Source organism: Salvia splendens, chromosome 19 (assembly GCF_004379255.2).
Source record: "Salvia splendens isolate huo1 chromosome 19, SspV2, whole genome shotgun sequence".
NCBI lineage: Eukaryota > Viridiplantae > Streptophyta > Magnoliopsida > Lamiales > Lamiaceae > Salvia > Salvia splendens.
In genome coordinates, this window is record NC_056050.1 from 20,881,906 (window position 1) to 20,951,967 (window position 70,062).

Below are 70,062 nucleotides of genomic sequence, written 5' to 3' on the forward strand. Positions count from 1 at the left end.
AGTTGTAGTAAAAGAGTGTCGAACCACAGAGAGGCGTAGGTTATTTAATTTGAGATTGATAAAATAAACTTTGATAAAGAGAAGATAAAACACACAAAGATAAACAAAATACAAAATTTAGAAAATAGGATAAGAAGAAAGCATTGCTCCTATATGTCTCGGGTATATGAATTGGAATACTTCGATGGACTACTACGATCAAGACTATGCTTAAGAGGATTAAGTTTGTTTTACGCTCCTTATCCGTTGAATACTTCAAGGGAATTGAATACCTATGATAGGCTGAACACGTATCCCAAGTTCTACTCACTAACCTATCACCACTACTAGGTCGCGTAGCAAGCTTTAGATTAGTTTCTTCAATTGTCAAACACGATAATTAAATCATATTAACTTAATGCCCACACGGAAGCGCAGTATACACCAAACCAAATTTACAGATAAAAACAATCGATCCACTCGAGACTATCTCTCTAAACAAGTATCCAATCTCGAGTTCCTTGCATATGAGTAATGATCAAAATCTATGCTAAAGAGGCAATAGAATAATGACTACAAAATTCTACCTAACTAGACGTCTCAAGATTAGTAGAATAATTAAACAAATCATAAACAAGAATCACACATAAATTAAACCGTAAACATCATCAAAGTATCCACAATTCACCCTACAACATATTCGGAGCAACGAAGGAAATCTAGCCAAACATACTAAAATAAATTACACCAAAAAGAACCGTGAACTGTGAACTCCATGGTGTTCTCCAACTCTAGATGATGGATGATCTCCCCCGAGATGGCGTTTGGATCGTTCCTTCCTCTTCTCTCCTCTTGCTTCTTTTTCCCCCAAAACATCGCACCTATTCTCCTAAAAAACGTCCCTTTTTCTCCTCAGCAAAACCGCCCACGAAACTGCAAAATTGCAGTTAGAATTGAATCACCCGGCCGGGTGTTTTGTTGGTGTAAAATTCACCCGACCGGGTGATTTCCACTGGAGTCTCCACGCCTAAGAGAAGCTACCCGGGCGGGTGTTGGAATGTCTACCCGGCCGGGTGGGTAGTTTAATTGTTTCAAATTGCAGACGGTGGTCAGTCTGATCATGGGGCTCTGTCCGTTGCACTCTCCGGAGGTTATGAAGATGATGAAGATCACTGAGAATGGTTTCTCTACACATGGAGGTATTTGGAGGTTAATGAGTCATAACTTGAATAAAAATATGTAGAACGAAGGGGAACAAATATGGAAAAATACTTCGCATTAATAGGTAAATAAATTGAATCACTTTAAAATGAATCTAGCTCACAAACTTCAAAGTACATGTTGCATTAAAGGTGATTGTGTATACAATTGAATGCTCCTTGTGTCCGCCATAAGGAGGTCCATTTATTGGCGGCACGGATTTTAAGAAATGTTAAGAAAAGTAGATGGAAAAAGTTATGGGTCTCACTTATATGTATTAGTTTTAAATAAAACGTGAGTGATATGAGTTAGTGGAAGATGAGAACCTATTACCATTTATGGTAAAAGGGAACCGAGACTTCTATTTGCGGACGGACTAAAATGAAAAAACAAGACTCCTATTCGCGGACGGAGGGAGTATAACTCATAACCTATTATTTGGAAAATAATGTGTTAGAGCATCCACAACCGTGCTCTTGCCAGCGGCACGGTTGTGGGCCCGGGCGGTACTATTCATGACTGCTCTCTGGCAAGAGCACAACACCCACAACTGTGCTCTTCCGCAAGGACGAGCACAATTAATATAAAATTCAATTACACAAAAACATTTTCATAATACTAAAATTCATTAAAAAAACCACAATAAAAATAACAAATTACAAATAAAATAAAAAGACATAATTAAAATCCTAAAAATTAAAAATTACATAATTAAAATACTAAAAATTAAAAATTACATAATTAAACTCCTAAAAATTAAAAATTACATAATTATTGGCTAATATAACCCGAGGAAGACTACGCATCCGGCGGCACCAACCCCAATTGTTTTTGGAGACCCAATATCATGGACTCGTGCGTTTGAAGTTGCGTGGGGGTCATAGTTGACCTATCGGCCATATTGAGTTGGGCCAAAAGGGCCCACAACGAGTTGTTCGGGGGTGGAGGTGGAACATAGGGTGCGGGTTCGGGAGCAGGGGCAGATGGAGTCGCGGCGCGACGTCGTTCGGCCGCCGCCTTCTTCCTACCTTGCGGTCGGCGTCGGGAACCGCTTGGTTGGGCATCGGGGCTACCCAAGTTAGCTTCGGCGAGTTGGCTAGCCACTTCTTCGTCGGCGTCGGATAGGGATGCCGACCGTGAGCGTTTGGAGGAGCCGCTAGAGGAGGATGTTATGCCTCCCTTATACTTCGGGTGCGTCCGCGTCTCCTGCCAAACGTTAAGATATTTGAACGACTTACCGTTCATGGATTGGTAGGTGCTCAGCGAGGCGGTGATGATGTCGACCTCGCTTCGGCCGCTCCCGGCATTCCGGGACTCCTGGATGAAATAGCCGTTGAACTTGCCAATTTCTTCGTTGGCTCGGCCGATGCAGTTGCGCACCATACTCTCGTTGCGCTCGATCGTTCCCGGCGGCCGGTGTGCATTGTACCGGCTAGAGACGCGCCACCAAAAGTGATAGCCGGATTGGTTCGTTCCAACCACCGCATCTTCGGAGATTTCCAAGTACGCCTTGAACAATCTTTCCATCTCCGCCGGTGAGTACGGTGTGCGGACACCGGCGCGAGATGGAGGATTCGGCATTTGGGAAGGGGCGCGAGGCCTAGGCTCCGGTGTCCACCCGTAGCGCCCATCGGAGGCACCTTGATCGTCGATTGGGTATGGCCGGTAGCCACTCGGAAAGCCCGAATCTTGGGTGAGAGGAGGGGCCGAATATTCCGTTTCCGGACTATGAAACGGTTGCGAACCGAACCATTCGGGGTTCCAACCGTGAGAGCCGCTTGGGTTGTCGTCGTTACCGGACATAGTGGTGTTGTAGGGTGTGAGAGGAAGATGAAAATGGATATGAGAGATTGATGATGAGAATTGTGTAGTGAAAGTGTGAATTTTTTGGAGTGAAATTGGGGGTATTTATAGATGAAAGTGTGTATTTTTGGGGTAAAAAAAATTAAAAAAAAATTAAAAAGTGGGGAAAAACGGTTATAAACGGATATAATTTTTTGGGGAAGTGAAATTTTTTTTTTTATTTTTTATCGATTTTTTTAATAAAAATCCGATTTTTAAAAAAAATAAAATAAAAAAATGTTTGAAACCAACGGCTATGCCGTTGGCGAATGGGAGACCGCCACGTATGCGTCCGCTGGCACGGACGTGCTCGATACATCGAGCAGCGCCGTGCCAGCGGCGCGGTTGCAGCGGTGGCGGCCCTTCGCCTTGCCGCTGGCACGGACGGCGGTGGCGCCAACCGCCACCGCTGCGGATGCTCTTAATAAATAAGTTGCCCATTATTTAACTTTAATATAGCATTATTAGCATGTTCGGTACTACTATCGTTTTATTATCTAGGAGGCCTGGGTTAGGCACACTATCACTAGCTTGGGCCCACACCAATCATCTCCACACTGGTCCTATCTATCTTGGTTTTATCTTTTCTGACATTTTTTATTGCTTCAATAACGACAAGAAAATTGGTACACATAAACCTTCATACCAATAAGACGAATAAATTGTACAAATCGATATTTGGTTTGATGTTATCATGTTACGAATATTGTTGACTTAATAAAATGTGACTAATATACAATAGTATAATGCTAGTATGAAACATGATTATATGATAGTATCTACCTATCAAATTCGTTAGTTTCCGTACTATTTAAACATTTGCGTTAGTAGCATCATAATATCAACCAAAAGATATTAATCAATAAAGTAAATTAAATACTATTCCGTCCTACTAAAAATGACTCACTTTCATTTTTAGTTTGTCCCAATCAAGATGACATATTATTAAAAATGGAACTTGTATCTCTATGTTATTTCTTAACTCTTATTTTATTCTCACTATTTAACACACAAAATAAAGTTGTATAAAATCCAATACCTCCAAAGGAAGAGGTAATCTTCCTTGGGACCGAGGAGTAATAAATAAAAAGAAGAGATTAGCAGGAGTGTATAGGTTCAAATATGTAGACACGTAATAAACACATACATAAAGGAGAAAAAATCAGTGTAAATGACGGTGAGAAATAACCATCATCTTCTTACTGGATGAATGATGTTTGTATCTTCTTATCAAATGAATATAATGCTTGTATTCGAATAATCCCATTATAAAAAAATTATACTCATTCGTCCATTTCTTATTCCTGGATTTTATGTGCTTTTGTCAAATGTGTATACACGTGAAATCATAAGCAAAATTTGATTGATAATTGTGTTAAATTTTGTGCATACGTGAATTCATATAGTATTAGTTTTTTATTGAATATGAGAGTTTTGCTCACTTTTGATTAAATAAGGATGAAATATTCTCCTAAAAATTTGGATTTAATCCTGCATAATGTAACAAAATTTTCGTACGTGCCGATCTAGTAGAATTCTGACAACTAAACATGAACTATATTCTATATAGTTGTACTCGTATACTTTATATCATCGTGAAAATTATTCTATTCAATACACGCAACGCGTGTGAATTGTAAATCTAATGCAATATAAACAAGCTAAAGCATTTGTTTCTTTTCAATCAATGGTCTATTCAATGTGAATGCAAATGATCGAGAGATTAGGTAGAAAATAAAATAGCAGAAATTTAGCATAATGAAAGCTAGCAGCAGCACACTTCCTCCCTCCCAAATTGAAGAAGAATATTTTTTCTTGATATAATCTATACAGGTTTCTTTCCAAACAAAGAAACGCACATCGAAATTTGACCTGAAAATATGGACACAGCAGCTCAAGCTACGGCTCTCCATTATACGGAAAAGAATTTTACAGTTCCTCTGGACTTGTTTAAATCTGCAAACCACAGCCATTACAAAAAACAGTGGTCACAAAATGATATTTAGCAGAAATCGAGCAGAAAAATGAAATTTTACAATACGACATTGTTCATAAGGATCAACAGGCAGCAGCAATCGTGGAAGGAGCTTAGCAGATTGTTACTAACCTAGATGGCTAGAAAGTTGTCTACTAAGGTAGCATCTATATATATAGATTAAGATTGATTGATTACATTTATTCTGAGTTGATAGAATTGACCGTGTTAAGCATAGGTAAGAAAATGACCTCCTTAAAGGGCCATCTCTCTCTGCAATTCAGCCAACTCATCGTCATCGTCTTCAACCTTCTTCGCTGGTTGCCTTCCAGCAGGCACTCGAACAGGAGCAGCAGGAGCTGTTGTTGCAGGTTGCAAGAGCTGTTCCTCCAGCTCAGCTCCTTCGAGTTCTTCGAGCTCTGCCTCCAATTCATCCTAGTGGAAGGAAATGGTTAACTGTTAAGTAATGCTAACATGGAATGGGGAAACAACAAGACAAACAAGTGATCAGAAACTGTAGCATACTTCATCAAAATCAGCTGCTGCACCAATAGGCGTGGATAAAGCTTCTTGAATTTGTTTCATGTTTTCTGTCTGCTCGTTGATTTCATCCATTGTCTTGTCCACGTCATCGATATTGCTACACCAGCAAATTCAGTAGAAAATATGAGGAAACATAACACAGCTCTCACCAGATCGAGGGAGTTGTATTTTGATAGTATCAAGGTGAAATGATATACAGTAGAAATCTTTCCCCCCAGCATGCATGACAAACCACTTTTTCTCCTCATCCAAACATGAATGTACACGGAAATATAATGTGTTTCCATGATTATACAAACCCCACATCGATTCCACATGAAAGTAATGACATATGAGAGGAGTCAACCCCTTACCTGATTTCTGGTTAAGTTAGGGCTCCCAAACTTATATGGGATTTTTATCACATGTCAACTAAAAAGTTTAGTTCATCCTATAAAAGACGATTCTAAATCATTATTGAGAAGGATGATAAATATATATGATGTGAAGCTTTTACTCAGTACAAAGTCAATGTTTCATCTCCAGTCAAAAACTATTACTATATCTTTTCTTTTCTTCTTGGTGATTCTCTCTTATAATTCAATGTTTGTAAAGGCTTTAATTAGAGTTGAATGAGGTAATCGAATCTGTTAAGAGCTAAAAACTCTACAGTTTCCAGTTCATAACTAGTTAACTTATACTACTCCTTAGCAATCAAAATATGTGATATGCATCAACATAACTTACGTTGCCTTCTGCATAGCCTTCATTGCAGCTGCTCCTGTTCTCAAAGCATCTACAGTTTCTGTGGTAGCTTTTGCTCCTTCTAGCATTATCATCTGGAAATAAAAACAGGCACGATTTAAAATAGGCCGCATCAGATAGAATCATTGACAGGTGAGCAGCATATTTGAAACATAATGATCACCTGATCATGAATTCGCAACTGGAAATTTCCAAGCTGTTCAATTTGTTGTTCATAAAGCCGTTTTCTCTTCAAACATTGTATTGCAGCTATGAACATGTTTGAGGAACTTTATTAATAAGGTATCACTTCAGTTTGATGAATTTAGTTAACAAGGTTACCAGCACCGATCCCAACAAACCACACTATGTTGTTGGACAATAAATATCTGAACGGAACTTGCTTTTTTAAGGAAAAGAAAACAAATCACACGGAGTATCTCTCTATGAGACCATAACCTAAATATATGTTTCAACATTTTTGCTCAGAAATTTATGATGAGCAAGAAGATAAAATAAAAGGTACTCCAAATTTTCTACTGAAGCTCCAAGCTAAACTTAAGCTCAAAGAGTTGGGTCAAAAGATGCATTTTCTACGTTATGTTAGGATGCAATCATGCAAATTGAATCACATGCAGTTAAAATAAAAGGACATAATCTTAACTCCAACACGCTAAAGTATGAAAACGCAAATCCTTCCCATAAGTTACCATCACTAAACCCTACCCCTTTTATTTTTAGCTCGAGTGAACTCTTTGGCCCTTTCAACTTCAGTTGCAGCCTTCTTCAAGAGAACTTTCTCTTTTTTCTCGAGCATTTCAAGAGTCTGCACATAACATTCAACATAATATACAGAATTGAATGCACAAATATACTAGTCTAGGAAAAATACTTACTTGAGTATATACTGATAAATACACAACAGAATAATAAAAATACAAAATACGAAACATAAGCATTAGATAGGTTTCCTAATAAGTCAACACTTATCAACATCATCTAAACCACAAGTTGTGACTAAAAGACACAAAAAAGTAATAAGAATACGAAATAAGAAACATAAGCATTAGATGGGTCTCCTAATTAAGTATCACTTATCAACATCATCTAAACCACAGCGAATGAACCAGGAAATGAGTCGTGAACAGAAATACAGCTCCAAGAGCTTCATAATTAAGATTTGTGAAACACGCAATAATGCAGTCGTGATCACCAAAAGACACAACAAAATAATAAGGATACATACTAAGAAACATAAGCATTGGACATGCCTCCTAATTAGTCATCACTTATCAACATCATCTAAGCCAAAGCAAATGAACCAAGAAATGAGTTGAAACAAAAAACAGCTCCAAGAGCTTCATAATTAAGATTTTCAAAAATGCAATAATTCTTGATCACCAAAAGACACAACAAAACAATGAGAATACAAAATAAGAAACATTAACATTAGATATGTCTCCTAATTACTCATCACTTGTCAACATCAACTACACCACAGCAAAGGAACCAATAAATGAGTCGTAATCCAAAAAATAGCTCCAAGAGCTTCATGATTAAGATTTGCGAAACACGCAATAATGCAGTCTTGAACACCAAATGACACAACAAATGAAAATAGAATACAAAATAAGAAACATAAACATTAGACATGTCTCTTAATTAGTCATCACTTATCAACATCAACTAAACCACAGCAAAGGAACCAAGAAATGAGTCGTAAACCACAAAATAGCTCCAACAGCTTCATAATTAAGATTTGTCAAAACTCACAATAAATAATACAGTCTTGATCACCAGAAGATACATATACCGATGCATGAAATATTTTGTGATATTCTGTTTACATGTCAGTCTAAAATAAACCAGGCTACTACAAGAATCAATATTCTAATTCAGTTAACCGATCGCTAAATATCATCAAAACTGAAAATGAACGAAATAAGCACTTAATATTATCACACTCATACAAATGCCAAAGCAGTAATAATCTAATTTTTTGCTGACACCATAAAATTAGGGAGGAAAGGAAAGAAGAAACTCACATACAACCTATACATATCAGATCATAGTTTCTGCAATAACTTCAAATTGAGAAATAAATCAAATCGAGAACCGTACCTCATTTAACTTATCTAACGTTGCCAGAGCATTCGTCTCTTGCTTAGGCTTTCCAAAAATTCTTGTAAACATCGTGGATGATTTCTTACCAGCTGGAGAAATATGAATCAGGATTGAATCTTTATATCCTGCTACAAAATCAAATACTCCATCAATTTGATCAACGATTGGCAATCACCTGGATTGCTTTCAAAATACAACAAATTAACCTGTAAAATATCTTCAATTACAACATCACTGACCTGCAAATTCAGCCGATGGAGAAATCAACCAGGTTTGCTTATTGAATAATTAAAGGAAACTGTTATAAAAATTAAAATAAAATGGATGGCAATGGCATGGACCCTTTTCGTATTTTACAATTTGATAAGAGGCCGAGACTAATGTGAATGGCTGTGATTTAACGGTGTGACAAACCAATTGAATAGTCCTATGAAGCAAGGAAATTGTACCCCTTAGTCATATGTAAAATGAGGACATTTTTCCAGAGATATCACTTAAAAATATCTTTTTCTATTTTTTATAACTTCATTCTTGCTGATAAGGTGGATTTAATTCTCCACTAATAATACCATAATTACTTTTTATCTCTCTTATTTTTATCAATTTTATATTAATTCTCATGTTGTTCCAAATGTTCATATTTTGATGGGAAGAGAGTATTAGTAAATGTTATGCGATTTTTGTTTTATTTAAATTTCATCATTTTTGGATATTGGGAATTTTGAATATGCCTATTTTTCTATATATTTAAATGTAAATATAATTAATATATTATAATACTCCCTTTGTCCACAATCATTTCTTCTTTCACTAATTTTGCAAAAAATAATATTCCATTCGTTCCATACTAGTAAAAACATTTCCTTCCAGCACAGAGATTAAGAAAATTTATGTGTAATGGAGTACTATTAAATAAAAAGATAGTACTAATAAAGTAGAAGAAGAGAAAAGGTATCTATACATATATAAAGGGTGAGTTTTGGCCATATTTTGATATATTTAAAAGTTATGGGATAAATTTGAATATTTATAAAATACTTTGTAGAAATAGTTATAGTGTGGAATTTGTATGTGGCCGTTATAGTTATAATTTCGTCCCTTTATGTTTATGAAATTATATTAATGTGGCTGTTACAATTGTGGTTGACCCTCCTTATTAGTTTGACAACGTGTTATGCTGTTAGAATGTACTACATTAGATTACTCAATAGAATGTAACTCTCATCATCTCATGAATATTTATTTAAATATTTTAATTAGCACTTTGGGAGCATTCAACAAATTTGTAACGTCTATTCTATTAATTTTATAATTTAAGATATTATAATTCTATGATCTCTCATATCTTAATTTTGTGCCTATAAAAGGCATAGAGTGTAGATGAATTACTCATCAACAAAAACATTCTCATTCTCTCTCAAGCTCTCAACATTTTATTGTATATTTTAGGAACATTGTATTGCTCAATTTTTGGAACTCCATCATGTTCATCGGTCCCTAGCAGGTTTGAGATGTTATATATGTTAGGAGGAAGTCGTTTCATCTTTGAGGATAATACGTCAATTTGAGAGCACTAACCGTGATGTAATTTGTCTTGTGGAAAGAGGATTTTTTTTCGACCAGACTTATAGTTCGGCTTATTTTATAATTTTCATTGTAATTTCCATTTCATTCATTGTTGTCTTTTTCTTTATTACAATAGTTAGAGTACCGCGTGTATATAGTTCGAGAATTTTTATCCTAATATTTTTTACAATTCTTAGATATAAAAGAATTGTAACATCCTTAACTGAAACATGCATAATATTTATCTTCATCTTTACACAATTTATTATGAGCATATGTAAAAGTAATAAACATAAGAAATACGTAAATAACATTATTTATTTTCACTTTTTATGAAACGGCGATCACGTATGAAATCGTGACATTCAATTCAAGAAATACCTTTCAACAAATTTAATTTTAGTATTATCAATTCAAAAGCTCTATTGAGATTTGATAGAGGTGAAGATAGATTTATTTGTGTTTTCGTGATTCTTTGTATAAGGAGTAGTTTATGCAATTAGTTAGTTAATTAGTTACGTACGTATTTTAATTTGATTGATCTAATTAAATTATTAAAATAAAGGCTTCCAATAAAATTATGTTAGACTTTATCTCTAATATAAGGATAAGGCGTCTTAAACAAAAGGTTAGTATTATTCGTTTTCGTATTATAAGTTGTCTTTTCAATAGCAAATGGCTCTCCTATTAACTCACTTATGACATATTCAGAATTTGAGGTATAAGGTGTGACAAAAGTAAAATTGAACGGGGGCGGAGGGGGAATTTTATTGATATTTGGCTCATTTGTTGGTCATGATTAGTATATTTTAAAGTTAAGGGTTTAGGATTTAGGTTTTAAGGTTTGGGTTTTTAGTGTATAGGGTCACTATATTGCAATCAAATAAAGCTCGACTAGGAAGTGTCTCACCAATGCAATCTTAAATTATTGCAACGTAAACTTGCTCCTGCAGTTATAACTCAACGGTTAATTCATATTTTCACAGAATTAAAATGCTTTTTAATTTTAAGTCTGATATTTAAATGTCAAGACAATTTATTAAAATGTTAACACAAATATGTGTTGAAATTTTAATGTGGTCGTATTGACATTTTTAAGAAAAGTTAGCATTTAAACGCACTCTTGTGGCCATGTGGGGTTAATGTGATTGAAAAAATATAATACAAAGTTCATTTCACAAATTTTATTTCGCATAATGAAATAACCCCCAAAATAGAATAAGTGATCAACAAGGTAAAATTGAACTGGGCCGTAGGGAGATTTTTATTGATATTTGGTTCATTTGTTGGTCATGACGAGTATATATTAAAGTTTTTTTTTCTTTTTTTAATTTTAATTATTTGATAGTATTATATTTATTTATTTATTTTTATTTTTTAAAAAATAAACTCCTATACTATAGATATGAGAAAATTACAACTGATGTCAAGAGGGCTCGAACTCGGCACCTCATGCAATAATGCCTAAGCTCCTTTCCGCTAAGACAAAGGCTCTGGACTATATTAAAGTTAAGGGTTTAGAATTTAGGTTTCAGGGTTTAGGTTTTTATAGTATAGGGTCACTATATTGCAATGAAAAGAAGCTCGACTAGGAAGTGTCTCACCAGTGCAATCTTAAATTATAGTTTTGGTTAAGCAATATCTTAATTATTTTACATTTCATATGCTACAAAGTTGGGGATTTTAAACATTAAAATTGATGATGGTCAATTTATTTAAGACAATTCTTCAGTTACAATTTACAGCCAAGCTTCAAGTAAAAAAACCTCTACTACCAGTAAGGATTATCAATTAAGCCGGCTCAGTCTAATGTATTGAATACAGATCTAAAACCCTCAAAATAGAATAAGTGATCAACAAAGTAAAATTGAACTGGGACGGAGGGAGATTTTTATTGATATTTGGTTCATTTGTTGATCATGATGAGTATATTTTAAAGTTTTTTTTTTTTTTAAAAAAAAAATTAACTTCATATATTTATATCATATATATGAAGGAGGAAATTACAAATCAACTCCTATAACAAGGAGGAAAGACAAATATAGGGTCACTATATTGCAATGAAATGCAGCTCTACTAGGAAGTGTCTCACCAGTACAATCTTTAATAATTGTTTTAAACAAAATTGCATATATGCTTATGTAAAAAAAATTGCCTTGAGGAAGCTTCATAAAGTAATAATTCCATACATCAATAGGAATCCACAACCTCTTGGTTTGGAAAAGTAAACATTAATCATATGGTGAGAGTTTGGAGATCTGAGGCTATTAATCTGTATGGCTTAAGAAAAATTAGTTTTACTTTTACAGAAATTTCAGTAAATGCATAAATACGAAGAAATGAGGATAAGTCTTTATTTTCGATGTTAAGGGGAAGATCATTGTTATATTCCTAAACATTATTTGAATTCAAGAATTTATACAGACATGAGAAGTTTGGTATGTTTGATTATTAAAAATCGATAATGATTGCATAATATAAGCATCAGATATTTTTTCCAAGTTTGTATAGGGAACTAATTGTATGAGGTGAATATGTGAAGCAAGATAAGATAACTTACCTTGGAGATCATTATTTAGATGAGATTGGTCAACTAAAATGGTTTAATTTCTTGGTCATAATGTTTCTCAATAAATTGTTCATTTTACGATTTTGGTCCTAAACACTGTCTTTTGAATTTTCGCATCCCTAACATTTCAACTCGGATCACAATCTTTCCAAAACTATTTTTTTTGGCAAATTTTAACGATCAACGTTTTTAATCCTGATTTTGACCAAATTACACCGTTAAGTATGATTAATTAACTCCTTAATTCATCACCCCATTTGCATATGTTAGGAAATTTATCTTCGTCAAATTATGGAATCCAACCACCTCTTGATATAATTTACTCTTTTCTTAATTATACTGTTGTTTATGTATGTTTGCCGGTTTTGTCTTTATATTTAAAAGATTTAAATTAATATTTATAGATTATTAATAATATATGAATTTTCATTTCATATTTATGATGCATAATAATTTGATATTATATACGACAATTTGAAAGAAAATATATTGAGCCGTGCATCGCACGGGAGTGACACTAGTTGAGAATAAAGTAAGAGAAAATGAAAAGTAAGAGTGAGAAAATAACTCTACTAAGTACTATGGAACGGAGGTAGTAATAATAAATAGTTAAAGTGAGAGAGAATGTAAATAACAGAGAATATTGTAGAGAAAAATTCTTCTATGTATTATACACTCTCTTACTTTACTCACCACTTTAATTATTTATTATCATTTTTGCAAAACGGGTGTAAAAAAGAAACGACCCAACTACTTTAGGACGAAGGGAATATAATCATATTTAATGTATAAGAATTATTAATGTTCATAATATTTCAAAATGACCATGTGGTGGAGTGGTAGAGGTGTTGGTATTTAGAGATGAGGTCATATGTTCAAGCTATAACAACATCAAATTTTAAATAATGAAAAATCGGTTTTCAGTTCATAGTTGGACTGGTCCGATCGGCCGGTTCACGGCGGTAACTAACTCAATGTTTTGCAAAAAATGCAATAATCATTTTTATTTCTCATTCAAAACCGTGCATGAGACATTCATCTCATCTTAAATTGTTCCCGATCTTCCCAATGGACTTCAAATGAGTGTTTAAATTTTCAAGAAAATTTGTGTGATGTTTTTAATAAAATCCACGATATTGGGTTGAGTTGAAGAAATCAATTATTGGGGCTTAGCAATATACAATATTTTGCTAAAATCATATTAAAATTTAAACCAACAATTTTATAAATTGTCTGTATTTAATTATGTTATAATTCAATTTTGTTTTTCAAAACTAGAAGGAAACTTCTTTATTCATTCTAGCTCACCTTAATTGAAGTATTTTTCTAGCATGAATTTTAAAAAAAATATATTATGAGATATTGAAAATAAAGAAAAAATTATGAGAAAAAATGGAATGAAAGAAAAAATAAAGTACCATAGAAAATACAATAAAATAAGGGACACTAGAAGTTTTATACGATGGATATTTTCATTTATGAAAAGTTTCCACGACTCATTACACAAATACATTAATTTATATACTCTCATTCCTTCATAGTTGAGTCATTTTTCCATTTCAAAAGTTCCTCCATAGTTGAGTCATTTTCATATATGGTAGTAACTTTTTTCTTTTTCTTACTTTACTCTCTCTTACTTTATTCTCTCTACTTTATTCCCTTTATACTTTATTTTCTCTACATTTTCCTTTCTCTTACTTTTTATCTATTTATTTAACACACCCAGCATTCCTTTCTAAAACTCCATGCCGAAAGGTTTCACCTCAACTATGAAGAAACGGAGGGAGTACTTCATTACAACTCATTAAATAATAGTAATAATAATATGTGTCTCACTATCCACTAGCATTACCCTTCTAATTATCTCTCTTACGTTACCAATTAAACATTAATTTCTGTGGCATTTCAAATGCATATATTTCTATGAACGGAAGGAGTATTTGATACAGAGGAATAACTCAATTAACTAGGGATCATCGTACTATAAAAATAGGATTGGTTCGATCTATAGTCATTTGATTAGGGCATCCTAAAATGATCTACTAAATTCATCGAGTTGTTCTAAAGAATCAAAACAGCCAGTTATTAATGAAATTTTTTGAAATTACGACTCAATTACCTTGAGAAGAATGAGATATCTCTTTGTCAGCTTCAATATCACTACAAAAATGTAACCTTTTGCGTGAAAAATCAATATTTAACACCTTAGGCCATCCGCAATGGGCGGACGATGGCACGCCCGATGGCGCGCATCGTCCGCCCCCACTGTGGGTGTGTGGCATAGGCCGCGGATGATAGTCGCGGCCTATGCTTCGGGCGCGACTTAAACCGCGGACGATGGCCATCGTCCGCTCCATTGCGGACGTCGCGGACGATGGCCATCGTCCGCGACATCGTCCGCCCCATTGTGAAGGCCGCGGACGATGGCACGCGGTTTCATTTTTTTATAAATAGCTTTAATTTGTAACATTTCATTTCACACGATTTCATCTTCGGAACTTACATTTACATAATTACTACGAAATGGATTCAAGCCCCAATAGCCCTACGTTTAGCGGAGAGGCGCATTGGCCGGGTACAGAACCCGGCGATTATCGTTCGTTCGGCGACAACACCCATTACGATCCCGATTTCAGTACGGAATCGTATGGGTTGTCTGATATAGAGCCGTTGCCGCACCGCCCAACCGCATCGGCCGATCCCGCCCCCGCAGCGACCGGTGCCGCCAAGGGGAAGGCGAAGCGGAACCGGCAGCGGGCGCAGAAGTTGCCGCCTCCCGGTGACTGCGATGAGTACGCCCCCGGCCGTACGAACTACACCGACGACGAAACTCTCACTTTGGCCCCGGTGTTGGGTAGATATATCGGAAGATCCGATATTCGCCAACAACCAGAGACAGACCGCGTACTGGGAGCACATCGTGGACCTCTACAATTCGGTCAAGCCGCCGACCGCGTACAAGCGCAAGAGTGAGCAACTCCGCAAGCACTGGGATCAAATCAAGAAGCAAGTGAACTTGTACTCGGCGGAGTTCGAGAAGTGCGCGCGGTCACAGGGGAGCGGCGAGAGCGTGCACGACGTGCGCTCTAAGCGATGTTGTCGTACCGGTCGATGTTCGGCGAGTTCAAGCACGAGGCCATCTGGGCGCTCTTGAGGGAGAAACAGAAGTTCCAAGGTGGAATTCTGCACACTGGTGCGCCGAAGAGGACGAAGGTCACCGAAGCTGGTGACTACACGAGCAGCGGCAGCGGCACTAACCCGGTTGACCTCAACCGGACGTACGTGGATGAAGGGAGTTCCAGCACACCGGTGTCCTCCCGGCATCAAGGCTGCGAAGGCCAAGGGGAAGGCGACCGCGACGTCATCGTCAACCGCTGCCGCCCCTGTTCCGGACCCGGATGAGCTCCCGACGCAGAAGGCCACCGCGTTTGCGTCGTTAGCTACAGCGTCGATGGCAAGGACAATGTTGCAGACGCACAAGGCCCTCAAGAAGTGCACCGACCCCGAACAAGCCGAGTATCTCCGTGCATTACTCGATGAGTTGCGTAGGAAGTTGGGAATTGGCCCGACTTAGTTTTTTTTAGTTGAATGGTGTAATTTTTTTTTATTAAAACTTCGCCGCTTGTTATTGAGTCGTTTTTTTTACTCGTTACGTGTTATTTGAAAACAGTTAAATTAATTAAACAAAACAACAAAATGGTGATGTGGCGCGTCATAGGGCGCGCCTTAGGGCGCCCCACTGCAGGTGGAGAAGGATGGGGATAAAAATGCTGACGTGGCGCGCCATAGGGCGCCCCACTGCTGATGGTCTTATGAGTTCCTCTAGTTAATTCTTGGATTATCAAAAATATTTTAAGAGTACATCCCAAGACATAAAAACTTAATATGCAAATATTTGGGAAAATCGGGTTTATGGGGGAGTTTACACTAAATATTACGTAAATGTACCCATTTTGTTATCTATTCCACAAATGGGAAAAACGCCAACCACATTGGCGTTTTTATTAGTAAATACGCCAACGTCATTGGCGTGTTTTAAGGTAAATACGCCAACGATGATGGCGTTTTATACTTGTGCCGTATTTTGGGTGTATGCTCTCGGATTGTAATTACGATTAAACACGCCAACTTGGTTGGCGTGTATAAATAAAAAAACGCATTTGTAAATGGCGTGTTTTCTTTGTTGAAACGCCGAACATATTGACGTTTTGTAAAAGACGCCAACCGGAGTGGCGTATTTACTTAATCATGAAAAACGCCATTCTGAGTGGCGTGTTTAATCAGACTGATATACCAGGCGTTCCTCCCCCAAATCGCGAAAACCTCACAACACACAGCCTTCGCGATTTCTCCAGCTGCGCGCCTTCTCTCCGTGATTTCGGCCTACATTCATCAATCGGTGCTATTCTCCCCCAAATTCATCTATTTTATTCGGTTAGTATGCTTACCTTTTACATAATTATAGTAATTGGTGGATAGCTAGGGTTTGTAATGGGTTGTGAATTGAGTAGAAATATTATGCATTTTGGATTGGTTGAATGATATTATTGTTGATTATTATGTTGGATTGTGTTGGGTTTAAGTTAATTTGTGTATAAATTTGATTATAAGCCTAAACCCTAGGGTTTTTATAGCTAAAAAATTGGGCAAATTGTTTTGATTTATGTGGGTTTTGGTTGATTAGTTTAGATTGTTAAATTTGTTTAGGTTAGGCAAAATTAAAATTGGTAGGTTGGGCGAATTGTTAATTGAAATTGTTAATTTTGTGTAGGTGAATTGGTTTATGATTTTGAATGTGCAATGTTGTGTAACTTGCTTATTTGATGTTGGTGTTCAATTTTGTGATATTGGATTAAATTGTATCTAATTATTGAAATGGTTTATGGTTGGTTATTGTTGAATTTGGTTTATGAAATTGGATTAAATGTTATGGTTGGTTATTGTTGAATTTGAATTATGTAGGTAAATTATGGCATCATCTTCAACCTCTCGTCGTCGGCTTGCATGTGGTCCTGCGGATCCATCTGTATTATATTTTCAGAGACAACACGTCTCTAACAACATATGGGCAGGAGTTCCATCCGAAGATGTACGCTGCCGACGATTTGAAGGAATAATTTGGGATGTTCCCATCCATCAACATGTCTTGACAATAGTGGACCAGATGGGGTTTGGGGGTATGTTAAGGTGTGGTAAACCAAAAGAAATTGACCACCATCTTATCACAGCTCTGATTGAACGTTGGAGGCCAGAGACTCACACGTTTCACTTTCCAGTCGGTGAAGCGACTGTGACACTGGAAGACGTGGAGGTCTTATGGGGCCTGAAAGTTGATGGAGAGGCTCTGACAACTTACATCCCCCCGACGGACGCGGGATATTGGACGGACAGGTGTATGGATTTTCTAGGATTCATACCGGAAGCATCCGAGTTGAAGGAAATGGCTTTTAAGCAGACGAGCTTATCGCGCCAATTGAGGATTGAGCTGTCTAATGACCACGAACACTACATATATGCTCAGCGGGCTCGTATCTATTGTCTGCTATTACTTGGTGGTCTGATGATCCCCAACGCCACCGGAAATAAAATTCCGTTCTTCTACCTACCCTTTTTCATGGATACCTTGTTCCGGAAATAAAATTCCGTTCTTCTACCTACACTTTTTCACGTAGATGAGTTCCATCAACCGTTAAAACTGGTTTGCATAGTTGAAAAGCCTCCACAGCTGGTCCAAAAGCCCAGAATACGTACTTGAATACCTTGTTCATACCATTGCTTAATATGTCATCGTGCATCCATTCCACAATTGTGCCAGGATTTTGTCTTTGCACTTCATTCAAATAAGCTGGTAAAACTTTGAACGACCACTCCCATCCACCGTATACAAGCTCAATCGCTGTCCTCCGAGCATACCATGCTTTCTTGTAACTAACTTTGACATGAAATCTATTTTCAATATCCGCCACAATTGCTTTTACCTTGTAGCAAGGATCGTTTTCTATCTGATGGCGAACACTCAACGCTATCATACCCGACGAAAGATTAGCGTGGCCATTATAGTTACGATCCCCCATGCAAGTATGAGCAGTGCTGAACACTCTAATTTGCCAGTGTTCATCATGCTTCCTCAGTGTTGCTCGGCACTCCCACAAACATGGCGGTAAGGACTTATCTTTCGGATTTCCCTGTGGCCACTTACAAACTGCATGCCATCTCTTTCCTTTACTTTCAGCAACTGTATATTGTCGGATTTTTTCCAAATGCCAATGAGTCACAGCTGCCTTCAATTCCAACTTCGTTCTAAATTTAGTATGCAAACCGACATTGGTAGGATCCTTTTCACTCCAATAATGCACACTGGGATCATCACGCTCAAAGTTTTTGGGATCAAAACTATCATATGGACCTGGTAAGGTGCGAAAGTAGTTGATTCCAGGCTGTGGGAACTGTGGAACTACTCTTCCTCCAACTGCCCTTCCACCAACTGATGTTTCTCCAACTGCTGTTTCTCCAAGTGGAATGGATGGTCTTGAAGCAACAAATTGTTCATCATCCGACGGATCACCATCTGAGTCTGTACTAACCGTGTCGGAATCTTCAGAATTATAAGGTGATTGTGGATCAAGAAAGTCGGCTTTATCAGGACCTATTATGTCCTCCACCACATCACAATTGTCACGATCCCCTAAATGCACGCCTCCAGCTTCAAAATCTTGTGTTGCAGCTAAATATGGTTCTTCGGCTCTCGTAGACGTACCAACATCAAAATCTTGTGTTGCAGCAAAATATGGTTCTTGGGCTCTCGTTGACGTACCAGCATCATAACTTATGACATGATGACTATGATGTTGAGTAATTGCCGAATACTCAACATATAATTCAATTACACCTCCAATAACCATACTCTCACTAAACATTAGTTGCATGCATACTTCTTCTAGTTGAACACCTATAAACGTGACTCCGGATCCAAAGCATATAGTACGTTTCCATATTATTTGAATATTGTTTTCATATATGCTTATCCCCATCCTTTCACAAATTTTTTCCACAAGGTCATCGTACGAAATTGTTTCATCCAACATAATGAATCCTTTAGCAAAAGGAGGATCATACGAAATAACTGCTCCGGGAATTATCTTTCCACCCCAATATAAATTGACACACCACGTCATACTATCTGCAATAATGTAAAACACAAATAAATATGTATTATTTTTACATTCATCATTATGTAGAGTCAGCCAAAAAATTGACAAAATAATTCTATTAAATACACTACAATATGTATTATCATAACAATCCATAAAATATACTATAACATATAATAGCATAACAATTGGTCAAAATATTTCCATTAAAATATATACTATCATAATAATCCATCAAAATATTAGTGTACCCATAATAATTGGTCAAACTATTATATTAATTACACTACAATATATATTATCACAACAATCAATCAAATATTGGAAGACTAATGTTTAGAAGAATGAGTCTAAAATTTGATATACTAACCGATTAGAAGGACTAATGGTTGAAAGAATTAACCAAATTCAAAATATCCACGCTTAAATCCACCACCGGGTCGACCCGAGCGAAAGGTTTTTATGCGTTTGGGAAGGGTTTTCGCGTTTTGGGGAGGGAAAGTGTTTAGGGTCGCGATGTTGGGGGAGATCTGATAAGGATATGGTTCAACAGAAACACGCCGCTCAAATTGGCGTTTTTAAGCATAACACGCCAACCTCAGTGGCGTTTTTATTAATTAAACACGCCAACTACATTGGCGTTTTACCTTAAAACACGCCAACTTCATTGGCGTTTTTTCCCGCCACTGTATTTGGCGAAAATACACCTCCAATACGACGCGAAGATAAACGCCAATGAGGTTGGCGTTTTTACTAATAGAAACGCCAATGTGGTTGGCGTTTTTCCCATTTTTGGAATAGATAACAAAATGGGTACATTTACGTAATCTTTAGTGTAAAGTGCCCCATAAACCCGATTTTCCCCAAATATTTGTATTGACATTATATTGGCACTGTTCAACGTATTTAGGTTAGTCGGGTTCAGATATCCGCATCGAATTATAAATACCTGAAACAAGAAATGGGTCAGATATTAAATGAAGTGTAGAGACATTTTTCATGTGTGAATACCCATTTTTTTTAGTCAAGGTATCCATTTCGCTACCCGAACATTACTATTGCCATTTGCATTGGATTTTATAGTTTTAACAAAACTGGCATAATTTATAAAAAAATGCTAGCATATATTTTTATGCAAATGTTAAAATTGGTTTTTATAATAGTTGAAAATACAGAAATAACAAAAAGTAAATTGAAAACTATACTCGGAAAATATATAAATTCACACCTTCATCCTCCAAAAGCATATAAGCATGTGCTGTCGCTTCGTCGATTCGCATTAGTTCAATCGATCCGTTCAATCCGCAGATCTTATCCAATTGAATAATTCGATCAGTGTATCTCGTATTCCAGCAGATCCAGCCATGGATTTCATGAAGGTTTTTGATCAAACTGTCCGTGAAATGTATGTGGTTTTATTTATCGATTATAAGATTCAAGTATTTAGTAATCTCGCACCGTAAAAGGATGCCTCATTCGTTTTTTTTTTCGTTTAAATGCAGAAAGAGGGAGGTGAATCTGAAGGTGTTGAAAGTTCCAGAGATAGAACAAAAGGTAACACTAATTTGTTCAAGTGATTTCGCCGTTTCCTGAGCTCAATTTCGTTGGTTAATTGTGTTTTGGGATGTATCGGCATCGGATCAATTAATTAAATTGGAAAGCTTATTTAGTTGATTGTTACTGTTATCGTTATCGTGGGCCTTGAAACATATTGGATACTAGTAGTTAAACTACTTCAGATATATTGAGGTTCTTCTGATGATATTTCAAGCAGGACTTTGTTGGTGTTAACAGTTGACTTCCTTGAATTTATGTTGTTTGCTTGACGCTGTTGTTTTTTTATCAAATCAAAGCAGTGGAGTAGTTTTTATTGTTTGGTAAATGTGGCCAAAAGCTCATGGTGAGAAAGCAAGGAATCCTTGGTCATCTGGCACTAAATAATGAACTACTATAACCTAATGCTATTTTTTTGGACCACGTGTAATACTAAGGGGCCTCAATGTATTGAGTACTTAGTCTAGCTCATATGCTTAGATTTTATGAGTTTCTTCTGATGATATTCAGTTTCCAAACGTGCCTTTAGAATCTGTTTCTTACATACCCAGTTGCTCAATCAGTTAAGTAGTTTGAACTTTAGAAAAGTAGTTTAAACCTGTAGTGACGAGTTAATGCCATATTCTATTGGATTTCGATCAAATGTGCATCTTTTGTTGCCAATTATACTAGCGATTTCCAAAAATCAGCATCTATAAGATCGGTGTTTTACTTGTTCTTTTTATTTTAGGTTTTGGATGCTACAGATGATGAACCTTGGGGTCCTCATGGCACAGTGTTGGCAGAAATAGCACAAGCCACAAAGAATCTGTACTTCATATTCTTTTCACTTAGAAAATTATCAGAAGTTGACTATTTTCTCTTTTGATTTAGATTTCCTCATCCGTTTGCTTTCTTTTCTCTCATCTTTTGGCATATTGTGCAGCACTGAATGCCAGATGGTGATGAATGTCCTCTGGACTAGACTGACTGAGACTGGCAAGAATTGGCGTTTTGTCTACAAGGTACCAACATCAAATTTTGTTCAGGGCAAAATGAACAAACGTTTTATCATTGCTCTTTACTTTTAATTTCTTCTGTGAACTTTTTGTTTCCGAATTGTTGCCTTTGAGATCTATGAAGACTAACTTCGTAATTTTTCCTGTGCTAGTCATTGACCGTTATAGAGTATCTGGTGGGACATGGCTCAGAACGCGCAGTTGATGACATAATAGAACATACTTTTAAGATATCTGTAAGTGTCTTCAGTCCTGACCCACTATTACTAATGCACTTGCTAACATACAAAAACATCTAGAAGGCTATTGGCTGATAGAGGTTTTAAGTTTTATTACTATATGATTCCTTTCTTCCTCATTTCGTTTTATGTCCAGTCTCTGGCAAGTTTTGAGTATGTAGAACCAAGTGGAAAGGATGTTGGGATCAATGTGAGAAAAAAAGCAGAAACTATAGTGGCTCTTCTGAATAATAAAGAAAAAATGCAGGAAGTCAGGAATAAAGCTGCTGCAAATCGTGATAAGTAAGTTTATGCGTGAGGTCTAATTTCTCATTTATTGCTTATTTTTCTGTCTGTTTGTTTTGGTGGTGCATGAACTTTGTCATTGCTTGCTAGGTATGTTGGACTTTCTTCATCTGGAATAACGTTCAAATCTGGTACAGCATCGTTCAGCTCTAGCTCTGCTAATAGTGGGCGATATGGAGGTTTCGGTAACACAAACGACAAAGAATCATTTAATGTTGGTTATAAGGAGGATGGATTTGGTGAAGATAAATATGGAACGATCACTAATTCGAAAAAAAAGTCATCTCTTAATGGTAGCAGGTTTGTGTTGTTACATATATTGCTGTGCAATTTAGCATTTTAGCTCACACTTCTCCATCATTTTCTGTAAGAATTTTAACATCTATAAAATATCACAGCTTTTCTTGTTTTTTGAGTGACCTACAAATGATTAGGACATCATTTATCATCACTGGTGCTTGATTTGGAGGACACCAATTTTTTCATATATGTTTTTTTCTTCTTGACTTGATCCATGTGAAATGTTGCATTTGTCTTATTAAATGGATTTTAGATGATTGAAATGATGACGAAATTCCTACTTACAGAAACTTTCCCTGTCTATTTTGCCGATACGCCTTTTCCCCCATGTGCACATTTTAGCCAACTTACCACTGCCAAAATAGTTTTCATTATTCTTTTCCCAGGGAGTGCGGGGCTTTTCAGTAACTGTTTCCCTCTTGAATTAAAGGATCTTCATTTGATATACTACTATATAATGGGATTATATTTTGCACAAACTCCTTGGACATTCACTTCTGCACCCTGGGTTTCATTTAGTTTGGATTTAGTCATTGCTCATTTTGCTTGATAGGGCTCTTACTTTCTCTTCTCTGAATTCCATGATTATTGCAGCACAGCTGAAGACTCTCAGGCCTCTGGTGCATCAAAAACCAGCAAGCCAGATGAATATGTTTCAGTTTCTTCACAAAATACATCTTCAAACACATATGATGAAGATTTTGATGATTTTGATCCTCGAGGAACGTCAGGTGCCAGTAAGTATCAGTGCTTTAAGCTCATCTCTTCCTAGATGCATTGCCAAGACTTCTTTCTATTTTTGTGGGAATGATACTTCTCCATCACGTTCACAGTTTCACTTGAACATGGAACTAAAGAATGGACTTATATGTGTGCTCACTCGCTAACCTCCACACTTCTGATGTTGAACTTAAGTCACCTTGGATATTTTCACTGAATTATATCACTATATACTAAGCTAACTAGTCAGGCCGGTTCTTATCACTATTTTGGTGGGCTAATTAATCCCACATCTTAGGTCAGATGAAATAATTGAGTCGCTAACTATAAATATTTTATGAATTTTGGTCATTTGATTTAAATTTTTTTATCGAAATAATAAAACATATAATTTCAGAAGTTAACTCTAATTTTTAATTTAGTATATGAGGGACCGTTTGAAATTATTTGCATGGCATCAATTAAAGAAATAGCTCTTAATGTAATTTGTTAAGGTGCAGTGGCAGAATAAGCACATGAAAAGACTGGATATGTATTTCTATGATTCTATTGACACTGGCAGTCGTAACTTGTCAGTGCTACTGATGTATAAACCCCTGATGGCTTCCTCTCTCGCTGCTTAGTTTCTCTAATATATATTCTGAATGGTTATTTTGATTAGAATTTGTGCATGACTTTGTTCGCCTGCCTTGAGAAAGTTATGCTGTTTCTAGAATAGAAATAAGTGTATTATCTCTAAATGTATTTCCTGTTTAACAGAACAGTCTTCGGGAAGCCAACAAGTCGATCTTTTTGGACAAGATCTTTTGGGTGACTTCTTGGATGTCCCTGTATCTGTTCCAACAGACAAGTCTACTTCCTTGGATAATGATCCATTGGAGGTTGATTTATTTGCTGATGCTGCTTTTGTATCAGCCACTCCTCAACCAGCTGCAGAGAAAAATCCCGAGCCACAGGTAAAGCTATCATAGTATTTCAGCAAAGGGCAAGGCACCTAGTTTATCAGTTTCATCTCAATTTTACAGGATTAGACTATTTATTGCATTTTTTAGTCTTGAAAATGCATAGAACCCCCCCCCCCCAATACCCAGCTGATTAACCTTGCTCTGGGCCTTTATGCAGTTTGACGTCGACCTATTTGCCTCTCAGCCAGCCACTACTCCTGCTGTTTCTGCACCAACAGATTTTTTCGCTGCTCCTGATCCAGTTGGCAGCAGAGCTTCAAAATCTGATGGAACAAGCAGCATTTCCGATCCATTCGCTAATGTTCCAATGAACAATTTTGATGGCTCTGACCCATTCGGTGTCTTCACTTCTCATACAGATCCTTCATCAGTGGTATCTAACCAGAGTTCTTCTAATCAAGGAAGCAACGGAAACATGAAGGGATCTTCTCCTGAAACCTCTGTTCCCCCACCCAAGAAAGAATTTCAAGTCAAATCCGGAATATGGTCTGATTCTCTTAGCCGTGGATTGATTGACCTAAATATAACTGCACGTGAGTACATTGCATCAAACTCCCTGATAGTCCTTGAACTAACACTCTTGATCTTTGTTTATTACGATATATATCCAACATTTTATTGTTGTACTTGACCCATTGCTTAAAATTTTCAGAATGTTGAAATCCATGTGATTAGTTATTGATGGTGATGTTTGTATTGCAGCTAAAAAGGTTAACCCAGCAGGTGTGGGCGTCGTTGGTGGGTTAAGTGATCCATCGGAAGACAAGGGAGCTTTGCCTCCGTTTTACATGGGCGGACCTATGGGCAGCCGGCCTATGCTCGGTAAATCGGGGGTCACATTGACATTGACAAATGACAACTTCTTCTCAAGCCTACGCAGCAGCCAGCACAACCAATTTGGAAGTTTCCAGAAATGAGTTATTTTTCCTCAAAACTGCCTAATATTTGTTTGCTACATATTTCGCTGTCGGGGAATTTGATCAACGATTGGGCTTTTGGTGCACGTGAAGCTTGAAGGACGCAATGACACGATAATGCCCATGTAGTGCACTGATTGCCCATATTGTTATTGTGTGTTGCTATTACAGAAATTTGAAAAATACCCATGTTATATTTAGCAGATATTTCTACTGCGAAGACTATATGCCATTTAATTGGAGTTTGCTTGTTATACAAATCAGTGGCATTTTCTGAATTAGTCCAGGCATTTCACTATAAAGCATGCATATATTAATGAATATCTATATGACTTGAAGGATTAATGCAGAAGATTAATATGCAGATGAGTTTAAGAAGTTAAAACGGCAGGGAGGTCCCAGATTTCATGTTTGGTCTGGCATCAGTACAGCCGGACGGATACAAATCATAGTAGACCGCGACTAGATTTGCTTTCGCCCATATTTTCCACATGCACATGATCCTTACATTGTTTACATCCCAGCTCTAGTGATAGGAGACATGTAGCATTTTACCCCTTAGCATTGCTTCTGCCTTTTTCACCTGCTTAACCGGGCCAATTATGAAGGCCTGCACCAAAGCCACACAAATTAGCTAACATAAAAGGTTATGCAATTATAGAAAACGAGCACCGTGATACATCACAACGTAAAAGATCTCCTAGCCTAGGGAACTTTGATAAAGTTTCTTTTCACAGTTGATATAGTTCTAAAGAAAAAGAAGAATGCATGGTAACCGGGGGGGATTGTATTTTGTTTTCTCAAATGCAACTGGTGGGGCCTAACTGGTTAGCATCTGTGCCATCCATCACAAATTTTATTTCATTTAAATCGAGAATAAGTTTAGTACAACAGAATTTCCAAATGAACATGAAAAGATGTAAGAATTTGCAAGATAGCATTTACAGTCACAGTAAGTGAAATACCAACCTTGTCTGGAGGACCTTTATCGCCTCCGAAGAAGATTTCAGCGCTGCAAAGACATACATCATAAGAAAGATGAAATCGAACCCAAGTTTCACCTGAACAAGAGAGGTAAGACAAAAAGTGATTATAAATTGTTCAAAATTATATACCTGCAACATTCCTTTATTTCCAATATGTTAGCTCCTCGTTTGCCTATTATGCATCCCATCTTGCCTGGTGGAACATCAAGAACAGATAGGATTTCTTCTTCTGGAGCTTGTTTATCAGCAATCAGAGTTTCTGCAGTACAAGTGTCTCCCAAATTTACATTACATATATTAAAAATGCTGATAGCACGTACCAAAGATGAATTTTATAATTTTACCAGATCATCCATCAAAAACAAAAATTGCAATTCCCCAAAAAATAATCAATCATTTGAGCAATTTTGACCTAAAGTTACATGCCATGCAACTCTAACTTATGTCTCAACTTAGTATGACACTTCAAAACCTGACAGTATTAATTTGCTTTAAGACTGGTATATGACATTAGTAAGTTGGGTAAAGCAAAGCAGCAATCGCACTACAAAATTAAACATCCAACAAAGTATTGAGTCTGTGACACACTAGCTTTATGAAATACAACCATATCTACTTATAATCAACAAAATCACGTCGCACGATATGTATTCTGAATGAATACACGACCCAGTACTGAGCTCACCTAGCCTTATTCATATTGGACAATAGTAAATACTAGGATCTGTCATTTACTTTCTGGTATTATGAAGCTCAATCACCAGAGAAATTAAAACGTACATTTGAGGAACCTCAGCGAATTTTCAAATTTTTATATGCCGACTTTTCTACCTATTATTATTCCAAATTCATACATTTCATAACAATGAGCCTTAGTAAATCACAACAATGCTGATGAGTAACTATATATTCTGTGGCAATTCATGGTGAAATAGTTATAGTATACAGTTCATGTCTACATGCTTATCCACCCATCTATTAACTGCTTAAGAGATAAAGAAAACACGAAGCTTCCAAGATATCAGATGATAAAAACCTGGAACAGGAGGCAGTACTGGCCAATCTGCAAAATTATTATCATTAATGCAGAAACAGCGGCAGTAAAGTGCACCACGAACTGCAAGATACCACAAGGATCTCTCATTTAACCTCTCCACCATCTTATGGTAGATTAACAGAAGAAAGCGAACATCATCTGCAGCTGCTCGGACCATTAATTCAGACAATGGTCGATATGTCCAGAAGTTGGGATCCTGGGAACAAAACAACTTATCAAGACTCTGGCAAGCACAGCAAACAGTTTATCATTGAACTATTGCAGAGGGGGACTTTTTTTTTCCAAATATCAAAGTGTAAACCAGTGGAAATTGGTGAATTATTTCATATTTAGCTTGAATCTCATCCTGATATGCACATTTGGAAGGGGCTTAGCGTCTTGCAGAAAGACATGGCCAAAGCAAAGACTAGATGGAAGAAGTTATAAGTTATAGTTCTGAATATTTTAAAAGTTATGCAATGAAGTGCATAGTTCGGCAGTATGAAGAAAAATATTGTTGTCATTCTGCATGATTGCATCCAACCCAAAATTAAAAAAAAAACAGCATTTAAATGAGCTCAACATTTACTTCCAACAACTTAAGTGTGATGTCGGCAGAAGTGAAAATTCTGAAATTCTACTTGAAATGGCATCAATGTATCTAATAGAAGTAATTGCAAAGAGGTAAAGTAGCTTAATACTTTACTGCAAAGGATTCTGCGATACACATGATATGTAACAAATTTAGCCAATTAGTTATAATGCACACCCATCGATGATTGTGATACAGATCGTGTGTTACAAGTCTATAAACGGGGTCCAAGAAAGGTAGCAGCTTACATAATGTATGTGGCAGTTGAGGATACTGATGAGGTGGCAGCGAGGGAATGATCTAGAAGCAGTTTATTATTATGAAAGTAGTTTATTATAATAATGCAGTAGAGTAACTATTGCTATAGTAGTGGGATCTAGCAGTTATGGTAATTTGAATTAGTAGGTGTTAAGAATATTAGTATTCTGTCCCACATCGGTGATGTGACATAGCCTAGCTTAGTCTCTTGTACTATATATATGTGGCCTGTGTTGAGTAATAAAACACACCAAATACACTACTACTTTCTCCATTATCTCTCTATATTTTACTTTTCTACATGGTATCCGAGCGGATTCGAATCCGTCTCTAGAAAATTAGGGTTTCCAAAAAAAAAGAACTAAATTAGGGTTTCTGCCGCTGCCCGCTCTACTGTCCCCACTCTGCTCTTCCGTCGCTACTCTACTCTACCTGAAATTATGTTTTGTTCTGCTCTACTGCGCTATTATGCCCAATTTTGGGTTTCTACCACTACTATATTGCAACAACGGCCCTACAGCTTCTGCTACAGTTGTTGCAACTGCTACTCTGCTATAGCTGATACTACTACCCTGCATTTGCTACAGTTGCAACTACTGTGCAGCTGCTACTCTGCTACAGCTGACACTAACTACCATGCATCTGCTCCTCTGCTACAGTTGTTACTACTGCTCTGCATCTGCTACTTCTGCTGCTACAACTTATGCAACAGCTGCAACTACTACTGCCCTATAGTTTCGGCTACTACTATTGATGCCGATGTTTGAGGAAAAACATTTTTGAGAACTTTGTACCAAGCTAGACAATATAGATGTTCCCGTTTGAGGGGGAGTGTTAAGAATATTAGTATTCTGTCCCACATCGGTGATGTGACATAACCTAGCTTAGTCTCTTGTACTATATATATGTGGCCTGTGTTGAGTAATAAAATACACAAAATACACTACTACTTTCTCCATTATGTCTCTATATTTTACTGTTCTATAGTAGGTTTTAGTTTATCAATGCCCCGAGGTTAGGAGGGGAAAATCTTATCTTGCTGGAACGTAAGTTGTATTGGCATGTTGGCCAAGGCCTCAATAGAGGATTTATGTTCAGTTTGTCAATTCAGTCATTTCTTCACACTTTTGAGTTCAATTTCAGTCCACGCTCTTAACAGATTGATGAAGAGAAGAACATATGTTAGTTACATTTTAAGTTAATCAACTAGATCAAGAAAAAACGAACCTGCCTCAAGAGAATACGAACTTCTTCCTTCTCATCATATGATATGCCTGTGTCAAGTTCCTCCCAATTAACATACAAGGTATGGAAAAAGAAAACTATATGAGGTGACACTCAGTAAAAGGTCCAAAACCGTGAAAATAGCAAACTAAAAACAGCTCAAATGCAGCATAAAGAAATATATAAAGGCATGCAGGATGAGTTTTAAAAAACTAGATCAAGCTTATACAGTTATGCAACAGCCAGATCAGCTCTTTCACACTTTTTACTCAGTTTTGATACACTTGAATCAACAATTAGAGTAGTTCATAAAATAACATTTGCTATTAAATGGCTGCCATATTTAATTAATTGAATTGAAAGAAATTGGCCCAACTAATATGAACCAAAATTGGAAAGAGGGTAATCTAAATATCAATCAATCTAACCTTTTCTAATGTATTCATAGAAGCTATACACATAACTTATCCATTCACCTCATTTATAAATAGTGATTATGGAGTATAAAGTTTCATAAAAATGACTACATAACAGGATTAATCTACAGCTCGACTGCTAGAGGCATCAGACCCTCACTCTTATAGCGTTTCATCCACATCAACATATATTTACAGAACAAATAACGACTAAATTTTGCAACAAGTGATCCACGCTCACAATGTTCCAGTTCAGAGAGTGTAATAAGGTTAACAGTGCAGAACAAATCAATTACCCCCAAACTGTGGGTCCGCGAGCAGGCCAACAAATGATATGTAGTCATCTGGCACTTTTTTCTGCCCTTCTTGCTCCTTGATCAAAGAATATGCAATCTGTATGTGAAAAAAGGGATAAGAATCGGATTGTCATCAAAATCTAGCAATTGAAAGAGAGATTTCTTTCTGAACTCCATAAGTTATTGAAGGCAGCGAAGAAAGCACAATAGTTATGATAATGTGACACTGCTTTGCAACTCAATTCGGCTGCTAGAAGAAAGCTGCCCATGCAAGCATGCATACAAACACACATCAGCAAACTTTTAAGTAGATATTGACTCCAAGAAGCGCGGAAGTAATGAAGACAATGTATCGAATCAAGAACTAGACAGATGTTGATGGCACAAAAATGAGATCAAAACTCTTCAAATAAATGAATTAACAAGTCAAGTTAAGAGAATTATTTGTAGATAAAAATATAGTACTCCCTTTGTTTCCTAAAAATAGAAATTCTTTCCTTTTTAGTCCGTTTCCGATAAAATAGAAATCTCTATTTTAGGAAATATACTCCAATCCACTATCACTAATTCCACTACTTTTTCTCTTCCTCTCTTACTTTGCCCATTTTTTCTCTTCCTCCCTCCTACTTTACCAAATTTGCATGAAAACCCGTGCCATCTCCAAAGTTTCTATTTTTAGGGAACGGAGGGAGTAGTACATAACAATAAGTTTTCGCATTTGTTGACGATTGACAAGGTGAGTTAGTAGTAACTGTTTCCTTTTCCTGGCTGAGAGTTCATGTGCATTCCCTGCTAATACGATGTAACCATACAGAATATAGATTGAGGGTGATGATAGCCATTACTCACATTAGATCAATTAGTTTTTTGACATCAACAACAAAGGGAAGTACAAACCTGGGTGTCCACAACATTATGCAGCTTAATGCCAAACTGAAAGTATAATGCCTGCAACATACAAAAGGACGTATGTTGAACATTATAAAACATTTTGGGGTGGATGAACGTGGAAGGGAGGAGCAACAAATGCAATCACCAAGAGACCTCACTATCTCGTTTGCAGTCGTGGATTACTTTAGTGATGTAGCTAGCCTCAAGTGCAGGCTTACAGGCTTTCACAAGTGCCTCTCCACCCTCAATGGCATCAACTAGGTATATTGCATTTGGAAAAGCGAACTGCACAGTAAAATGCTATTAGTTGAGATAAGCCTCACTTGTGAGCTTCAGCAGCAAAAGAGCATAAAGAATAAAGTTTCTCTCTAACAACAGCATTTCTTTAGATGAACAACTGGTCGGCATTATTATTCATATAGGAAACTAGCTCAGAAAAATGAAGCCCTTTGTTTGGTTTAGAAGGCAGATCGAGGATCCAAACAGTCACACTGTAATAATCTAAATCTAGTGAGAAAATTTTAGTGCTTTCAGCTAGTATAACACTAAACTTTTCCAGGTAACCAGGAATACAAGCATGAAGCAACAACATGGTATGACCACTTAGTCAAAGGTCTTGTTTATCTTCTTTTTTTTAAATTTATTACAGCTAGTTAACATAAAAAATGAGAAGAAAATCAACATGTGTCATTAATGTAGTTCAATGACTAGACCATATGCATTAACTTGACAAAAGTCTGGATGAGGAAATTATGAAATGTCAATCACGCATATAAATTTAGCTCAGTTGACTTAGAGTCTTAGACTAAGGATCAAATTAATACTCCCTCTGTCCCTTCAAAATAGACCACATTTGCCATTTTAGGATGTCCTTTAAAAATAGACCCATTCTATTTAAAGAAACTTTTCTCTCTCTAATGAGGTAGGTCTCACTCTCCACTAAGAATACTCCAATCACTTTTTCTTTCTATCTCTCTCTTACTTTACCATTGTGCATTAAAACCCATGCCGTTTCAAATGTTGTCTATTTTTTAGGGACGGAGGGAGTATTATGGAAATATATAATAGAAATCTGTTCTTGTTTTCTTTTCAAATATAAACACATCATTTTAATTAGAACCAAAGCAAGAACCTGCATGATACAAAGCGTCCCCTGCCGGCAAAGATCAGCCCCCTCACAGTCGAAGCCTATGACCAAATGTTTCTCAGGTGAAGGGTGCAGGAATTCTTCCGGAAGTTGAGATGAATGGGTGACAACATGGATAGGAACTGAAGGAACACATGTTTCACTGTCTAAGGATTTGTCACCTACAAAAAATAATAGAAAAGTCACTTTTGAAAAGGATATCAGGTGCTTTAGGAAGTTTTTGCTGGAATGGGTTGCCCAATAGCAGCATGTCATGCATTTACATAAAACAAGGCACTATCTCATCAAACTTTAGCCTCCTACTATCTCAAACTCAAATATCACTTCCCTATACCGCTATTGTAATGCATTTGAAAAAAGATGCTATAGCAATTAACGGGATCGAACACAAATAGAAAGAACACACAAAATACAACTAAGCTTCTCCTCTTCCCCAATAACGTCATTATTTATCAGATCAAAGAACCAGCAACTTTCACTTTCAAAAAATGAGCAACCCGCTCTATATTAGTAGTACTAAACAATTTTTTTCAATAATTTCAACTCCTACTGACAGCCACGCAACAGTTATGCTTCTATTAACGTTTAGTTCAAATTCCACAAAATCATGCCCGCCAACAACAATCCATGGCGATTACAAGAAGCAAAATCTCAAATGATCCAAACGAATTGCAACCGCAAAATCAATCCGCCTAAAGCATCGCCTCTCCCGATCAAATAAAACGCCTAAATTTTGAAATGCACAAATCTAATAATAAAACGAGCAGCGCTTCGAGATTAGCTCCAGAATTCAGCTGATTAATCAGATTAGAGCACAGGTTCATACAATCGATAAACAACCGGTGAAATCAATGCAAATGCATATAAAAATTAGCTGCGAGCATCATATCAAATTACACACAAAATATTTCAAAATTTTGGAAAGGGAAATTTACCGGGATCCAGAGGCAGAGGAATGTGGGTCTTGGGAGGGGACGCCATGTCAGAATTTTGGAAATTCCATCTGGATTCAGTGTCAATTTTAACACACAAACTTCTTATCGCCTCCGGCTCATTTGCGTCCGGTTCTGTACAGTTCCATTATGAAATAACCAACTTCGAGCGATTTCGAGTTGATGTGTTTATTTCCCATTCTCTTGTATGCACACCTACATATGACCTTTAAAATGAAATTATAGCTACATGTGTTTTTTGAGATATTTTTTATTGTATGCCGTATTTAATGTTAAAAATCAATGGATATGAGTAGACCTGCTTATTCGGTTGGCTCGGTTTCTAATAAAACTGATGGACATATGAACCGAAATTGGAGTCATGCTGAGATCGGAATCAGAATCAGAATCGGAATGGAAATATTTTCGGTTAGTATAAACCAATCGATTCTGGTTCTACTTGGTTCACTTATTTATTTAGGGGGCTTAACATTTTGGAGAGTAAAACTTGAATTTAATATAGTTAATCAACTTGCTGAAAAACACAAACAATTACTAAAAAATACTAAGGGTCCATTCGGTACACAAGATTAGAATTAAATTGGAATTGGTATTCTACATAATTGAATTAGAAGGAATTGAATGACGTAATTGATATAAAATTGAATTTGAATTTGAAAAAATTATGCGCATGTATGTTAGTATGTGTGTTTCTATGTATAGTGTAGTGTGTGAAGATGTCCAATTTTATAACTAGTTGGAATTTCAATTATCTACTTTTGACATGGTATTCAAATTGTAGAATTGAGAGGAATTGTAATTGTAATTCAATTCCAACTCTAAATATTTTGTGGTACCAAACCCTAGAATTAGAATTGAAGGCTCCAATTCCAATTCCACAAGTCCAATTTCATGATACCGAACGAAGCCTAATAATTTTTAGATAATTTTATATCGATAACTTACTCTAGTAAGAACCTACTGATTTTATATTTTTGTATTCAGGGTTTGGTAGCCCCAACCGTAGAAATGATAATCAACATTATTTTCAACCCGCAATGGCAGCGTAGTTGATTCTGGAGGGGCAGAGTTGCAAAATAATCAACATTATTTCCTCTAGTAGGGGCATCATGATAAATTTCAGTGTATACTGATTTAAAGCTAAACGTTACTAGTAATGATACATCACCTCCACTTTTTTATTGACTTAATGGCTACAATATGAATATTTCACTAACTTTAGTTTTGTACTAATCCCCTTTTAATTGTATGCTAATCATAAATATTTCGTATAATTTTTGTTGTAGAATTGAATTCTCATTTATCTAATTGAGCCAAGTCTGTTAATTAGTTATTTGCTGCAACTGAGCTAACATCAGCTGGGGTAAAACCGTTTCTCTCTCCTCAAACCGCTGCCATTTTCTCTCTCTCTCTACGTGTATGGACAAACGCGCTTCTTCTCCCATCTTTCATGCATACACGAAACAGTCCTTTTTCTCTATACCTCGCTTCTGTCATGCAACTGCTATTCGATCCGATTTTTTTTCAAGGTATCACTTCACACTGTCTCACACTTTGCATTTCAGGATTCTCTCTCTTTGTTTATGAGAAGACGCTGAAGGAAAAATAAATGAAATTGATTTTTTAGAGTGTTGTTTTCGTCTACATTGAAAATATTTTGGTGCAGCTGTGTCCGATCGAGATTTGTGATGGAGAGCACGATGAAGGATCTGAGCGGCGAATCAGTTCTCGATTTAATCGATAAATGTGGAATTGGTGGTGGTGTTCGAGATGTCTATGGTGAAGACAGAGCCACCGAGGATCAGCCAATCACGCCATGGGCGATTTCTGTTGCTAGGTGATTCTAGAAACTTCTAAATCTAAGTAATTAGCGAGCATTTTATTTTATTTTATTTTGTTGGTCGTAGTTGAATGATGATGTTCTGAATGATGGATGAGTTTTAGGTCACTGCTGGATTTTAAGCAGGACTTTTGTGGAAATTGTGATTTTGATTGGGTTTAATATCTCCGATTTTTTGTGTCTAAAGTGTGTATAATTTGTTTCTGGCCTGCTGAGTGATCTAGAAACTTCTTCTAATTGAGATTTTGTTAAGCTAGGTGATGTAGATTGCAGCTTTTCTATCTTAAATATTTCAAACTCTTAATCTTGAATGTTTATTTACGATCATTTGTGCGTTTTCAGTGGTTATGGATAAAAAATTCGAATTTCGAGCTAGAATAAACTTTGTCATTTTTAGAAGATAGACGGATGACGCTTTTCTAAATGATGGATGAGTTTTCTGCCATTGGAGATTATGTGATCTCAAAATTTGTCAAACTCACTTTCTTGAACATGGATGTGTGATAAATTTTAGTGGGATTTTACAGTGGGTATAGTATGTTGCGTGATCCACGCCACAATAAAGGACTGGCATTTTCGGAGAAAGAGAGAGATGCACATTATTTGAAGGGCCTTCTACCTCCCGCTGTCATCTCTCAAGAACTGCAGGAGAAGAGATTGTTGCAAATTCTGCACCAGTATACTGTGCCGTTGCATAAGTACATGGCGATGATGGATCTCCAGGTGAAGTTGCTTAAAAATAGTATAAAATTCAAAATCCTCCATTCTTAAATCGACATCTTATATAGGAGATTCTGTTTCTTGAGTTTTTTTACTTTGGATGGTTGGAATTTGAATGGTAACCCCTCAGTAAAATTTTCTGCGTCCCCCACTCTGACATCCAATGATCATAACTTCACTCACCATCTCTCAAATTTGTACCAGGAGAGAAATGAAAGGCTCTTTTACAAGCTTCTGATAGACAATGTCGAGGAGTTGCTTCCCGTAGTCTACACACCCGTCGTAGGCGAGGCTTGCCAGAAGTACGGAAGCATTTTCAGGCGTCCTCAGGGACTCTATATCAGCTTGAAAGAGAAGTAAAGTAGTCCTCACATATGCCCTTAATTTCTAGTCTCATTCTTTCATCACTGAAGATTGTTTGATAACTTATCTGAGTCCCACATATCTTTTCCAGGGGAAGGATACTTGAAGTATTGAGAAACTGGCCTGAAAAGGCTATTCAAGTGATTGTGGTCACAGATGGTGAGCGCATATTAGGCCTTGGAGACCTTGGCTGTCAGGTTCATACAATAAATTCATTAAATTTGAAATGCCTATCTAATTTATCATGGATCACTAATTTCACACAAAATGTTGCAGGGCATGGGGATTCCTGTGGGGAAACTCTCTCTCTATACAGCTCTAGGAGGCGTTCGCCCTTCAGCTGTAAGTGTAGATACTACTTGGTTTTTGCCCTCTCCATACAAAGCTTGGTTAGTCTTTATTAAAACTGGTTGTACTGAGAACTGTGTTTTTAATTCTGCATTGACTACGTAGTGGCCCTTGATCGATTATGCTGTGTTACATTATTTCCTGCCATGGAAAAACTGGCTTCTTTTTATATATAGTTTGCTAGCACAGAAATTAAATAGCTTCCAATTTTAGAAACTTCACTTCTATCTGCACATTTTGAAATTGGGTGAATTGTTGAAAACAACAGAACACTTACCTGAATCTGCAATTTGCCAGTGCCTGCCTATTACGATCGACGTTGGGACGAATAATAAGAAGTTGTTGGACGACGAGTTCTACATTGGCCTTAAGCAGAACAGAGCTACCGGGCAGGTTTCACAATCTGTACATTTCTTAAAAGCCATATTTTCTCTACACGAGATGCAATCTTTCTTACATTCTGATCTACTTGTAGGAGTATGCTGAGCTTCTCGAAGAGTTCATGACGGCCGTCAAACAAAACTATGGTGAGAAGATCCTAATACAGGTTTGCGGCACCATGAATATTTCAACTATTCTTAAAGAAGGCCATCATTTCCTTGATTGAATTAACATTTTTATTCTTTTTCCAGTTTGAAGACTTTGCAAATCATAACGCATTCGATCTTCTTGCCAAGTACCGCACGACCCATCTCGTGTTTAATGATGATATCCAGGTGAACAAACAAGAGGGGTGTTTGCTTTGGGTGATAACCTAAATAGATAAGAAATAATATAGGTCAATAATCCATTGCATACTCTGATAGATTAAACAAATTTGAGGTTGCTTCTTGGTGTAATATTTCAAATACTCAAAACATAAATAGTGTAAATCTAATATATCATCCCAAGTAAGCTCACGTTATAGATCTGTTCCAATTTCACGAAGACCTAAAATTTTCTTCTCTCGTCATATTAGGGCACTGCTGCTGTGGTACTTGCTGGCGTAGTTTCAGCCTCAAAACTAATGGGAAGAGACCTAGCAGATCATACATTCTTATTCCTTGGGGCAGGAGAGGTCAGGCTCGATCTGCTTTTCATACCAGCTTCTTAAAGTAAAAGTTTCTTTTTAGGCAATTTGTCGCTAGATTTTGCAGCCAATGCTTGAATTCTCGTTCCTATACAAATTCTATTTAATGAAGATCAAGATATGGATGTCGAAAAACAGCACGTTACCTACAATTTTTTGGTTTCTAACTTTCTTGTCTTGTGGCTAATGGAAGGCTGGAACCGGTATAGCTGAACTTATCGCGCTTGAGATGTCCAAAAGGGTAACTATTCAGTCTCACCATCCTCTCTATAGCTTCTTTTGCTTGAGCTTTTAGTCATGCGATCGTCACTCCTGCCCTTGTAGGCGAAGACTCCAGTCGAGGAGGCAAGGAAGAAAATTTGGCTTGTGGACTCTAAGGTATGGGTTTTTTCATCTGTTTTAGGCAGATCATGTGTATATTTGTTCAAATTCTATCAAGATTGTGAATAGCTCTGTCATTATATGACAGGGGTTGATTGTTAGCTCTCGCAAAGAGTCTCTTCAGCATTTCAAACTGCCTTGGGCTCACGAGCATGAACCAGTTCGAGAATTGTTAGATGCAGTTAAGGTGAGAGCTTGTACTATAATATGCTTTTGAATTCGTAAAAGTGAAATAAGAGATGCAATAAAAAAAAGGTAACTTGAAAACTCTTGATCTTGTTTTTTTTATAAAATATGTTCTTCTAAGTGCAGGAGCTAAAGCCATCAGTACTAATCGGGACTTCTGGTGTTGGAAGGACCTTCACAAAAGAAGTCGTAGAGGCTATGGCAGCCAACAATGAGGTTCTCTCTCCCTCTTTCTCTCTCTCCACACACAAACTAATCTAATAACATCATTATGATGCTTTCAGAAACCTCTTATTCTTGCTTTGTCAAATCCAACCTCACAATCGGAATGTACTGCTGAAGAAGCCTACACATGGAGTGAGGTAAATTAATGTATTTATTCTGTCATAGTAAAGTTTTGTAGTTTCGTGTTCATGTTAATGTTGATGAAACTAGAGAACTGTCTTAGGGGCGAGCAATATTTGCTAGTGGAAGCCCGTTCCCACCGGTTGAGTACAATGGGAAAACATACGTTTCAGGCCAGGTTCAGCTCTATACATAAACCTAGCAACATTAATGAAATATTTAAGATCCATCACTTCAATTGTTGCATTATCTCAGTCAAACAATGCATACATATTCCCCGGATTCGGTTTAGGACTGATAATGTCTGGTACAATCCGTGTGCATGACGATCTGCTTTTGGCAGCATGTAAGTAAAATACATAAATCTTGTTTCATCTCCTATTCTTGTACGCCTCATTTGTTGATGTGTTATACTTAAAACACTTTTGCTCGCAGCGGAAGCATTGGCAGCTCAGGCAACGGAGGAGAACTACGCGAAAGGACTGATATATCCTCCATTTGCAGGCATTAGAAAAATCTCAGCTCAAATTGCAGCCACTGTGGCTGCCAAGGCGTATGAACTCGGTAAAACAAAAAAAACTGAAACTACTTTTTATAAACAAAAGGGAAGACATGTAGCATGAAATGACTATTTTGGCTTTCCCAGGCCTCGCAACTCGTCTCCCCAGACCCAAGGACCTCATGGAGTTTGCACAGAGCTGCATGTACACTCCAACATACCGCAACTACCGTTGAGTGTAATCGATGATGGTAGTAACAGAAGAACAAGGATAATACTTTGTGTAGAGAATTCTTGTTGAATAGTGAATAAAGAGAACCAATATCATACCTATTTGTACTAGTGTAGGAAAGAATTAATTGGATGAACCTATCAGAGACGGATCCAAAACTCAAAAATGGAGGAGGAATGTACGATAAAATTGAATCGTTCAATCAATCAACTCCAACCTATTTTCTTGGTTTGCCAGACAAATTTTATAGCAGAAAACATTCTTTTAATAGTTGTAGTTGCGACACGTAAGACCAATACCAATTAAATCAAACAATAAACCGAAGGAAAAATACTCTTTCGTAGTTTCGTGTTAGTATGCCTTGAATCTATATAGTTTGCCGTTAGCCGAACGGGGTCTAGAAAGAATGTCAATAGGTATTGACCGAAATATCTTCTATAATCACGAGTCTACTAACCAGTTAGTCTACAACGTAAAAGGATAACTATTCATTATCTATTATTTTCCATTAATTAAATTAATAAATAATGATAAATGATAGTAAACAATTTGATAAACAAATTTCTTTTTATAAATATAGGAAATTAGGTTTTATAATGATAAATTAACGTGAGAGAATGGCGGAAATCTCTATTGAGAGTCACTGAAGTAGTAGGGGATGTATATCTCTACGAAAAATGCGACATTTTGATTAAGGTTATTTTAGCTGAAAAGCTCATATTCCTTTTTTAAGAAGTCTAAACTTAAGAAAAGAGTTAAACCCCAAGACATGAACGGTTTGCTGAAGTGTCAAAAGCTTATCAGGTGGGCTTTATATCTAATACGCTACGTTCACTTTGTTTGAGATGGTTTTATTAGAAATGAAAGCTGCTTAGAATTGTGGTTTATGAGCTCACATAATTAAACCATTCCATAGGTATTCGATTCCATGAATTAGGCCAAGTTTTGATAAGTGGGAATTATTTTTTATTTTTCTTAATTTAGATTTTATTGTGGACAGATGAGCTTGTCTCTAGAGTTGGGGTATTCTATAAAGTAGGGATAGAAATGATATTTCATTCTCAATTCTTGACGCGAACCTCAATGTTGTTACAATTATCACCCTTTTCAAAAGAAATGAAAAGTGGAGATTTCTTAAGGCTACAGTGCGGGTCGTGGCTATCTATAGGGCCAACAAGATTTGTATCAAATGCACTGAACACTCATTAATGCTCATAAGAGTGTCCACAGTGGGAGAGCCGCGGCCCGTGGCTCGGGTGCGCGGCCCCCACTGCAGAGAGCCACGATCTGTAGCTGGGAGCCGAGAGCCGAGAGGGAGCCGCGGCAGCGGCCTTCACGTGGCTCAGTCGTGTGTTCCGCGGCCTCCCCACCGAAAAAAATTTTTTGCTTCTTTTTTTTATAAATACACACCATTTTTCCTTCATTTTTCTAACCCAATTCAAACACCACTCTTTCCAATCTTTCCAATCTATTTTAATTCAACTTCTGAAATATGGATTCCGACGATGAACGTGTTGGGGTTTTGGAGCCCCTTGCACAGCGGAAGACTTGTACAAACAAATAAATCAGACGTAGGATCTATTTGACCGATTATGGAATTAATCTATTCACATGTTAACACAGAATTGCATGCTAGAACGCAAATAATTCATGCTCATATAATATAAATCCTAAACATGAATTCTACGGAGTTAGCCAATTTACCTCGTTGATTCTCCAAAGAATCGTCGATTGCTTGCGCCTTCTCCACGATGATCTTCAATACTAGACCACAGATCTTCTGACTGGTGTCCCGAACTGTATTCCGACATCAGGGTGGGCTGATCTTATCGTAACACTAGGACTCGAATAAAGAAGACAGAACTTTCTCACGGAGGAGGAGCTGAAGATCTCATGGAGGAGAAATTCTTAAAAAAATCGTCCCTCTCTCATAATTTAGAGTGGGTGAAATTTTCATCCATATTTTTGAATTATGATTCTGTCTCTTTTATTCTCCTATTTATATTAAGTTCATATTTGGCCCAGTCAGGGATCTATGGAAAGTTTTGGATATGGGCTCCCCCAATTAGCTTTTTACTAATTAAATTGAACCCACAATTTAATACAAGCTTATATTGGAATATTACGAGCAGCCACTACAGACGTAAAATTGACCTCCCCATCCAAATCCGAAATTACAAGTAATCCGGGTTTCCATTTTGTTTATTATTATTTATTTCTCGCGCTTAAGATAGAAATGTCCATTAATTAATTAAAGTATGCTATGGACTTAATTAATTAACATCTTATTAATTCCAAGAGTGGACTTAGCAAGAAACACTTATTTATTATTCATGGAATAATTAAATTCCAACTGGCCAGTTTCCGAATAATAAAACCTTGTTCAAGCTCCTCTTGAGGACATTATCAAACGAGACTCACCTCGCGCACGATTCAACATAATAGCAATCCTAGCACCGCTAGATAATGATCACCACTACCCAATATACCTGGATCGTTGGGTGACGAAAAACCCGCACCTTTGGTAAGTCAAAGTAGTAGATACTCAATATCGTATGCTCAATGCTAACGTACATTGATTAAGAAATATATATTTATCAATACCTCGTCTTTCAGTAGATAGCATAAAGACACGTCTTGCTGTTAGATCCATTCAGTGCTATACCACACCAACGTCATCTTATTTCAATAAGGTTTAGAAATAATCGGACTGACATTGCAACCTTTCACGATAGGTAGCCAAAGCCTATCTAGGTTGTGAAATTCTTCTTTTTCTTTTGCAAAGCATTGCATAGAACCGACTGTAGTTACCTTAAAGTGGACGACGTCCACAACCAGTCTACTAAGCAAAAGACTTAGGCTTTGTTTACTTCTTATGCATTTGAATGTTTATAAAACATCTTATAAACGCACAAGCAAACACAATGTAATAATATACTGATTCTATTCGTGCGAAATGCTCGAATAATACTGAATCGGGTCAAAAGTGGATTGTAGAGTTTTTCCGTATACAAGCAAGATTCCTATTCGTGCGAATTTGCTCGAAACATGCTTTTCAGTATACTAAACCTAACAGAACGGTACCAAGAGCGGTAGATCTGGAGTTCCAAAACCTGATTGCAGCGGTGCAACATGGAGCTGACGAGGCGAAGGCGGCGGCAGTGGCAGTCTCTCGGCCGTTCTTCAAATTTTATTTTATTTACAATCCAAATTATTTTATTTTAATTAAAATTATAAATATCATATATTATAGTCTAATAAAATTTATTGTAGTTAAATTACAAAATATCATTAAAAAAAGCAAATAAATTAATTTTTATTTTGGAGCGGGCCACATTTCGTGGTCCTTGTTATTTACCATTGTGGAGAGCCACATTTGGTGGCCGGGCCAACTTTGATGGTCCTTGAGGGCCACCATTGTGGACACTCTAATTGAGACTAAATCTTGTTATATCCCGAAAGATGACACCCTAAGTGTGGACAATTGAGATTATTCATTCAAATTTTCTTTAAAAAGTCGAACATATGTTTGTTTCAAAGTTAATGTCTTGCTAGTTTAGCTAGTAGTAGAGCGTCCCACTATGTCAAATTTAATAATCGAATTTGCGTCCCAGTAAGGGAACGTCCCTAATAAAGGCTAGTGTACGCTATGATTGCGAGTCATTGAGTGGGTTGGCTGGTCAATATGTATGAGAAAGTGGCCACCTTTTCAACACAGGCAATTCATATATGATAGGATATAGATTATCAAATAACTTAGATTGCATAGTCGAATTTTAAACTCACAAAAGAACTTTGTAAGCTTGGACCGTTTAAAAGAAAATTCATGTGTATTATTGTGACGACATGATAATATTACAAAATGTGTGTATCTTTTGGCATGTGTTTAGTGAGTATCTACTTACTCAGACTCACATATATAGCTAAACGTGGAGTATGATACTATTATCAAAAGAATATATTATACATTACATATACTTAAATATGGATGTAATCAAATGCAAACTCCAAACTAAGATTTGGATAGTTAAAAAATGTTAACAGATGACAAAATAACAGCAAAAAAAATGTTAACACAGTGTCAATGATTGATGTTGAGTTGACATTTTTTATTGATGTTATTTTGTTATCTGTTGACATTTTTTAATGGTCCATATCATAGCTTGAAGTTTATACAGTATTTAGGATTTGTATTTTATCACTATCTTACTTAAATATGTACCAAATATAGCATGATATAGTACTCCATCTATCCTACTTAAATATGTACCAAATATAGCATGAATACTAGTAGCCCATCTTATTCATAATCAAATATGTAAAATTGCATTTCAATGTGTTGGGGTATCCCAATTGGAATTGAGTTATAGCTAACGTTGCATAATTATGTGCGAGTAGTACACAATGAATAATAATCTGAATTATAATGAGAATAAAGCACTGGTATAGTCATAGTATTATTCTTCATGCAGTTATATATTTAGAATAATAAATAAATATAATTCAATCATAACTTATAAAGTTGAATTTAAATAACGATTAATCAGTTATACCGATATCATACTGTTAATTGGTTATCTAGTAAGTCGGAGCTGCTGAATTCAAAGAAGGAAATGACTAAATCGAAGCTGCTGAATTCATTCATCGGTGCTGAAGGCGCTGCTCTTTTTCGTCGACGACTATGATCGGCGGTTTTGATTGCGGCTGAAAAGGTCAGTGATGATTGCAGCTCAATAGTGGGCGACAAGCCTTCTATCTTAAATTTCTTTCTCGACGTTGATGACAAGGGTAAAATTAATTTTATGCTTCATTTTCACCCCTCAATGTGGGGATAATTATTCTTTTCTAATGAATCAGCTGACAGAACATCTCAAATATACTAATTTATATCCGTACTGATTTCATTCTCGTATTATATTATATATGAGGAATTCGTGGTGATTATTGTTTGATTGCTTGTTTGTATGTTGTAGTACAAGTTTAGAGAGCATGAATGTGACATGTGAATTTTGTTATATGGATAAACCTAATTTCTATGACAGTAAATACATTCATTAACCATGGAGCAAGAATTTTAGAGACACGTAGATACAAATTCTTGTTTTCAAGTTTAAATTCCAAAGTCTAAGGTCCAAATGATGAATCTGGGATTCTTTTATGCCTGGGTTTATGAGATGAGGTTTGAGTTAGGAGGTTATAGCTTTAAAGAGAAAATAATTATCTCTAGTAGTGTATGGTAAAAACTAAAAAGTTTGAGAGCTTAATGTAAAGGAATCTTTCTGCCCTACTACTTTTAGATTAGAAGGAAGCTGAACAATTTCGAGGATTAACATATCCGCTGTAGGTTCTTATCGACAACACAGAGGATAGAGACTCAGGAAAAGAGAATCCATCTGTTTCAGGAAAAGAAAACAAGTCACAGTCACATTTATGTGCCATATTATTCAAAAGCTGGTTTTGTGACCACTGATCCACATCATCCATTATACAGAGACTGTTGATGGCTAGTTGTTCGTTTCTCTTCCCTCCGGTAGGTAAAGAATAAAGTTGCAGGCTGTCCTCAACTCTGCTTTCACTTTACACCTTCTGGTGGATTGCTGCAATGATAAGAAGTCATGATAAGGATTCCAAGCTACTTATCTGGAAGTATTACACTCTCTTTTTAATCATTGGTAAGATTTTTCCTTCTCTACTCTCCCATGGTCAAAGTCGTCACTGTTTCTGGGATTCCTCAACCCTCAATCTAGTAGTGTATTTCTTCATGGGACCTCACTAATATCATATAGTTTTAGCCATACGAATCTGAAAATAAGTTATTCTTTTGTTTTGTTTTATTTTCAACTTGTTGCTTGGAAACAACATCTAGTGTATTTCATGTGTCTAGTTGTTGTGCTGAGTAGTGGCTGAAAACACTATGCTACCATAGCCAAATTCAGAATCTTTTTTTTGGTGAGTTTGATGGCACAAATAAACCTGGACTATATCCAAATACTAGATTCAGAATCAGCTATAATAATTCTCAGTTCACAGCTCATGTAGACCTGTATTGGTGCATCATGTTTAGCCATTTAGGGTAGACAAGACTTCAAGTGTTCTTGTGCTAACACAGTTACATATATGTTAGAGATGTGCCAAGAGCACAGGTAACAGGTTCACATGTCTTCCTTATTCAAATCATCATCTGCTCAAATCAATATTTCATTTGTATCACTCAGAAATAGACATCGACTGTATGACTTGCAAGTATACTAACATAGCAGCCTTCTTTATCCACAGGGCAGTAGGGGATTTGTGATATTTCCATTTATCACTTGGAGGTCTCTCCAAGAATATCATACTATGCTGGCAAAAGTTACAGATAGTTATATCAACTAGTGGGTACCCAAATTATTAAGAAGTGGCAAGTCAGTAAAGTATTTTGAGGATAAGAACACCTTGTACCATAGTGCATGAATATGGCAAATTCTAGTAAATGACTCACTTATAGTATCTTGCATGTACCCCACCCACAGGGGAGTATCCATGGTTAGGTGATTGGCCTCTTGCCTTTACCCCCCACCTCCACCACATCCCACCCACCCATGAGGGGACATCCATGATTAGATGATTGGTCAGTACTAAAAAATAATCTAGCATTTAATTCCAATAATAGTATACTGGTTAACTATTTGGTATTGGCTTGGCAACCACAAGTCACTTCATTTTTTGTGAAGTTTGGAAGATCGTATGTTTTTATTTTACTCTAATCGGGTAGAAGAGGAATAAATGTATCTCTATTTCTACCAAAATAAGTATCAATTTCTTTTATTGTATATAAAAAGACTTTGTGCGATAAAGAAAAGAGTTAAGAGCTTCGATGTAAAACACTCTACTGTTCTGTGCGTGACATTCACATATAGGATATTTATTAAACCACCCTTTTCAATCCAGTTAGTTTTAACTTAATTTTTTTAAAGCATTTTGTGCTCTTAATCTCTCTGTGTGTGTTTGTGTATCATTGAATCATTATAAGTCCAAGTTTTAGAGAAGCATGACATATGTACATGTGGTGAGATCGTGAAAACTCTCACAGCTGCAATACATTCTTGTGTGTGCATGTGTGTTTTGTTCCTATCCAAGATTACATACAAAAACTAGACGTGGCACTGGGGGACCTTCCTTGAATCTTTTTCCCCCAGTTATGCATAGAATATTTATCCTATATAACTGTATGCCATTGTAACTCTTTTCCTATTATAAACCATACACTTCAACCATTTTCCTTTTCACTTTCTTTCTTCTTATTCTATACAATGGAACGCCAAGCTGCCTATTTGAGGAATGCTTTATTTGATCAGGTACATGTCTCCCTTACCATAGCAACAATTGCAATATTTAAATCTGCCATGTTTGAAAAATTGTCAAAAACTAGCCCCATAATATTTATTTTTTCTCATTTTATTCTTAAATGATAGTCTTTGTGAGAAATGATTTTTAAGTGATCTATAATATTCTTCCCAGTTTTGACTCTAGCATTATGACATCATTTAATTTTCTTTAGACATTCTTCTCATAATTAAGATCTGTCTTGCCTTGTTAACCTAGTGGTGCTTCTCTCTCAGGGATATCTTGATGAACAGTTCCTTCAACTGGAAGATTTGCAAGACGAAACCAACCCTCACTTTGTTGAAGAAGTGGTCAAGCTATTCTACACTGACTCGGTCCGACTAATACAAAGCATTGAACTGACACTGTGAGTTGCAGGAACTATAATTGCCAACATTATTTCTTACCTTACAATAAAACGATGACTCTCACTGGTTCTTGTTTTTTAAATTGTCAACTTTAATATTATTTAATCCAGAAAAAACACCCCTCGGGACTTCGAGAAACTGGATAAGATCATGCATCAGTTCAAGGGTAGCAGCACTAGGTACATATGTAGTACATATAATATTCCACCAACTTTCTGGGAAATTGATTGAATGCAGACTAGCACAGTGCAATATTTAGCTCTGAACAAAATTCTCATGGATAAACGGATAATTGCCTCTAATATTTTTTTTTATTTCATTGCTTTTTTATTTGATAATCTCAACCTTGAATCCGCAGCATTGGCGCCAAAAAGGTCAAGAAGGAATGCACACAATTTCAAGAATACTGCAATGTTGGCAACGTTGAAGGGTATTATCCCATATTTTCATGCCAAATTTGAATGTTATGTTTTTTCTTTTGAGTTAAAATGTTATGTATGTCCATGTGCTACAATATTTACACGATTTTGGGAGTAAGTAACCTTTTTTCATTTAGAAGTATACAAATTTTACAATATGTTCATTGTAGGTGCATTAGGGAATTCCAAGAGGTAAAACAAGAGCATGCAGCCCTCAAGAGGAAGCTTGAGAATTATTTTCAGGTCTTTCACGTTGTGCATGTGGGTATACATATCTCTGTATTGGAATGATAGGTGATTTTTGATTCACAAGTTAATTGTTTCTTTATTTGTGTTTTCAGCTTGCAAGAGAAGCTCGTTAAGTCACTTACATAACGATTATAGTGATGCCAAATAGCTATAATGTAACCTTTTTATAGAAAAAAATAAGCTTCGAAATGTATGTAAGCAAGTGATCAGTTCAACTTAATGTCATTTGCTGATTTATTTCATCCCTAAATTGGAAAATTTTATTTCTTTTTGAGTGTTGTACAGTGCATTATAGGCCTTGAAAATATAAATATCTCAGCATGGACTGTCGGGCTAATGAAAAACACAAACTTGTTTCATGAAATCAAGCAAGTCGAAATCCAACAAATAACGAATCTAATTCGTGAATACAACCTGCTGTTTCATGATATCCAGTGTTGTGTTTTCACACAAGTGAGAAATCTGGTTCAGGTTCAGATTTGAATCAGTGTGATAGATTTGTTCCCTTTCAATATTGTGAAGAATGTAGATTTAGATTAGTTTTTTGAAGGAAAATTATTAAACAAAAAGGCTAAAGATACTGGGCTAGATAGCAGCAACTTGATATTCCGGAGAAGAAACCTCATACAAGAGTCAAAAAATTTAGCCATAAAAGTTGAGATTTTGAAAGAGAGAAAGAGACTAAAATCTGGCAGAATTATGAAAGACTGCTGTAAGTACATAATCAAAGGGTAATTTAAGGTAATGAACTGCAAAACCTAGTTGAGATGATAATCAGCACCTGCAGTTCATTGTGCACAAAATGACACCTCTCCTTGACCTTCCATTTACCTGCAATGCCACCACATACAAGCATATGTATGCCTTCATTTTTATCTAGATAATAATAGATGTGACATATTGCTCACCAATCCGAGGGTTTATTATTCAAATTTCCAAGGCGTAAGCTGAATAAATGCAGTCGACAAGCATAACTTATATCTCCTTCTCTAGCACAAGAAAACAGAGTACAACAGCACAATTTAACAAGGCATCTCGATGAGTCTGAAGGCCACCAGGAAAGCATCATCAATTCCTTCCCTCGCAAATGTGTTTTCCAAATATATCAGAGACAGAATGGTGCTGGAGGAGTGTTCTTCCTGTACTCACCTTGTCAGACTTATTTACAAAAGCAATCAGAAGAGTCCAGCCTGTAGGGGAGATTGTGTTAATGAACTTTAGGGTGCATAACAAATGAAATAATCAAATGCCAATTATCTTCACATAACACAATGCTCACAATGATATTAATTTACTCAATCAGCTTTGAGATGGAATTGATTGTAAATGAGCTTCAACAGAAATAAAAAAAAGACCAGATATTTGCTAATCCAAATCTTGATTCTTCTAACTGTACCTAGTGCCAAGTAATATCCTGAAAATTAAGATATGCTGACAGCATCAATGCTTGAGAATAACAAGTGAGGAAATGCAGTGTGCAACAATACCAACTTAGCCCAGAGAGGGGGGCTCCTGCTTTTACACGATAGTTGCTTCAGATTTCAGAGCATCTGCAGCATCATTCAAGCATCACCACTGTCCGGTAATGCCTTCTCGATTTCCTGTCATACGAATCTGAAGTCTACATTGGAGATAGAATAGGTGATGGAAGCTCGACAGCAACTTTATGGTTTGGGAAGTGTAGGTGGACATCTGCAGAGACATGGTCACGTAATAAGTGAATTTTAATGAATAAATCCCGAGAGTGGGTGTGCTTTCTATATTTATCAATTAATTTCGTGATAACATCTCATATGTGATACAACAAGATGAAAATTTTACCACGAGATAATTCTACATCCTCGCCATATTCCAGTGCCATATCATCATATAGCATGTCAAGAGCCCGGTGAATATCTTCTGCATCTTCAATTAAAAAGTCACCAGCGTGAAACTCACGAAGGTGGCCGTCCGTCTCAATCCAACTACATCCTGGAGTTTTAGTAACACCCTTCTGTTTCATTAGTGTTCTCATCCTAGCACAATCCTCCCACCTCCTCACATCAGCATAAATATTAGATGAGATTATATAGTTTCCGGAGTTTGAGGGCTCCATTTCCAGGAGAAGCTGACTAACCCTCTCCCCAATATCTACGTTCTTCAGTTTCTGGCAGGAAACGAGCAACGCACCCAATAAAATCTCATCAGGTTTTTGAGGCATCTTCTGAATGAAGTCCCAAGCTTCATACACCCGTCCAGCACGAGAAAGAAGATCAACCAAGCAAGAATAGTGCTCAACTTTCGGAGTCAGTTTGAATAAGGAGCTCATCAAATCAAATAATCGACGCCCTTCATCCACCAAACCAGCATGAACACAAGCAGAAAGCACCCCTATGAATGTGATGTCGTCTGGGCATAAGCCTTTTTCCTCTAACATGCGCTGAAACAGGGTGAGTGCATCCTCCGCTCTCCCATTAAAAGCATGTGCAGATATTATTGTATTCCAAGAAACCTCATTTCTCACAGGCATGTCTTCAAAAACCCTTGATGCATATTCCAGATTACCACATTTCGCGTACATGTCAACCAGAGCTGTTCCAACATAAATATTATGATGAAATCCTCTCTCGGATGCATATTTATCGATCCAGATCCCCAAATCAAGAGCACCAATTGAAGCACACGCAGAGAGAACTGCTATCAGTGTGATCTCATTAGGCTCTGGCCCAGTTTCCTTCATGGCATTAAACAGTGAGAGAGTTTCATCTGACTGTCCATTCTGTGCATATCTATTTCACATGAAATAAACAATCACTACAGGTGAAAACAAATCAACACAAACACACACAAAGATGGAGATTACCATCGTGGCAGGATACACAACAAGATACAGTAAAAACCTCATATGCGAATAGTTTATAGAGGAAAAAACTCCATCTAGTAATAAAAAATCATGGTCAGGACTCAATATATTTAAGAAATAAACTCCATATTGTAATAAGCATATATTTCTTTTAATCCCATCTTAAGGATTTATGCCTCCTTATAAAAATGATGACATTCTCTCTCTCTCTCTCTACACACACAAATGCGCGTGCATTAGTATTACAGCAAGTAGAAAAAAGTGAATTATATGAAAAATATAATAGTACCAAATACAAGCAGTACCACTTTTCTAGTTATTATACACGATCAATGCATCATTACATACATACATTTATGTACTATCAAAGTGCATAAACTTGTATCTATCCTGGTAATTATATGAAGTTTTTACTGTGATAGAACAAAAACCTATAAATGAGACTGCACACAAAGTTACACTAACCCAGTAATCATGGAGTTCCAAATGACTATTTCCTTCTTCTTCATGCCATCAAAAACCCTTCTCGCAGATTCCAATTCCCCACACTTCCCATACATATTAATCAAAGCAGACCCAATGTAAGAATTCAGCTCCATCCCTTTCCTCACCACATGCTCCTCCACCAACCCCCCCAATCCCAAATCCCCCAAATCTCCACACGCAGCAAGCACGCTAACAAGCGTCATCTCATCCGGCTCCACTCCCCACTCCCGCATCTCCCCAAACATATCCACCGCCTCTCCAGCACAGCCCAGCCTCGAATATCCCGATATAATCGAGTTCCACGACACCAAATCCCTCTCCATCATTTCATCAAACACCTTCCTGGCAAATCCCACCTCTCTACACCTCGCATACATCGTGATCAGCGAATTCGCCACGTGAAAATCCACCAGCAGACCGCATTTCCAAACCTCGCAATGAACCGATTTCCCAACCCCCAACGCTTCCAGGCTCCCGCACGACATAGAAACGAAAGGGTAAGTGAAATTGTCAGGCCTCACGCCTAGATTCTTCATTCTGGCGAACAAATCCAGGGCGGAATCGAATTTCTCCCATGACGTGGCGAGACCCCTGATCATGACATTGAAAGCGTAGCTGTTGGGTGGGATTTGGGGGAAGAGGAGGGTGGAGTAGGCGAAGTGTTTGAGCTCGATGATTTTGGAGAGCAAGTAATTGGGCATAGGCATAGGAATTGAGTGGATCAGGATTTGCGTGTGGATTTGCTGCACTAATTTGGTTGATTTGCTCTGCTTCAAGAGAAGCAAGAGGTGATTGATCAGTGCTTTTTCTGGCCGCTTCGAGCTTCTGTTTGGCGCCAAGAAATTGCCGGAGACTCTAGTTTGAAAATTCATTTTGTGAACTAAACTCAGAAAACGCTCCCTTTTTAAAATAGTACTACTAGGGATAGGGGTGTTCGGTTGAGAAGATTAAATCTAATGATTAAATATGTATCATGTTTGGTTCATAGATTGATAGTCTCATGGTAATTAGTAATAGCCTCCCCCTCCAACTAAAATAATCCCACAACTTAATCCTATATGGATAGTCTCATGATGTTAGTCATGGTAACCGAACGCCACCAAAAGGGGTGTTCGGTTGGCAAGATTAAATCTCATTATTAAATATGTATCATGTTTGGTTCATAAGATTGAACCCTTCAGATGGATAGTCTCATGATAATTAGTCATAGCCTCTCCCTCCAACTAAAACAATCTCACAACTTAATCCTAGATGGATAGTCTCATGATATTAATCATGGCAACCGAACGTCACCCTAGTAGTTTATATAAATCCCTTACTACTCCTCAAAATTAATCCTTCCGTTCCCTCATAGTTCAGTTATTTTTTCATTTTAAGAAGTCCCTTCCTAATTAAGTCATTTTCATATATACGAGTAATTTTTTTTTCTCTTTCTTACTTTACTTTCTCTTATTCTATTATATCTATTTTATTCACTTTCTATTTATTCTCTCTTCTACTTTATATCTATTTATTTAACACACTCAACATTCATTTCTTAAACTACGTGCTGAAAAATTTCGCCTCAACTATAAGAGAACGGAGGGAGTAATTAATATTGGTTAAACTGTAATTTGTGCCATTATTTTAAAAATTAGTTGTAAAAATGATGAATTTTAACACGTTTTTCAATTTTTTCATGAGGTCTAATTAGGGTGAAATTATATACAACGTGACATTTGAAACATTTTATGAGGATGAAATCGCCCCTTAATTTTATCATTTTTGTCAATTGTCATCAATTTGAAATTCGTGTACACCAAATCAATAATATGTTACAAATAAGAAATCAAAATATTTTATCATAAAATTTTTATTGAAGTTCATGATTTTACTAGTACTAGTTTTAAAGTTATGGGACAAACTGAGATTTAACTAAAATGCATGATTTGTTGGTTTCTGGGATTACAAGATAACAAAACCGGGCGTAATACAACCCAAAAGAAGGAATACAAAAAAGAACTGAAGTTACAACGAAAATGAAACGACTAAACCAGTATGCTATGACAGCCGAGTCGAGGAGGCCTCTTCCCGCAAGACGAGATACGCCCCGGTAGTGCTCTCGGTTTGGCGTGTCGTCCCCAAAGGTAAAACGGCTACGTCTCTTCTGATGCAGCACCGCAATCAGCAGAGCTCCGGCGAACGGGATGGAGGAGAGGGCAGAGCTTCGGCAGAAAGACAATGCAGGGAGAGGGAGAGAGCTTATGCAGAGAATGCTTGTAGGTGTGTGTCCTAATGCAGTGGTATGGCTAGCCTATTTATAGGCCAACCACTATGCAGGGTCAACCAGCCATTGAAGGCTCATCATGGCAAAAACGTAACCGACGTCGGTTACAGGCGTGTGGCTGTAATGTGCCACCCGTGTGTGGAGCGTGTGGATTTCTCACGTGGCAACCGTGACTGTGCCTCGCTTGACGACGTGTCAAGCCACTTGGATTGCTGACTCGGCGGTGGTCCAAAAAGAATAGTTTGGGCCAAGCACCAAGCCCAAAGACCACCCAAAGACCAATTGCCAAGATCCAAGTCCAAGTCCAAGTCCAAGATCAAGATCGAGATCGAGATCGAGATCGGGCTCGGGCCCGAGGCCCGAGGCCCGCGGCCCGCGGCCCGCGACCGCGACCGCGAGCACGAGCACGAGCACGTGCACGGGCACGGGCTCGGGCTCGGGCGGGCGGGCGGCGGCGGCGGCGCGCGCGTGTGCGCGCGTGTGGGCTCTTTCACCCATCTTGGTCCACTATAATTATTAAGTAACATAAAGTCACTTAATTTATACACATTAAAGATGTGTTAATCCTCCAATGTGGGATAATTAACACTAGTTAATTATTCCCTAAGCTCCATCTCCAAGCTTTAATTAAAAGCTAATTATGCCCAACTTTAATCCACTATTTCTCACTCACCGGAAATCGGATTTGAGAAAGTGAATATACTACATTTACCTATGTAAAATGTAGATCGACGCTATGTCATTTAATTTCACAAAATTAAATGTCTCGTCACATTTATTATTTGGTCAAAATCCATTGACCGGGCATATTTAATCCATGATTTTTACAATCCCCCACATGAGTGGAAATAGCCGAATGCATATGCATGCAGACACAAGCTCAACCCTCGCGAGGTATACAAGCATAAGGATAGGTAGTTGTTGACTTTGAACCCTCCATAGTCGACACCATCGGATACACAGGCGGCTTAGTAGCGCGATGCTTTGAACTAATCCCCCACGGCGTGCACCGAGACAATGGTGTTAACACTTAAACACCTCAACCTCATCCGTTCTCACGTTTTGTGTCCATTGCGGTCTTGGACACCACTTTGGATTCATAAGTGCGTTTTTTATGAAGCGACCACACTTCGCACTTACGTAGGTGATTCTTAGTCAAGTACCTTGCCATACTTGGTCTCTTTGAGAATTCCATCTCTTTGAGATCCTTAAGAACCATTAAAAGTCATAGACTTAGCCTTTACCACGAGGCAAGCTCTCCAACACTCTATTGCTCTCTAGGGAATAGATATAGTTGAGTGTTTCTCATGAACTCTCATAGCTTAGTTGTCCCTTTGAACCAAGTTCTTGGGATCTCCAGTCATCATGGTTGGGTTACCACTATGACAATTCTTTAGTTTGTGGATTTCAAACCCATTCCCTCTAGCAACTTATTCATTTGATCACGGTTTAACCCTTTGGTTAGCGGATCCGCTAGATTATCTATTGACTTCACATAGTCAATTGTAATCACCCCTGTTGTGATCAAATGTCTCACGGTGTTATGTCGTCGACGTATATGTCGAGACTTACCGTTATAGAAACCATTGTTTGCCCTTCCAATAGCCGCTTGGCTATCGCAGTGAATCAGCACTGGTGGCACTGGCTTAGACCAACATGGAATGTCTTCAAGGAAGTTCTTAAGCCACTCGGCTTCCTCACCAGCCTTATCCAAGGCAATGAACTCCGATTCCATTGTTGATCGGGCTATACAGGTCTGTTTTGTGGATTTCCACGATACAACACCACCCCCAATAGTAAAGACATATCCACTTGTTGAAAGTGAGTCTCTATTATCAGATATCCAATTGGCATCACAGTACCCTTCAAGCACCGGGGGGTATCTCGAGAAGTGTAGCCCAAGATTTTGAGTGTGTTTTAAATATCTCAAAACCCTCACAAGAGCTCTCCAATGCTCTTTGCTTGGATTGCTCGTGTAACGACTTAACTTGTTCACGGCACAAGCAATGTCAGGTCGAGTGCAATTAGTCAAGTACATAATGCACCCGATGACCCGTGCATACTCTTCTTGTGCAACGGGCTCGCCTTTGTTTTTGCTCAAGTGAACGTCGAGTTCAATTGGAGTCTTAACCGGCGCGCCATCATAGGCTTTGAATTTATTCAATATCTTCTCAACATAATGTGATTGTGTTAAGATGATTCCATCATTCGTTCTTAGAATCTTCATTCCAAGAATTACATCGGCTAGACCCATGTCTTTCATGTCAAAGTTTCTCTTTAACATGGCCTTTGTATCGTTAATTACTTGAGTGTTGCTACCCAAGATTAACATATCATCAACGTAGAGACACACTATAACATGACCGTTATTAGTGCTCTTGATGTAGACACATTTGTCGCACTCGTTGATTTTAAACCCATTTGATAACATCACATTATCAAACTTCAAGTGCCATTGCAATGGCGCTTGTTTCAATCCATATAGGGATTTCACGAGCTTGCATACCTTTTTCTCTTGTCCAGGTACTACAAACCCTTCGGGTTGTTCCATGTAGATTTCGTCTTCTAGTTCACCATTCAGAAACGCGGTCTTTACATCCATTTGATGAATCTCGAGATTGTGCAATGCAGCAATAGCGAGAAGCACCCGGATAGATGTAATCCTTGTTACAGGTGAATAGGTATCGAAGAAGTCATGTCCTTCTTTTTGTTTAAAACCCTTTACTACTAATCGGGCTTTATACTTATCAACTGTTCCATCGGCCTTAAACTTTCTTTTAAGAACCCATTTGCATCCTAAAGGTTTAGCACCTTCGGGCAAATCAACCAACACCCATGTGTGGTTTAGCAAAATTGAATCAATTTCGCTTTGAACAGCTTCTCTCCAATGCAGCCCGTCTGGGCCAGCAAAGGCTACTTTTATCGATGTTGGTTCTTCATCCAACATGAAAGCAATGTAGTCAGGACCAAAAGTTTTTGGTGTTCTGACTCTATTACCACGTCTTAGTACTGTATCTTTTGGATCGGGCCTTGCACGCTTGCGCGATTCAGGTTCCGCATCTGTTGATTTAGAACTAGTGGCTTCTTCTTCCACTTGTTTAGAACTAGTGGCTTCTTCAATTCTTGTCTCAGAATTGGTTGATACCTTTTCCTTATCTTTGCAAGGAAAGGTATTTTCGAGAAATACAGCATTCCTCGACTCAATTGTTGTTCCTACTGTGATAGTCGATATTTCAGACTTGTGAACAACAAATCGATATGCACTACTGTTAAGTGCATATCCAATGAAGATGCAATCAACCGTCTTAGGTCCGATTGTAACTTCTTTGGGCGGAGGAACCATCACCTTTGCCAAACACCCCCACACTTTGAGGTATTTGTAGGATGGCTTCCTTCCCTTCCACAACTCATAAGGAGTAACATCTTTTCCTTTGAGAGGGATTTTATTCAAGATATAGTTTGCTGTCAAAACAGCTTCCCCCCACATGTTATGTGGTAATCCTGAACTGAGTAGCAGTGCATTCATCATCTCTTTTAGAGTTCGATTCTTGCGTTCTGCAACACCATTAGATTGTGGTGAATATGGAGCAGTTGTTTGATGAATTATACCACTTGCGTTGCATAACTCCTCAAACGGGGCTACATATTCGCCTCCTCTATCGCTTCGAATCATTTTGATTTTACAACCAAGTTGATTCTCAACTTCGTTCTTATAATTTTTGAACGCCTCTATTGCTTCATCTTTGCTTCTTAAAAGATAAATGTAGCAATATCTTGTGCAATCATCTATGAAAGTGATAAAGTACTTTTTACCACCTCTAGTTTGCAACATCTTTAAATCACATACATCCGTGTGAATTAATTCAAGGGGTTTTGTGCTTCGTTCAACCGAGTGAAACGGCAACTTAGTCATTTTTGCTTCAAGACAAATTTCACATTTATCTTGGATATCCAATTCATTAGCCTTTAGTAAATCTAAATTTACTAATCTTTTAATGGCTTTTGAATTTACATGTCCCAATCTACAATGCCACAAATTTGAAGACTCAATCAAATAAGAGGAAGTAGATGCTTTATTCTTATTGGCCAATGGCTTCGCAACACTTCGAGTTGCTACACTAAGCTTGAAAAGCCCATCGGTTACATAACCTTTTCCGATGGATTTTCCAAACTTATACAAGACAAACCTATCGGACTCAAATACAAGTTTAAACCCTTTATTAACTAGTATTGATCCTGACACTAGGTTCTTGCGGATGTCCGGGACATGCAGCACATCCTTCAAAGTGATAGTTAGGCCAGACGTCATCATGAGAATCACGTTGCCAACGCCGAGGACTTCGGACGATGCTTGATTCCCCATGTTGATCTTCCTCCCTTCAACAGCAGTGTAGGAGGCAAACTTGCTCCTGTCGGAGCAAACATGAGCAGTAGCGCCGGTGTCGATGTACCAGCCTCCCTTGTTATCAACAAGGTTAACCTCTTCAGTGACCACTGCAATGAGGTCGTTCTCATCCCAGTCCTTGAACTCCTTCTCAACGACGTGGGCTGCCGGCTTCTTCTTCTTACTGCGGCAGTCTTTGGCAAAGTGGCCCGGTTTGCCACATTTGTAGCAGTCGCCTTCAAACTTCCTTGAAGGCTGCTTTCCCTTCCCTTTGTCATTTGGACGGTTTGGGCGAGGGCGTTTGTTGGAGGGACCGCCCCGCTCCAACAGGTTGGCTTTGGCTTCATTTGGGGTGAAGCCCTTAGCCTTTTGATCACTTTTGCGCACGTCGGCCTCAATGCGCAACTTCACGATCAAGTCTTCAAGGGTCATCTGCTTTCGCTTGTGCTTGAGATAACTCTTGAAGTCCTTCCAACTTGGAGGGAGCTTGTCAATGATCGTGCACCTTAGGAACTTATCGGGCAAGGTCATCCCTTCAGCCACTAAGGAGTGGATGATCATTTGGAGCTCTTGGACTTGCTCCATGATGGGTCGAGAGTCGACCATCTTGTAGTCCATAAATTTGGATGCTACAACCTGTTCAGTCCCTGCAGCATTGTCTATGCTATATTTCTTCTCTAGGCTTTCCCACATTTGTTTAGATGTGGTTACATTGGAGTATACATTATAGAGGCTATCATCTAATGCACTTAAAATAAAGTTTTTACATAGATAATCCCCTTTTCTCCAAGCTTCATAGTCCGCCATGACTTCGAGCCTAGTCTCTTGGTCGCTTGGCGCGGGCGGCTCGTTCTCCGTGAGGAAGTTGGCGACGCCCAATGTTGTCAAGTAGAACAACATCTTCTGGTACCACCGCTTGAAGTCAGATCCTCCAAACTTTGGTGGCTTCTCGGCAGGTGGCATCATTCTTGGTGCCAAAGGTGCCGCAGTTGGTCCTTGGAAGGAACCAATTCCGTTGCCCCCGAAGGAGCCAACAACTTGGTTGGGCATAGAGCCCCCACCATTCATGTTGGGCATAGGGCCCGCCATGGTCGTACCAGCCCCGAAGGGACTAGCACCCGCATGAGACCCGAAGGCCCCAGCATTCGTGTTGATCCCGAAAGATCCAACACTAGTATTGAGCCCGAAGGCACCAACACTCGATCCATTAAAGGATCCGAAGGAACCACTAAAAGTGGAACCAACCGAACCACCAAAGGTGGAACCAGTGGACGCCCCGAAGGGGTTGTCCCAAACCCAAGGGACGGTGGATGAAGCGGCTGGGAAGCCAGGAGTTGGCATCATCGAGGGAATCGATGAAGTGTTGACCGGTCCAGTGGTCGCCATGGTGGAGGGAATGGCGGCGGTGGCGTTGGCAGCAGCAGTGTTGGATTCGGTCGACATCTCCAGCAAAAGGTGTTAATGTTTCGGAAGTTTTAGTTCAGTTTAGAAGTTCAAATTCCTTCAAAGGCAAGCTATCTCGTCTTGCGATTGTTGGTTTCTGGGATTACAAGATAACAAAACCGGGCGTAATACAACCCAAAAGAAGGAATACAAAAAAGAACTGAAGTTACAACGAAAATGAAACGACTAAACCAGTATGCTATGACAGCCGAGTCGAGGAGGCCTCTTCCCGCAAGACGAGATACGCCCCGGTAGTGCTCTCGGTTTGGCGTGTCGTCCCCAAAGGTAAAACGGCTACGTCTCTTCTGATGCAGCACCGCAATCAGCAGAGCTCCGGCGAACGGGATGGAGGAGAGGGCAGAGCTTCGGCAGAAAGACAATGCAGGGAGAGGGAGAGAGCTTATGCAGAGAATGCTTGTAGGTGTGTGTCCTAATGCAGTGGTATGGCTAGCCTATTTATAGGCCAACCACTATGCAGGGTCAACCAGCCATTGAAGGCTCATCATGGCAAAAACGTAACCGACGTCGGTTACAGGCGTGTGGCTGTAATGTGCCACCCGTGTGTGGAGCGTGTGGATTTCTCACGTGGCAACCGTGACTGTGCCTCGCTTGACGACGTGTCAAGCCACTTGGATTGCTGACTCGGCGGTGGTCCAAAAAGAATAGTTTGGGCCAAGCACCAAGCCCAAAGACCACCCAAAGACCAATTGCCAAGATCCAAGATCCAAGATCCAAGTCCAAGTCCAAGTCCAAGATCGAGATCGAGATCGAGATCGAGATCGAGATCGGGCTCGGGCCCGAGGCCCGAGGCCCGCGGCCCGCGGCCCGCGACCGCGAGCGCGAGCACGAGCACGAGCACGGGCACGGGCACGGGCTCGGGCTCGGGCGGGCGGGCGGCGGCGGCGGCGCGCGCGTGTGCGCGCGTGTGGGCTCTTTCACCCATCTTGGTCCACTATAATTATTAAGTAACATAAAGTCACTTAATTTATACACATTAAAGATGTGTTAATCCTCCAATGTGGGATAATTAACACTAGTTAATTATTCCCTAAGCTCCATCTCCAAGCTTTAATTAAAAGCTAATTATGCCCAACTTTAATCCACTATTTCTCACTCACCGGAAATCGGATTTGAGAAAGTGAATATACTACATTTACCTATGTAAAATGTAGATCGACGCTATGTCATTTAATTTCACAAAATTAAATGTCTCGTCACATTTATTATTTGGTCAAAATCCATTGATCGGGCATATTTAATCCATGATTTTTACATGATTATTGCAGCAATTTACCCATACTTCTTAAATAAAAACCTCATTTCCAATTGAAGTTAATGAAAGTTGATTACATGATAGAAATTATATTTTCTGAAGTTTTACTTGATAGTACTTCGAAAAGGCTTGAAAGAGTGAATCGTAAATGATAGTGAAGTTGGTTTTTTTAATTACTGTGAGATTTAAAATTTAGCAACAATTAAGACAACATAACCTGTTGTGCTCTTTGCCACATCAGGGAATCCAGATTCATAATAAAAATAGCCCTGAAGGCCAAAAAATTGAATATAGTGAAAAGGTATCTCAAACTATGTTTTGTGTAGAAGGATTCTGGTGATATTTATTTTTGAGTGAACTTCACCAAAGGACCATAACTTTTGGCCTTGTAACATCAGAGGCCCCTAACTTTTAAAAATACCACCATAGGGATTTGACAAAACATATAATCACAAATCGTGTATATTTTGCCTTTTTCGGACGAAAATGCCCAAATGGGCTGAAGGGCAGTTTAGACCTTTTGATTGCATTAGGATGCACCCCTATGCCTGCATTTGCAGGTGCTGTCTTGTCAAGCAGAATTGTAATCATAATTCCATTTATAGTTTTCAATTCCGTTTCATTATTTCTTCTCTTCATTTCCGTTTCATCTACCGTTTTCAATTTCTACTGGATTCATATTTCCCTCTCAAAACATAATAGGCGATTTTGACTTCTTCGGCATCGGGCAATTTAGGGGATTTCATATCTTCGCCAGCTGTTCGGGATCTGGAATTTAGGGGATTTCATCTGGATTTTGCTGAATTTAGGGTATCAACGAGGATTTTGCAATTGTTGGTTGATTTTTGTTGTTGTATGGTTACTGTCGGACATCTGAAAAAGTATTTTGCAATTCTTGGTCGATTTCAGCTGGAATTTTAAGTGTGGAAAATTTTGCGCCTACTTGGTTGAAGTATGCATTTTGGCGGAAGAATGATTTTAGTTTTTGTGCAATGTGTTAGGTTCTATCTGCTATATTTCGGCGAAATTGCATTGCTGATTTGAATTTTGTACTGTCGAATTGAATTCAGGTCGTTACGCAATGTCTTCTTCTTCTTCTCAATCGTTCGGCTCAAGCTTCAATTGGAATTGGCCTCGTCCCGAAATTGTGAAGTGTAATCACGATCTTGAGGCTGAGCTCGTGACATCTAGGATGGCTGCTAACCCGGGTAGACGTTACTATCGCTGTCCTATATGGAAGGTTAAAACCATGTATTTTGATCGTATTGTCCATTAATTTTGTTGGCATAAAGATTAATGAGAAATTATTATGCAGGACGATGACTGCAAGTTTTTTCGATGGTTTGATGCGAGTCTATCCCCAAGTCAAGACAGTTATTTTCAGAGAGTGAAACTTGAGCGAGGCCAATTCGAAGCTGAACTTCGAAGCAAATCTCTACTCGAAGGTGTGCTGCACGAGAAATTGAGCTTGAAAACCGTGGAGTTTGAAGACTTGAAGCTACAACTGGGTATGAAAACTGAAGAGTGTGACGCATTGGCGGTGAAAATTGGTCAGATGGAAACAACTATCCGACGCTTAAAAATCACAATCTTGTTGTTATGTATTGTAATTTTTTTACTGTTATAACAATGCTATGTCGTGTTCGCCCCGTCGTTCATTTCTGATCCTGATCGACTACGCTTTGCTTTGTTGTTTTTAATTTATGTCTGAAATCACGCATGAGGTTACACAACTATGACTGAAATCACAAACCATGTACACAAATGAATACTACCCGACTATGACTGAAATCACAAACGCCTGATGTTGATTGAATGAAAGCGTTTTGTTTTTATCTATGCCTGAAAACACGAATGAAGTTACTCAAATATGATTGAAATCACAAACCGACGAAGTACGCTATCCACAAAAATACCACCAAATTTTTTCATTTATGTCTGAAATCACGCATGAGGTTACACAACTATGATTGAAATCACAAACCATGTACATAAATGAATACTACCCGACTATGACTGAAATCACAAACGCCTGATGTTGATTGAATGAAAGCGTTTTATTTTTATCTATGCCTGAAAACACGAATGAAGTTACTGAAATATGATTGAAATCACAAACCGACGAAGTACACTATCCACAAAAATACCACCAAAATTTTTCCTGATATTTTTCCACCGAACTATACTTCCACCAAAATACTAGTCTGTTACAAAATAGTCTGTACCATACAAAACATACATATCATATCATCATCACTGCCACAAATTGTTCACCCATCCCAAACAAACACAACGTTTTAAGATTAAGTAAAGGCCATCAATCTTGATCACCGCGGCGGCCGCATCTCTGAGGCTGAGTCCTTTTCCGAGTGCTTGGTCTCGTATTCGAAACATTAGGTTGCAATAATTAATAGTGTAGTAAGTATACATGCTTAAGCACTGTGTACAATTACATAATATAGTTGCATATGCTTATTGCATATTACCTCTTGGCGTTGGGGATTGTTTGACGATTCAGGTAAAGAACTGTCACCATGTTCACGCGAAGTCTCCCCAACCTGAGAACGGGCATCTGTCCGAGGATCATTGCTGCATGTCCTTCTATTATGACCTTCTTGACCGCACCGACGACATTTCATCACGAAGGTGCGACGCAATGACTCACCTCCATCTGCATGAAGACGAATCTGGGGCTCCTCACGTCTCAGTTTCTTCGACCTACCACGCTGTCGCTTTGACCTCGGGGGCGCCAATTCCACTGAACCATCCGCAGTACTCTTCGGCCAACTGGCTACCCCATTGATGGGGTAGAGGACATTCTCGTACAGCATGATCATTGTTGACTTCAAATAATATCGGGAAACGAATCGCGTCACGTCGTCGCCACTCTTGTTGATTGTTGCGATAGCATGCGTGCACGGGATTCCGGTTAGCTGCCACAATCTGCAGGAACAAGTAAAATCGCGCATGTTGACAACATATTGGCCAGACGGCCCAGACACTTGGTACGATGACTGTCCGTTCCATGTAGCCCTCCACGATGAAGCCCTCGCGTACCACTTATCAACAAGCTCCTTGATAAGACAAACACATAACGTGGGCCATTTGCATGCAAGTTTAGGTCATCAAACAAGTACTCCACGAACCACTTCCACTGGACATAACTCTCGGCCTCAGTCACCGCCCAAGCAATCGGCCACCAGCCATTGTTGGGATCAATCCCCATTGCTGTCATTAGCTGGCCTTTGTACATCCCTCGCAAGAAACAAGCGCCGAAGAAGATAATCGGGCGACATAACTCCATCCATCCCTTTTTCAATGGCCCTAGACAGCAGTAGAACCTCATGAATCTCGGACCAACAGCGCCAGAATCCCTCATACTCTCATAATGTATATGAATGCTGGATTCAGGGTGCGTCCGCTCCAATTCGGCTTTATAGTAGAACAAGTTTCTGTATTGGGTCGCCGCAGAGCCGAAAATGCCGTCCAGTGCGTGCTCTCTTGCCCGATATGCCTTCATCCTACCTATCTTCAGGCCAAAATCTTCATCGACACACTGTCATATAACTGCAAGTGGAATGTGAGGGTTAGCTTTGATCTTCTCCATATAACGCTCCCCTAGCCACTTGACCGTCAGCCACTTCGAATCTAATACTTGAGAGCATGTGTGCGCGTGATCGCGTTGCATATTCATCACCACATAATCATGACCATTGTGTATTTCGTGCTTCCTCAAGTACACATACCACTCACATCCTTGCCCTTTACAAATCGCACGAAGTTTGTCGCCGTCGTTTCTTTTCACGTGCACCCGCCTTCTTGACATTATTGCGTACTGCCTCAACAAGTCATAGAAGAAATCTCTATGCTTAAAAACATCACCAGGCTTCCACAACGGAAGCTCATTTCTGACGAACTTGAACGGGGTAAACTTTATGCCACTCTTCTTCAATGCCTCCAAACCCTCCAAATCCTCAAGGTCATCAACATCTTGTAGCTCGTCCACAACTTCTTCCTCAAAAAGTGGGTTGTTTGTCATGTTCCTATTGTCCACATAAAGCGAATACTTCCTCCGCCGTTTATCCCCTGACCCCGCTGACCCCCCTGACCCAGGCTCACCCGGCTGGGTTTCGCCTTCAGGATCGACTTCCCCATCACCCGGCTGCTGTACATTCTCTGGTTCCTGTCTCGCATCTTGTTGTTGGAAAATGGATTCGTAATATGAGGTGAAAAGCTGCTCATCTCGGCACATGTGCGCCAACGAGATAAAATGGTCCACCTCATCATCTTCATTATCAGTCGGCGGTCCATCATTATGCAGATGGCAGCCATCCGGAACGTACTCAAACGATGGAATGCAAACCGGCTCCTGAGGTTCTACTCCAGGACCATCATGTATTTCCAGACCACCTTGTACTTCGGGTCCAGATGGCACTTCCGGTCCACCATGCACTTCAGGCACATCATGCACTTCCTGTCCAGCGTATTCCATGGACGGAGGTTCAAGTCCGGACATTAGCAATTCATCCGAAATCTCCTCGATAATGGGTACTTCCGACTGCACTTGATGTTGAGGTTCGGCTGAAAAATCCAGGGTCGGTTTGTACACATTATCGTCAACATGTTGAACATCTTCACTATGAGAAGATTGTCTCATCTGCTTTAACATAAAATCACAAATTAACACCATGCAATCATAAATCACAACTCTATTACAAAAGGTGTGCACTAACCTCTGCCACGCTATCAACATGGTCTACAATTGCTTCGTTTTCATGATGCCCAATCTGAACAAAGGATGAATCACATATGAATACCAAACAATAAACAACAAATCACAAACATATACCACAGTGGTGTACTAACCTCTGCATGGTCTATAACTGCTTCAACCTCAACCTCAGGTTGTATACCGTGTTCAACCTCAACTCCACATTCGCATGCATGGACATCTCCTTGTCCAACAACACCAACGACTGATTCATTCTCTTCAACATCCACCACAACAGCTTCTGCTTGCTCTATACTACATGATGCAAATGCATCCATCAAATTCTTACGGGCAGCCTCCTCTTCCCTCTTCCATTCGCGACGTTTGTCTTCTAAACTTTTGGTCAAATACTCTTCAAACTCAACATCCCTAGGGTACCACTCAAGCAACAATAATGGTGCCGATGGTTTCCTCTGCTCCTCATGTTGTTGTTTCTTCATTTTCGGTTTACTCTTCGGCACAATTGGGTTCGGTTCGTCAAGTTCTTCAATGACCACAGTGGGTTTTTTACTAGCATTCACAAATTTTAGCAACTCCTCCGCTTCTTCCTTTCGCTTCTTCAGCAAGGCGGCCGTCTGTGTTATCTCCACAACATAAATGTGAACTAGCTTTGTGGTAGTAGCCGCGACTTCGAGAAAAGGACCCAGATGTACATCGTCAGTTATGGAAAGCAATGGGCCTCCTATTTCCACGCCCCTACAACCATCATTGTACGTTGGATGAACGTAATAGAACTCACATATGAGTTGCCTATTGTAACCCAACCGCAATACCATGCTGGAAAGATCTACGAGCTCGAACTGACGAATCCAGCAATAGTCAAAGAATGTCAATTGCCCCTCAACATACTTCTTCTGTCCATTGATTTCGAAGATTGACCCTTCGTGATGAAAACCGACGGAAAACATCCCGGGATGGTCCCCTGTTAGGGTTTGTATAGAGTTAGCAAACATCCAAATTTAAACCAAACTTATTTCACATATAAAGTCCTACAACACAGTCAAAGCAATTTCACAAAACAACCAATTTTCGGAGCCCTAAATCACAATCAAAAACCTTGCTAGGAATTTTAAATTTGAACGTACTATATTCTTCTTCCGGATAGAAGAAATCAAGCAGAGGATCGCGAATGCTCCACGTTTCTGGGTCTACGTCGATTATCTCCGGCCCTCGACCCCTTCTACTGTGTCTAGGTGATGCCGGAGGTGATTGTGATGAAGACGATGACGATGGCGTTGTCGGCTTCTTTTTGCGCCTTGAAGAACTACGAGCGGAGGACGCTCCAGCGGCACTTCGTCTCCGTTTTGGAGGCATTGATGAAAAGGATGAAAATGGCGTGTAAGGCAGAGGCGATAGGCAGAGGCTAATTATTTTGGCGAAATGGCAAAATGATGAAGTGAAAGTGGAATTGGAGGGAAAAAATATAGAGTTGAACCGACTAAATGTTTTGGAAAGGCAAAATTTGTGAAATTTTAATGCATGTCCGAAAACTATTTTCACGCGTGTGAAAATATTAGGGGACAACACGCATGATATCCTGTCACATCTATTGCAATTCGATGTCCCGTCAACAGTGCTGCAGCTGACACAGCAGTGACGGCCATGCAAAAGCCCGATTTTACCCTTACAGGCCCTGGGGGTCTAATGGTCCGAAAAAACACGATTTGTGATTATATGTTTTGTCAGATCCCTGTGGTGGTATTTTTAAAAGTTAGGGGCCTCTGATGTTACAAGGCGAAAAGTTAGGGTCATTTGGTGCAGTTCACTCTTTATTTTTTATGAGATCGAAAATATGTAAATTCCATTGTCCAGAAACATTTTTTAAAGTTGCCTCTAAAAAAAGATTAATGTCAAAATTGGAAAGCAGCATACAAACAGATCAGGAGTAGTACAAACATCTGGAGCACAAATTAAACTAAGACAGCCCCAACTCCGTTTTCTCTTATGATGGTTTGTAGTGTGTATTTCTCCTTGCGCATTCCAAGATAGTCTTGTCTGCCGTGATGAAATATGCAGGCAGCTATCGATGCTGTTCCACACGAAACAAAATTAAAAGTCGCTTCATCCGTTTGAAATATGTATCGAAATCAAACTAAATATGTAAATTGAGGCAGTTAGATGATAATTCATGTAATATGGTAGATGGAATCCAAGATGCAGCATTAGGCGTTCAACGAAATCTGTGTGACTAGCTTTCTTGATGGTTCTATAAAATATAAAAAACTGCACCATGGAAAACAAATTCGAGGTTTTGAATGGCCTAGTGATGGATTGCAACACCGCATCCATATTTAGCATCTACAGATTGTCCTCTAATATAAAGATAAACCCCTACATCCAGTCGAAAATGCAGCATTTACCTAAACGGTGACAGTTTTAGTGAAGACAAGAAGAACATGGTTATGGAATACGGAGTCCATAACTCAGTTTGTCTTTACTAAACAAACTGTTAATAACAAAACTTGTAGTAGTTGTTTTCCACAAACTAAGATTACCAGCAGATATAATGAGTGCCTGTCCAGTATGGTTGATATTCGCCTTCGCCCAAGGAACCTTTCGACTAACTATCAACTGAAAATTTTGCAAAATACTATAATTCAGTACATAGATTTCAGATCAGTAACTTACACAACATTCCAAAATAGTCTAATACTACAACTGAAAAACACAGCATTCTATCTCATACCATATTTTGACCATTTTCAATCTATCTTATACTCTGTGTGTGTATGTGCACATTGTGAAATTATATTGAAACAAGATCAGAAAAAAGAACTGGATCAGATCCCTATAAGCTAGAATCAAGCACTCCATTGTGAAGTTTAAGGCCACCTGCAACGCGTCACACGGGTGGCCCATATTCCGTCACTAAGGGACGAGACGGCGGCGTGACGCGTTGCAGCCCCCTGGTCTCGTCCCCAGCCCGCTTCGCGTTCCGTCCCGCCGTGACGAATGGCGAGACATCTCGCCACGCGCCGAGGCGACATGGCGCGCTCCGGCGCCATGCGTGACGCCCACTCGCCGGCACGCGAGTGGGCATCGTCACGCTGACGCAATAAATCATTTTTTTTAATTCGAATTAAAAATAAAAAATGAAAGACGATAATATTACAGTTATATTACCGTTTTTTCCTTTTTCCTTTTATTTTTTTATGGCAAGACAACTTGGTATTCAGCCTCCAGGTGGCTTCAGTGCACCTCCACTACCTTCGGGGGATGATTCGCCGGCGGGGTAGTTTTTTTTATTTTCTATAAAATTGTATTTTAAATTATGTAATTTTTATTTTTTTAGGATTTTAATTATGTGTTTTTTTTATTTTTTTGAATTCTAAGTTGTATTTTTATTTTATGTTGTAATTTTATTTTATTTTTAATGAAGTGTGTTTTTATTAATTGAATTTGTTGGAAATAAAAATAAAAAATGAAATTGAATGAATAGTAATTTAAGGGGCGGTTAAGGGACGGATAAGAGACGGAGGCTTGTAGGTTCCGTCCCTTAGTTAAGAGATGGAGTAAAAAAGTACAGTGGGGCCCATAAATAGTAATTTAAGAGACGGTTAAAAGACGGATAAGTGACAGCGTTGCGGATGGCCTAATAGTGACCAATACCACCCGCCCCCATGTAATCCATAATGACCGAACAATAACCAACCATTTCATAGTTAGAGCATCATTGTTATTTTAACTGGTGATCAAAATCAATCATAGCTCGTGCCACCCCACACGCCTCTCTAATGACCGAACAATAACACGTCTGAGTGCAATTAAACCTTTTCCACAGTTTAGAAATGCAAGCATGGTAAGCATCACAATATGATTGAAAAAAGCTACACACACTAAACTAAAATAAATGATTTCTTCAAGCAAAATTAGTAGAATTCACATACAGTGGGAATGGCGCTGGCGACACAGGCAATTGCAGCAGCCTTAGTTCCAGCACGTACACCTTCTGCAAGTTCAACACAGCGAGAAGAGAAAAAGCACAAAGTATAATTCAGCTCAACATACACGAAAATGCCAAAACTGAACTCAACTAATCATCGTTTTCAAAATCGTATCATAATTGACATGTTGATTACATAAAAAAACTCTAGCAATCTGCAATTGAAACCGAAATTCGAATCATACCCCTAATTAACCAAAATTGAAATAAAAAACAAATAAAACAGGGGGTTTCCAATAAGGTTCACGAACAGTTTTGAGATTGCTACAAAATCAGTTTTTCAGATTGAATCAAAAATGAAAAAAGCATCAAACCTTGGGTGCACATCTTTGAGCGAAGCATCTTGGCATCATCCTGGACCTGTGGTGATTGGATGAGCAGAGAGCTCTTGCGGCTTGCATACAAGTCCCTCGACTCTGACGGAATCCCCATTTTCCCCCAATCCTTGATTCGAAAACCTCTCCCTCTGCTCTGTCTCTCTCTCTCGATTCGGAAATGAAAACTGCTGACACCATTTTGTAGTCTCTGTCGACGTGGCGGCTCGATGGTGGGTCTCCCGTCTCCGGTCAAATTATAGCGTACAGAGACCAATTGCGACTTCGTAATTAAAAATTTTCGATTCATGAAATTAAATGTTGTCTGATGGTGGTGGAGTGGAGTACACTACTACTACTATTCAAGTTTGAATTACAGTATATTTCTTTTAAGTCAATTTGCCAAAAAATTATTTAGCTTAGATTTCGCTTAATCATGCAACTAGTTTGTATTTCAGTATATTTTTTTAAAGTAAAAAAATATATTTAGCTCAAATTTCGCTTAAT

At 38.3% G+C, this 70,062-nt stretch overlaps 7 protein-coding genes across 15 annotated transcripts; 3 read left to right on the forward strand and 4 right to left on the reverse strand.

Annotated features, from left to right (window-relative positions):
* Positions 1–4,674: 4,674 nt before the first annotated feature.
* LOC121780334 (vacuolar protein sorting-associated protein 32 homolog 2-like) lies at positions 4,675–8,786 on the reverse strand. Of its 3 annotated transcripts, none has more exons than XR_006045999.1 (8): positions 8,626–8,786; positions 8,384–8,511; positions 6,989–7,088; positions 6,447–6,532; positions 6,266–6,357; positions 5,522–5,636; positions 5,195–5,431; positions 4,675–4,977 (listed from the first exon to the last, which is right to left on the reverse strand). XR_006045999.1 is itself a non-coding variant. In XM_042177907.1 (8 exons), the coding sequence occupies exons 2-7, from the start codon at positions 8,453–8,455 to the stop codon at positions 5,252–5,254; spliced, it is 645 nt and encodes a 214-aa protein (XP_042033841.1). In that variant the 5' UTR covers positions 8,456–8,511; positions 8,626–8,786; the 3' UTR covers positions 4,675–4,977; positions 5,248–5,251. The 3 variants fall into 3 exon arrangements, 2 of the variants coding, with proteins under 2 accessions (XP_042033841.1, XP_042033842.1); XM_042177907.1 differs by having other exon boundaries at positions 5,248–5,431; XM_042177908.1 differs by having other exon boundaries at positions 5,248–5,431; positions 8,384–8,514; positions 8,626–8,784.
* A 12,119-nt stretch (positions 8,787–20,905) lies between these two features.
* On the forward strand, positions 20,906–25,931 carry LOC121779786 (clathrin interactor EPSIN 1-like). Its single transcript, XM_042177203.1, has 11 exons — positions 20,906–21,077; positions 21,175–21,226; positions 21,957–22,036; positions 22,152–22,230; positions 22,377–22,460; positions 22,600–22,745; positions 22,839–23,048; positions 23,643–23,785; positions 24,528–24,724; positions 24,891–25,266; positions 25,436–25,931. Exons 1-11 carry the CDS (start codon positions 21,037–21,039, stop codon positions 25,648–25,650), a joined length of 1,623 nt encoding a protein of 540 aa, XP_042033137.1. The 5' UTR covers positions 20,906–21,036; the 3' UTR covers positions 25,651–25,931.
* Positions 25,932–25,991: 60 nt separating this feature from the next.
* LOC121779787 (piRNA biogenesis protein EXD1-like) lies at positions 25,992–33,585 on the reverse strand. Its single transcript, XM_042177204.1, has 10 exons — positions 33,432–33,585; positions 32,482–32,657; positions 31,503–31,634; positions 31,356–31,406; positions 30,459–30,555; positions 29,750–29,796; positions 27,673–27,889; positions 26,766–26,895; positions 26,620–26,662; positions 25,992–26,260 (listed from the first exon to the last, which is right to left on the reverse strand). The coding sequence occupies exons 1-10, from the start codon at positions 33,475–33,477 to the stop codon at positions 26,177–26,179; spliced, it is 1,023 nt and encodes a 340-aa protein (XP_042033138.1). The 5' UTR covers positions 33,478–33,585; the 3' UTR covers positions 25,992–26,176.
* Positions 33,586–34,742: 1,157 nt separating this feature from the next.
* LOC121779785 (NADP-dependent malic enzyme-like) lies at positions 34,743–39,652 on the forward strand. The gene is made up of 19 exons (XM_042177202.1): positions 34,743–34,978; positions 35,116–35,286; positions 35,817–36,012; positions 36,214–36,365; positions 36,464–36,569; positions 36,649–36,714; positions 37,018–37,113; positions 37,196–37,267; positions 37,353–37,436; positions 37,679–37,777; positions 37,983–38,030; positions 38,114–38,167; positions 38,259–38,357; positions 38,483–38,572; positions 38,641–38,718; positions 38,805–38,879; positions 38,957–39,047; positions 39,137–39,265; positions 39,348–39,652. Exons 1-19 carry the CDS (start codon positions 34,869–34,871, stop codon positions 39,434–39,436), a joined length of 1,905 nt encoding a protein of 634 aa, XP_042033136.1. The 5' UTR covers positions 34,743–34,868; the 3' UTR covers positions 39,437–39,652.
* A 4,324-nt stretch (positions 39,653–43,976) lies between these two features.
* Positions 43,977–48,100, forward strand: LOC121780176 (histidine-containing phosphotransfer protein 4-like). Of its 6 annotated transcripts, XM_042177693.1 has the most exons (8): positions 43,984–44,144; positions 44,777–45,104; positions 45,709–46,769; positions 47,034–47,164; positions 47,276–47,344; positions 47,524–47,595; positions 47,755–47,845; positions 47,926–48,100. In XM_042177693.1, the coding sequence occupies exons 3-8, from the start codon at positions 46,725–46,727 to the stop codon at positions 47,944–47,946; spliced, it is 429 nt and encodes a 142-aa protein (XP_042033627.1). In that variant the 5' UTR covers positions 43,984–44,144; positions 44,777–45,104; positions 45,709–46,724; the 3' UTR covers positions 47,947–48,100. The 6 variants fall into 6 exon arrangements, with proteins under 6 accessions (XP_042033629.1, XP_042033628.1, XP_042033627.1 ...); XM_042177694.1 differs by having other exon boundaries at positions 43,983–44,144; positions 44,777–46,769; positions 47,755–47,827; XM_042177690.1 differs by having other exon boundaries at positions 44,777–46,769.
* Positions 48,101–48,414: 314 nt separating this feature from the next.
* Positions 48,415–52,033, reverse strand: LOC121778337 (pentatricopeptide repeat-containing protein At2g34400-like). Of its 2 annotated transcripts, none has more exons than XM_042175664.1 (5): positions 51,141–52,033; positions 49,655–50,601; positions 49,321–49,525; positions 48,742–49,023; positions 48,415–48,664 (listed from the first exon to the last, which is right to left on the reverse strand). In XM_042175664.1, the coding sequence occupies exons 1-3, from the start codon at positions 52,031–52,033 to the stop codon at positions 49,455–49,457; spliced, it is 1,911 nt and encodes a 636-aa protein (XP_042031598.1). In that variant the 3' UTR covers positions 48,415–48,664; positions 48,742–49,023; positions 49,321–49,454. The 2 variants fall into 2 exon arrangements, with proteins under 2 accessions (XP_042031598.1, XP_042031597.1); XM_042175663.1 differs by having other exon boundaries at positions 49,230–49,525.
* A 15,007-nt stretch (positions 52,034–67,040) lies between these two features.
* Positions 67,041–69,894, reverse strand: LOC121778447. The gene is made up of 4 exons (XM_042175799.1): positions 69,556–69,894; positions 69,186–69,247; positions 67,794–67,869; positions 67,041–67,327 (listed from the first exon to the last, which is right to left on the reverse strand). The coding sequence occupies exons 1-4, from the start codon at positions 69,863–69,865 to the stop codon at positions 67,209–67,211; spliced, it is 567 nt and encodes a 188-aa protein (XP_042031733.1). The 5' UTR covers positions 69,866–69,894; the 3' UTR covers positions 67,041–67,208.
* Positions 69,895–70,062: the final 168 nt, after the last annotated feature.

Excerpts from the sequence above, each read along its gene's own strand:
- LOC121778447 (XM_042175799.1), bottom strand. The coding sequence starts at position 69,865 with ATGAATCGAAAATTTTTAATTACGAAGTCGCAATTGGTCTCTGTACGC. Across the intron at positions 69,248-69,555 it reads CTCAAAGATGTGCACCCAAG|AAGGTGTACGTGCTGGAACT; the intron begins GTTTGATGCTTT and ends TTGAACTTGCAG. Across the intron at positions 67,870-69,185 it reads TCGCCAGCGCCATTCCCACT|TTGATAGTTAGTCGAAAGGT; the intron begins GTATGTGAATTC and ends CAAAATTTTCAG.
- LOC121779787 (XM_042177204.1), bottom strand. The coding sequence starts at position 33,477 with ATGGCGTCCCCTCCCAAGACCCACATTCCTCTGCCTCTGGATCCCG. Across the intron at positions 31,635-32,481 it reads GGACGCTTTGTATCATGCAG|TTCGCTTTTCCAAATGCAAT; the intron begins GTTCTTGCTTTG and ends TTTACTGTGCAG. Across the intron at positions 29,797-30,458 it reads CGCGGACCCACAGTTTGGGG|GCATATCATATGATGAGAAG; the intron begins GTAATTGATTTG and ends AACTTGACACAG.
- LOC121778337 (XM_042175664.1), bottom strand. The coding sequence starts at position 52,033 with ATGAATTTTCAAACTAGAGTCTCCGGCAATTTCTTGGCGCCAAACAGA. Across the intron at positions 50,602-51,140 it reads TGGAACTCCATGATTACTGG|ATATGCACAGAATGGACAGT; the intron begins GTTAGTGTAACT and ends CATGTGAAATAG. Across the intron at positions 49,526-49,654 it reads GGATGTAGAATTATCTCGTG|ATGTCCACCTACACTTCCCA; the intron begins GTAAAATTTTCA and ends ATGTCTCTGCAG.
- LOC121779785 (XM_042177202.1), top strand. The coding sequence starts at position 34,869 with ATGGACAAACGCGCTTCTTCTCCCATCTTTCATGCATACACGAAACAG. Across the intron at positions 36,366-36,463 it reads TATATCAGCTTGAAAGAGAA|GGGAAGGATACTTGAAGTAT; the intron begins GTAAAGTAGTCC and ends TATCTTTTCCAG. Across the intron at positions 37,268-37,352 it reads GTGAGAAGATCCTAATACAG|TTTGAAGACTTTGCAAATCA; the intron begins GTTTGCGGCACC and ends TTCTTTTTCCAG.
- LOC121780334 (XM_042177907.1), bottom strand. The coding sequence starts at position 8,455 with ATGTTTACAAGAATTTTTGGAAAGCCTAAGCAAGAGACGAATGCTCTG. Across the intron at positions 6,533-6,988 it reads TCGAGCTAAAAATAAAAGGG|CTGCAATACAATGTTTGAAG; the intron begins GTAGGGTTTAGT and ends ACATGTTCATAG. Across the intron at positions 6,358-6,446 it reads AGTTGCGAATTCATGATCAG|ATGATAATGCTAGAAGGAGC; the intron begins GTGATCATTATG and ends TTTTATTTCCAG.
- LOC121779786 (XM_042177203.1), top strand. The coding sequence starts at position 21,037 with ATGGATTTCATGAAGGTTTTTGATCAAACTGTCCGTGAAAT. Across the intron at positions 22,231-22,376 it reads ATTGGCGTTTTGTCTACAAG|TCATTGACCGTTATAGAGTA; the intron begins GTACCAACATCA and ends TTCCTGTGCTAG. Across the intron at positions 23,049-23,642 it reads TCATCTCTTAATGGTAGCAG|CACAGCTGAAGACTCTCAGG; the intron begins GTTTGTGTTGTT and ends TGATTATTGCAG.
- LOC121780176 (XM_042177690.1), top strand. The coding sequence starts at position 46,725 with ATGGAACGCCAAGCTGCCTATTTGAGGAATGCTTTATTTGATCAG. Across the intron at positions 47,165-47,275 it reads CAAAGCATTGAACTGACACT|AAAAAACACCCCTCGGGACT; the intron begins GTGAGTTGCAGG and ends TATTTAATCCAG. Across the intron at positions 47,846-47,925 it reads AGGTCTTTCACGTTGTGCAT|CTTGCAAGAGAAGCTCGTTA; the intron begins GTGGGTATACAT and ends TTGTGTTTTCAG.